General features: G+C 36.6%; 1 long non-coding RNA gene across 1 annotated transcript; it reads left to right on the forward strand.

The window, feature by feature from the left end:
- Window positions 1–9,768: 9,768 nt before the first annotated feature.
- LOC114045660 lies at window positions 9,769–43,998 on the forward strand. Its single transcript, XR_003569415.1, has 3 exons — window positions 9,769–9,965; window positions 10,731–10,798; window positions 43,762–43,998. It is a non-coding gene; the product is annotated as an uncharacterized LOC114045660 (long non-coding RNA).
- The last annotated feature ends 28,091 nt before the right edge of the window (window positions 43,999–72,089 follow it).

Below are 72,089 nucleotides of genomic sequence, written 5' to 3' on the forward strand. Positions count from 1 at the left end.
ATTGTTTCATTGCATTCCAATCCTTGAACTACTGAATTAACCAGTTAGTCAAGTGGCTACCACTCTAGCTCAGATATTTATTCACTTTTTTGATGCATTATTATAATAGTCCTCCAACTTGTCTCCCTATCATCGCTTCCAACCCTGTCAAATTCATCCTTTACATCCTGCCAAAATAATCTTCCTAAAGCATAGGTCTGACCCTGTCACTCTCCTAAATTTAACAAAACAAAACAAAGCAATCCCTAAGAAACTCCTTATTGCCTCTAGAAAAAAAAAATTTAAAAACCGCAACTTTTTACTTTGGCAATTAAAGGCCTCCACAGTCTGGCTCTATCTTACCTTTCCAGTCTCTTCTTTTCTAGCCTCTCATATTATCCTCCTCTGCTGATCAAAACTTAACTGTCTGCATACCACCTCCACTTATTGACCATCTTAGACCATCCCCATGCCTTGGAATAAATTCCCTTCTTATCTCTGCTTTTCACAATCTTTTTTATTTCAATTCTGATTATTTTATTTAATTAAAAAATATTTTTACCTAGTTAAGTTCCTGGAGCCAAATTCAATGGTTTCAACCCAACCTTTACATAAAATAAATAGAAAAGAAATGCAAGGTGATCTTAGGGGGCAAGTAATTACAAATAGGGGAAGGGTAAGGAGGAAAGGCTTTATGCAGAACATAACACTTCAGCTACACAATTCTACCTCAATCCTGCCTCAAAGTCTTACCTTCTAGTTGGCTGGTTCCTTCTAGAACTTCCAATTTAAGGAGGAGACCCAGGCTAAAGATGTTTTCATGCTTCTCCAGAATGAACTGCTGATTCATCTCCCCTGGACTTTCTACCATGCCCCAAATTCCATAACTTCCTTTCTCACCTTGAGTTTTTGAGCTTTATTTTGTTTGTTGTCTTCTCCCATTAGAATGTAATCTCTGACGTTACAGATTGTCTTTCTATTTATATTCTCAGCATTTAGCACAGGGCCTGGTACATGGTAACTGCTTAATAAATGTTTGTTAATTAATGATTAACTGACCTCAATATAGTCACAAATGACTACAAATACTGACCGGTGCAGGAAATTTCTCCTTTTACCTTCTTCCCCCAGTCCATGATTTTCAACTGATATTTCAGAAATTCCAGTGTAGGGAGCTAAGACTATCCTACCCTCAAATTCCTTTGCCAGCAGTGGCTTGAACCCTTCCCTCATCTCCTGGCCCACAACCAGTCTATTTCTTTTCTACTAAAATAGAAAGCCTGTTGTAGGCCAAATGAGACTCTTTTTCTCCATGGTAAATATAATATAGAGTGACCATTTGCCATCTAAGAATTTGGAGTCACTGGAAATATAGGGTTGAGTACCTCCTTCTGGAGGGATGCCTAACTTTTAGGCAAAAAACCATACCTAACCCCAGTATTGGACATGAAAAGACCTTAAGCTTCAATCCTCTTGTAGTCCTCAATTGAATCCTTCCTTGGAACATTAAATGCTGTTTTTTTACAAAAAGGAAAAAAAATGTTGGGAACAATCCTGTAGGGAATCAAGAACAATATTTGTTTGTGATCAGTTCTGCAAAGGTCATATCTTCATAAAGCACCAGCTATTGTCAATACTGGGGAGAAAGCCACCTATATAAAAATTACCCAATTGAATTTCTTTAACATGTGTGTGGTCAGTGATACAAATTATTTAAGGATGAATTAAAATAACAGTCCTGCATTTTGTTTCCAATATATATTGCTAGTCTCCACAAACAGAACTACTTGACTGGCTTTTGTTCCATCCCAAAATATAGTTAACTGAATGAATTAAGATAGGTAAAATTCATATATACTTCACAATATTACATATAGACTGACTTCAGAAAATTGGGAAGAGCATATTTGAGCCTAGAAATATTTTACATTTTCTCATTAATTCTGCATTTTCTTTATTTCTATTTCCATTTTATTATACAGTAAGCTCCTCCTTGTCTTTGTGTCACCAGAACTTTATAGAGTGCCTTGCATGTAGTTGGCATTCAATTAATATTTGTTAAATCGAATTGAAATATGCCCCTCTATTTTTTCTTCTCATTCTTCCATATCAGTGAAACTAGATTAAACATTTTGAGTAACAAAAATTATTTTTATCCAGGCACAATGGCCAAAGCTTCAAAAACTTATGAGGATTATAGACTAGAAAAGTCATAGACCATCCATCCACTTCATTATGTTCTGGCATCTGAAGCATTTAATCTATTGTTTTAAGGTAGCTGCATGTTCAGTCATTTCAGTCACACATGACTCTTCCTGACCCCATTAAAGATTTTCTTAGCAAAAATACTAGAGTGGTTTGCCATTTCCATCTCCAGCTCATTTTACAGATGAGGAAACTGAGGCAAACAGGGTTAAATGACTTGCCTGGGTCACACAGCTAATAAGTGTCTGAGGTCAGATTTGAACTTGGTCTTCCTAACTCTAGGCCCGCTGTTCTGTCCACTACACCACCTAGCTGCCCAATTGTGGCTTGAACCCTTCCCCCACCTCCTGGCCCACAACCAGCCTATTTCTTTTCTACTAAAATAGAGAGCCTGTTGTAGACCAAACGAGGCTCTTTTTCTCCATGGTAAAAATAATATATTATAGAATGACCACTTGCCATCTAAGAATTTGGAGTCACTGGGAATATAGGGTTGAGTACCTCCTTCTGGAGGGATGCCTAACTTTTAGGTAGCTCTGTCCACTCAATTGTACTTTGGTAGCTCAATTGTACTTTGGATGTGTAGACTTTTTATATATGAGAATTTAAAATGAGTGAATGAATGAAAATTTTTATTACCTACCTATTCTATATAACTATATAACACTTACGTATTGGGGATACAATGATAGAAGTAAAGAGGAGCTTATATCTTTTCTTAAGTTTCTATATTTTCTAGTTTTTTTTTAACATAAATGGGTATTGAATGTTGTGAAAAGCTTCTTCTACAACTACAGAAATAATTATGATTTTTAGAGATAGCACACATTTCTGAAAGGTAACTATGAAGGTACACTTTGGTCAGGAAATTTAAAGGAATGGTGAGTGGGAGTACACAAGGAAGTAAAGATATACCACATCCAGGAACAATGGCAGAATTTATTTGATTACAGTACATTGTTCCAGGAGTGGAGGAAGGAGTCTCCAGTATTCTGTTTACATTGTTAGCACCCTCATTTACTCTCTTATCATCTCCTAACTGATGTTCCTCATACTATTGTCTTCCTTAGTCAGTTCATCCTTCACCCAATTGCCAAATAATTTCATGATCATTAACAAGTGACTTCTTTGTTCAGAAATCTTTCATAGCCTTCTATTGCTCATAGGGTAAAACACAAGCTCCATCATTTGAGATTCTCCTTACAATAACTCTAATTTACATTTCCAGTCATTTTTCACATTGCTCTTCTTCACTCATTCTGTTTCAACCAAACTGGACTAGTAGCTGTTGCCCCAGTCTTGTCCTGCATTTTGCTGACTCTGTGCATTAACGAAAGCTATGCCACGTGACTTCAATGCTCTTAGTAACCAATCCCACCTATCAAAATCATTTTCTTCCTTCTGCTCATTGCAAATCTATTCTTTATATGAAAGTGTCCTTGATCACCCAACCGAAATTGTTCTCTCTGTTATCAAATTTTTCTAGGGTGTTTTGTCTAGATTTTGCCTTTGTCCCCAAAATATTCTTCCTTGTACGATGTTTATTTACATAAATGTCATGTCCTCAACTTCCAGTAAATTATAACCTCTCTGAGGTCAGAAACTATAGGGTTGCTTTTTATCTTTCCAAATCTAACACCCTTTTTAGGGTCTAGCACATGGCAGGCACTTAATAAATGTGTGTTATTTTTAGTTGAAATTTTAATAACTACATAGGTTTCATCTTGGTTTCTGATTTTCCATATGAAAAGCTCATCATTATATTCAATGATGGATCCAGAGATGTCCTTTAATGTTAATATTTAGTAGAGAGTTAGATAAAAGTATGTGAACTTTTCCCATATTTTGCTAAACCCAGTGTTGGTTAATCTATCACCTTCTTAAACAGTAAATGCACTCATAAATTCCAACACATTCATCACCTGTCAAACTCTGAATGAAAATCAATAGAGATATTTCTAGAAATACTCTACATGCTTGCATTTTTCTTGGTGTGTGCTTCTTTAAGTACTCAATATTAATTTCCTTCATCAGACAGAGCAAAGAATTTGAGAGATTCTTGGCCACGCTACAAAACTCTATTCTAGTCCCAGAGCTGCTACTAACTAGCTGTATGATCCTAGAAAATCCTCTAAATACCTAAGTTTTCTCATCTATAAAATAATAGGATTTTATAGCATTTATTTAGAGTGTGTCTAAGGTCTATAAGATTCTTCTACACCTTCATGTAGCAAGATGCGGATAGTTACAAGGTAATAACTATTCTTTTTCATGGGATTTTTTTTTTGGCTCATCATATCTGTTTTTTTAAAATAGTATTTTGTTTTTTCCCATTTACACATAAAGACAATTTTAAACAATCATTTAAAAAAAATCCTATTTCTCCCTATCTCCTTCCCTGTCCCCTCCCTGACAGGTAGCAATTTTATGCATGTACAATCACGTAAAACATATTTCCATGTTAGCCATATTGTAAAAGAAGAAACAGGCCAAAAGAAAAGTGGTTCATATATCCAGGGATATTTTTAAAGAACCATCTATAAATCAGTAGTTGTTGAAAGTCAGAAGATGGGATCAACCTATATAGAAAACACTTCACCTCTCTCTTCTACCTTTGACATATGCAAAGGATTATTTATTTATTATATATATATATATATATATATATATCATATATATATATATATATTACTATTTATTAACCCAAGAAAGGGACCTAAACAGAATCAGCCTTTTGGCAAATAAGCTTTTAAAATAGAAAACCTAGAGCACTGGTACTGTTCCTTACGATACTGCTGGTTACTCCTATCAGTTATGGTTTCATTCTGATCTTGGTTAGAGAAGGTATGATAAAATTTTATGAACTAGTAAATATTTTCGTGAACTACGAAACCTTTGAATCCATTTTGCTTGTTTATAGGCTTACTGAATTAGACATGGTATGTTAGCTAAAGGGGAAAAAAATCACTTTGGATTCATTTTGAAATTATGGAGTCTCAGTTTCTCTGAGCAGGAAGTAGATATCCATCCAACACATTTCACAGGCCTTTTATAAAGCTTTGGAAACTAGAAAGATTTAGTTTCAGCCTCAGTTTCTTCCTCTGTGAAGTGAGGGTGTGGTCTCTTCTGACTCTTGTTCGTCTTTGATCAATTTTTTCAGTTCCTATCCAACAGAACCATTTTAATTTGGTGAAACTATTTTCTTCTTCTCTAATGATGAGGACTTTCTGTACAATTCAGGCAAACTACAGCATTCAAATGATGTTTTATGGAGTCGGAAGAAAATTAAATTGAAATGATGTAGTAGACATGGTAAGAGGCAGGAAGGGAGTAAGAATTTAAACTGACCCGTTAGATTAAAATGCTCAATTTCCACGGTGACGTGGTAGTCAAGATGGAGAGAATCTTACTATTAATGCCTTCCTCATTAAAAAAAATATTAAAAAGCACATAATTTGAAAATATAGTACAATTTTTTGGAGATTCTGAAAAAAGAAAATATCATATAAGGTTTCAAAATAATATTTACAGAGATAGAGCTATAAATATTGATCAATATTTTCTCAAAAATGTGATTTTCTGTTATTTTGACCTTTGGTACTAGATGATGGCATTTTTGTCAGATCAAGAAATCCAATTATTGAAATTGTTTAGACCTGGATTGGCAGCCTTGAGAAAAAAATAGTCTATGACCTAAAGTAACATCTACAGAATCCCAAAACAATTCTGTGAGACAAAAATAGCTTGATATTGTATACATAAAACATCTAGGTGACAGAGCTTTTCATTTTTCAATTTAAAAAGTTTTGGGGACATAAAGAGAAAGCACAATTTCCCAAAGCAACATTTGAACCTAAAGGATGTTCTAAAGTTAGTGGGCCAGATTCAAAATATGTGTAGACTTGAACAGATTATATGTCCTATATAAAACTATACCATGACCCTTGCTGGGAAACTATTTGGCTCAAGGCCTGAAGGGTTTTTAATTACACTCTCTGCGTATCTATATTTATCTAGGAGGAAGTAAATTCCACATTCAATTTTAGCTGCTTTAAATTAGATAAAAGCTGTGTGAAAATGTTAACATAAGAACATAGGCCAAAGTACTTTCTTTTTCTGTTAAAGTTTCCCTATTGCTGAAATAGAATCAATCATGTTTATAGCTAAAGAGTTTTGTTTTGTTTTGTTTTGTTTTTCTCATTTTAGGGACAGGGGATATAAATGTTTATTGGATGCCATATATATATCATGATTAGAAAATTCATCTGAAACAAAGTACTTAAAAACTCAAGTGGTTAAATTAATCTGTCCCTCTAACAGAAGTCTTTCTAATTTCCAGTGCTTTATAAAGCCCTGTGAAATGTGTTGTATGGAAATTTGTATACCTACTTGCTGCCCAGATTTAGGACAGTATATTGTTTAGTGTGCTGTACTTGGAGTGAGGAAAGCCTTTGTTCAAGTCTCTCTTCTAACATGACCATGGCCAAGTCAGTTTGCTTATCTGAACCATACTTTCCTTATCTTTAAAATGGGAATAAACATCTCTTGTACCTACTTCATATAAATTTTAATATGCTGTATAACTTTCAGTTTTCACAAAGGGATCTTTTGATTAGGCTTATTTTTGAACAGGAAATTTATTCTTAAAAATTGGTCATGCTAGCCAAGCTTTTTTTCCCCCCTAATGTTTTTTAATGTATTCTAATATAACCTATTCTGTTAAGTTAGTGAGTTAACACTGCTATAACAAAATGGCATGAATGAAGACCTGCAAAGTCCTCCTTCATCCTAATGCGTATGTACGCTTTACAACTTATGGTTCCTTCTAGAGCCTGAAGAATGAAAGTCCTTTTAAGCTTAATTTGAAATCTTCTCATGCATCCTACATTGATTTCACCCCTTCCCCAAAACCATCTATTTATAATTTAGTTTATGCTCATGGTGACTTCTTGGTGATTAGTTGATGTGGATTTTAATATCCCAATGGATCTCATAGCCCAGTTGTGATTTCATTATGCTTTAGGGCTATTATCAGTGCTTTTTAAAAAAATCATACCTGAAATGGAATCAACCCAATTGTCCAGTGTTAGCAAACACTGAAAATTTTGACTCCCTTTTTATATTTTCATGTGGTTGTTTGGGGTTTTTTTTAAGTTACAGTCAAAAAGTATCTTTAAAAGATAGCATTGGGAGTAGGGGCAGCTAGGTGGTGCAGTGGATAGAGCACCAGTCCTGGAGAGGAGGACCTGAGTTCAAATCTGGCCTCACACACTTGACACTTACTACCTGTGTGACCCTGGGCAAGTCACTTAACCCCATTACCTAACAAAAAAAAAAGATACTCTTAGGGTAAAAGTGTAAATTGCCTGAAATAATGGTTGTTGCATATGTAACTTTTTTGGTTTTGGGATAGATTATATTTTGGGAGAGAATAGTAGATCTGACTTCCTAATCATGTCTTGCTCAGCCCTAATGTAATTCCCATATAGAAGCACAGAGGTATAGAGGCAACATGGGCAGTGAATAGAGCACTCATTAGTCCTGGGGTCAGGAAGACTTAGTTTCAATTCTTGCCCCTGACACTTAACACCTGTATGACCATAGGCAAGCCCCTTAACCTCTTTGATCCTTAGGCAACTCTCAAAGACTTACTTACTAAATCTAGCATTTGTCGGTTTAAAAAAATCTTTTCCTCATAAGAACCTCAATGTAGGCAATGTTCAAATTAGTTTGCATTTCCTGATCACATAGTAGCTGACAATGGTGGAGAGAAAGCTTAGAATATATTTCCTGGAAGGGAGAAGTCAGCCTGGAACCAAATATTGGATGCAAGCGGAGAATCCACACATAGATAAATTGGGAATGGACTACACATCCAAAGCTATAGACTTGTGTAGTTTTAACCTATTACTAGAGAAAACTCTGTTCTTAGACAATTAAGTTATATAAAGGTGGTGTCTTTGGTTCCTGGGTTGGCATTTCATTATTTCCATAAATAATTGTCATATAGAATGTCTGTGGTCACTTCATTGGTTAACACTTGTTCTGACTTGAAGAGACTTTTTGTTAAAGTTGAGATGGCACCTATCACATATGAAAATGTGTTTAGATGAACCATAAAAAAAGGTTTACAGTTACCACATGTGTAATTGACTTTTTTTTTTTGAGGAAGAAGAGGTTAAGATCTCTTATTTTATTAAGAAACCCTGACTTTGGAAACTCCCTCTACTTATTCAGACTAGAAATTCTTCTGTTAACTTCTAGAGTATCCAGGAGTACTGAAAGTTATGCAACTTGTTCTTGGTTACATAGCTAGTTTATATCAGAGGCAAGCCTTGACCCCAGGCTGCCCCAGGATACACTGTGACATGATGACTCCTACCTTGAATTTACCAAGGAAAAAATTAGTGGCAGTTCAAAACTATGAAGTTATAAATGTGTAACTATAACCTAGAGTAAGTTATATGAGTCTCTTCTAAATCTAATGATCTATGACTCTATGAAAATTTCTAGATGACTTCAAACAACTTCAAAGGTCCATGAGGTCTAGCTCTTCATATTTTTCACTATTCTAGAGGTAAGGAAAATTCAAAATAGTGAAGAGGAACAAAACTGACTCTAGCTTGGATCAGTCTTGGCAATTAGAACCACTATGGCAGTCATACTTTTACAGTCACAAGGATGCTTATGAGGCAAAATATTATAGAACGTAAAACATAAATATCACAGAATTAGAGTGAAAACAGAAATGACAAACTGCTATTTTGACACTTTTCGGCTATTGCTTAAACTGCTTCTTCAAATTTATGAAGATGTAGAGCTATTCTTTGTAAAATGCGAAGGGTGCTCAGAGTAATTTGATTGTTTTCTCTTTTTTAGAAAGTTTTTTGTTTTTTTTTTTGCTTAAGTGACTATTTTGTTCAGCCTGGTTTTGACAATAGACATGAGGAAATGTTCATGTCTGTCTAGACAAAATTCTAAGTCAGTACCAGTATGGCACAATGGAAACAGTGCTGTATTTAAAGTAAGAGAGCCCAAGTTCATATCTCAGTTTTGTCACTCACTACTTGTGTGACCTTAGACAATTGTTTTAACCTCTCTAGACCTCAATTTCTTCATTGACAAAATGAGGAGACTGGTTCAGATGAACTCTAAGATAGGTCTCTCTTAGCCTATATTCTTATATGATCCTATACCCTTGAACAGGACTGTATATTTTTATTAAATTTTTCTCATTATTGATGGAAGAGGTATATGGTTGAGAGAGAGAAAGAGAGAGAGAAAGAGAGAGAGAGAGAGAGAGAGAGAGAGGGAGGGAGGGAGGAAACGAAAGGAGGGAAATTAGTAGCATATAAAGAACGGAGGAGGAAGAGAAAGGAGAAGGAGGTTAAGGGGAAGAGCAAAGAGAGAAGCTGAGAAAGATCACACCAATCCAGTTGGTGACAAGATATTTAACTTTTGCCCAGTAGATGGAGCTGTTATGTAAGGTGCTGGCTTCTGGCTTTTTTTTTTTTTAAACAAGCTATTTGCTGATTTGTATTAGGTACCATAGAGTGAGCCTCAATACAGGAAGCCGACGATGAAGCCGAGAGGATACTGCAGAGGTCTCTTTGGTGTATGTGTGAGGCTCTCCTCTCAGGGAGAATGCAGCAGTTGTAAATAGTTGGCAACCCTTTGCAACAAAAAAATCGGGCCAATTCCCACTAAGGGCACGCTATCATCCAGGCTCTAGGAGATCCTGTCATCCCTCACTGCAGATGAGTGATTTTCCTCTTTCTCAGGTAAGCCAGCTGAAGGCTTGTTTCATTACAGTCCTTGGCTCCTACGTGCCGGCTACCCTTTTAAAAAGAGCCTGTCCTTGTTAGCAGAGCAGAGAGTCTATTTTTGCATGTGAATCCCAGCTAGTCTCCCCTCCCCTCCCTTCCTTCCCCCTCCTCCCCCTTCCCACCTGCACCCCCTTCAATCTTCCCCAAGCTGAAATCAGGGCTGTTTTGCAGATCAGCGTTTTGATACAAGATGGGTTTTGTCAGTCTGATAGACGTCGGACGTTTGCCATTTCTTGTGTTTATTTTTTTTTTTCTTTTCCTATCATACCCAAGGTCCCTTTACCCCACCCCCACCTACACCCTCACCCCTTTTTTCACTGTTGATTTAGAATTGGAATTGCTAGACTCTAAATAGAGGTCATCTTGTTCCTGAGGATGAAGCAAAAACTGGAGCCCTGGTTTCAGCCCATAGGAGGAAGGCGGTGGGATTGCTTGAGAAGCCTAGCACTGCAGGGGTGTCCAGCTTCTTGAGGCCGCTGCTGTGCTTTGGACATATGCCCCATGCTAGTCTGGCCCAGGTTGGGGTCTTTGATATTTGGGCTCCCTCCCCCACCCAATACAAATAGTGCATCTGAGGAAAATAACAAAACATAGCTGTCTCCCATGGAATACCTGATTGGAAAGCCCGACTTACTTTTAATTAGATAGAGGTCATTGCCAGCCATGATACTGCAGATGCTGCTCGGTTCATAACCTGAACCGTCTTGCTTTCCCAAACAGCACAAGTGGACATGAAGCTTTTTCAACATCTTTTCTAATATGGATTCCTTCACTCCTACCTGTTTGAGGTATGTGTATAAAAAGGTTTACTTCCTGTTCAGTGTTCTCTGATGTATTTGTATTTGTTTTTTCATTGAAAGGAGATTTTCATTGGTCCTTATGAAGGAGTTTCAGATGGTGTGTTTTTTTTTAATAAGTTAAAGTCAATTATTTAAATTCAGTGTAGTGTGTGTGTGTGTATGTGTGTGTGTGTGATTGTGTCTTAAAATATTTCAGAGGTGCAGTAACAAACTTGTGCATTAACAAATGTTGTTAGGATCACACCCAGGAAATCTGGCTTGTTTTCTGTTGATTCCCTGGGTTGGTTTGCAACTATTGGATACATTAATATTGTCACATACACAAAATTTCTCTGGAAAGTACTTGAAAATCACCCCAAGAGGCTGATGCCAAAAAAAATTAAAAGGGAAAATTCCATATAGAGTCCTGGCTGATTCTGCTCGATTAGTTTTCTCTGCCCAATGCCTGCTTCTCAGAGCAGGGACTGAGCTTACCTTTTAATGTTTGCTGCAATACCTAAGCATACCAGGGTGATGCAACCCGAACTCTGAGCAGCCTCACGTTTATAAGCTGTCTGACACTATTTTCACATTGTAGATGTACACTAGGAGCAGAATAAAAAATGGAAAACTTATTTAAAATCTCTCCATGGCTATTATTATGTTTGTAATTATATTTATGGTGCTGTACTCTTCTTGTAAGAGGAATGTGGCAACTCAGGCCTTCCTCCCCAGAGCTGCTTGAAGATATTTGTTGGACTGTGGCTATTTTAGGAACATCTTGTATAGATAGAAATGGATGACTTTATAGAGATGTACAGGAAAAGAACTTAGTTGTGAGAGTCAGGTGACATTATCAATGACCAGAGCAAAGCTTAAGTGGATTTTTATGTCATGTGTAGTAGAATAAGTTTTTGTTAAACTCATTGAAGTTCAATCTTTTGGGATTTTTGTTGTTGTTGCATTGTTTAACTGTTACTCAAATGTCAATTTGTGTTGAACCCATAACCAAATCATCTGATGTATTCAAATTAAAATAACTTATCAAATCCTTATGCCAGTAATAATAACTTAGATTTATACAGCACCTGCAAAGCATTTTAAAATCTCCTTAATTGTTTATTTTGACAATAAACCTTTGAGGGCTAACAAGAGAGAACCTTATTATAGGAAGGATAGGTATAAGAAGTAACATAATTAGTTATACAGTATTGGAGAAATAACTGGAATATATCAAGCAGTTAGTTGGTGGTAAGCAAAATGGTAGCCTAGCAGGGAGTAATCGACCAACTTGTCACCCAGGAAATCCTGCCCAGACACAGAGACCAAAAAACCCCCAGAAAACAAAACAAAAAACAACCCACAACTGAAAATGAACAACCAAAAAGCCTGACTAGAAAACCTGATATTGGTTATTTTGGTTTCATGCTAGGAATGGAGCATCCAGAAAGCTATAGAAGAATCTAATAATCATTCCATCTCTTTATTTAGAGGTGGAACTTTGAGATATTAAGACAAAGAGAAATGTGTTGGGTTATCTCTAGTCAATACCAGTAAGGAAGTAGGGCAACTGAAGAGGTGCACCTGAGCCAGAGTATCTCCTATGTGTAATTATTTCTTAGACATTATAGACTAGACCATCTTGACATGGCTGTATTAGAATAGGGCTCTAGAATGTGAATAACTTATTTTAAGGACTGAGATGTTCATTCTGTTGTCCAAAGTGTGACTTATAAAACTGTTATTCAACAATATTGCCCCCACTTTGCAGCTAGAAATGTAAACCCCAGAGAGTGATATTTTCATGAAGGTCACATAGCTAATCTATGAGGAAAGTCTTTTACTGCCCATACCATTGCTGGGGAAGTGGGAGAAAGCAGGGCAAGACGGACAGACAGACAGACACACATACACACACACATGCACACACATACACACACACACACACACACACACTCAAAGAGTGAGATAGATGGACAAAAAAAAGGCCAAAAACAGTAGAGAATCTTCAGTAAGTTCTTAAGTTAAATCATACTTGCTACACATTAAGTTCATAGAAACGGGTTTCAGAATGTTATTGCTGCTCCTTGAATTTGTAATTAGTTGGATTAACCACTGTTCAAAACTTTTCTCTGATCAGGACATCTTCAGGCACTCAGCAGCCAAGACAAATGTATCTTAACATTAGTTGAAATCTCACTAAGGACCAAAGTTTTCCACACTTGCTGAAAACTCTTACAAATTCAGTTCAGTACACATAATATCTAAAGCCAATCCTTCTGTTATATCTCCTTGCATGTCAACAACATGCCCATTTTAAAAAATCGTACCAAGAAATGACTTGCATGAAAATCTTCCTCTTCCTTTAAAAACAAAACAAAACAAAACCTTCAGAAACAAAGAAAATATCTTTATAAAAAGAGGAGTGGAATATCAGATTGAGCAACTTTTAGAGTGTCAGTTACACTGCAGTTCCTCGAATGCCATGAAGTTGGCTCCCATTTAAAAATAAGAGTCATCATTCATTTGACAGGAAAACAAAATACTCTTCAAAGCAGCAGATTCTACTGGAGCCTATAGAACATACATAATGGTTGAAAGGTGAAATGTTGACTCAATCTATTGCTTGTTGGAGTGATAAGCTGCTGAGAACAAGTAATTGCCTTCCCTCCCCCTTCCCTTCAGTGAACTGATTGAATTGTTTGGAACATTTTAAAAAAAAAAAGATGTAGACATTGATTTTTTAATGAATAGTTTGTATCCCTTGGCTAGTAGGTCCATTTGCATTGGATTATCCTCATTGGTGGAGATTTATTATTCAGTGCTCTGCTCCTGAGTGAAGGGCAGATTTGGTGAGACCCTGGAAGAAGTGAGATCCTGCCGTTCTGGCTTCCAGCTCTAAAAGAGAAGACGTGGGGCTCTAGACTCTTCCTTGAAGGGAGAGAGACTCTTGGAAGAAACCAGTAGGTAGAGTTACAGTACCTCAATCTTGTCAGCTTCTTTCCAGAGAAAGTCTCTTCACTGACATGAAGAGTCAAGTCAGAAGTTAAAAGCAAAAAGATCTCTTCCTCCCAATTTTGCCCCTCACTCAGTGTAAATAAGAAATCAATTGATTATTGATTGAGCAATTAATTGATTAACAATTGAGTAATCAATCTCCACCAATAGAGTCTAATACAAATGGGATTTGAGGCCCAAGTTATAAGTTTAATATATGATCATTCTTGTAGTCTAGGTTAATATGATATCTCAAACAAGAGCTACTTTAATAGATTCAATGCTCAATGGAGGCATGATGTCATTGATGTGGACACGCCCTCCAACATTACATATTGCATCCCATTCTTGCCTACCTATCTTGTGCTACTCTTGCCCACATTATACTGTAAAGGCACCAAAGGAGGTCCTGACATCATGCTAGTGGCCTTTCTCACATTCTCTTGACATTACTTTTTTATTCATATATTCATCGTGTAAATACCACTGGAATCTGAGGGCTGTCCATCTTAATCTTACTTCATTACTGACCCTCACTAGCTAAAAATTATTGAAGCCACACTGATCCATAACAGCAGAAGGAAATTGTTATGGTGCTCAAGTGTTTGCAATAATGAACATTTTGGAAAAGAATGTCAGTTTTTTTGGATAATTTGAACCTAGATCTTCTCTATGAAATATTTTCAACAAAGACTTTTTCAGGTAGGTGTATGTAGCGATTTTGAGAGGAAGTACCCAGCTCTGTATCAGCATGGATATAGTGGCTGGCAGACTTAAAGCCCTGGACAAAATCTTATCCTTTTCAAGATGTTTGAAATAAGAATTTTAAGAATGAGTATGGCTCTCCACACCTTCCCATTCCTCTCTTTCCTGGACTCAGAAACTCAACGTAACATGATGGGAGCCTTTGTCATGTTTATTCAGTTAAAAACCAATCTAACTGTTTATTTGATGCTAGACAACAGAATCACAGAATCTCAGCATTGAAAGGGAGCTCAGTGACTATCTAGGCCAATTCATGACTGCACCAGAATTCTTATTATAACACATCGGACAAGTAACCATTCTAGCTTTGCTTAAAGACTTTTGTTTAAGGAGATCTATCCCCAAAGGCATCTCATTTCACTTTTGGATGGCTCTATTTTTTAGGATTTTTTTCTTATATCAAAGCAAAATTGATCTCTGCAACTTTTAGGAAATCTCATTCTTTAAAGATTTGACTTTTTAATTGGGAGGTGAGAGGAGAGTAGTCATGTAGATGTAGTATCCCTGTAAATTTTAAATTGATATAACTATAACTGAGTATATCCTTTATTAATCTGTTATGTTGTTCATTTGTTGGGATGCAGCATGGTCAAATGGAAGGAACACTGGATTTGTTGTAAGAGGCCTGTGAATCCTATCAGTTTTACTCAGTAGCTGTGTGAGCATGGGCAATTTGCTTAAACTCATTTTCCTGGGTGAGGATAATAACATTTGCACTACTTACCTAGCAGGATGGTTGTGAGAAAAGCATCATACAGTGTCCCTAAAGTCTTAGTGCAATTTTAAGCTTTAGTAGTTTAAATTTTCTAGAAAAGTGTTATTCTAAATTATTCTACAGATATAGAAAGTCCTTATCGTTTTCCACATCAAGTTTCTACTGATTGTATCTTTTACTTCAGAATCATTTAAGAAAGGGAAGAGATAAGATTGAGAGCTGCCAAAACTGACTTATTAATTTTTAGACAATCTTGTTTTAGAAGACAGTATGATATAAGGAAAGAGGCCTTAAACTTAAAATCAGGAGACCTATTTTCTTTTTTTAAAATTAGTTTATCTTAATTTATCAACAATCACTTCCATATGCTTTTGAGTTTAAAATTTTTCTCCCCCTTCCTCCCTACCACCCTCCCCAGGATGGTGTACAATCTGATATAGGCTATACATATACATTCCTATTAAACGTATTTTCACATTAGTGATGTTGTAAGTAAGAATTAGAACCAGTAGGAGGAAAGGAGACCTATTTCAAGGACTTCCTCCAATCCTATTTATATGACCACAAACAACTGTCCTTCGTTATTTGTGTAACCCCTGTCCCAAAGTCTATTGGGTATGGAACTCTCTCCTTATTGCTGGAGATGAAGGCCCTGCCCTATGTGAGAGGTGGGGCAGAGTAGGTGAGAGGCAAGAGCTTTAGTTTTCAGCCATCTCCCTTTGGACACTCATTATTTGGGTACTCCTGGTTTCCAGCTTCAAGAGAGAAGATGGAATAGGCCAACCACTTCAGGTTGCTGAAGGAAAAGACTGTGAAAGATATTAGAGCAGGCAGTCTCCATCATGTCCCTTATTCCCAGCTTGTGCCACTCTAGAGACTTCAGAGAGTTTCCCCTTCAGTGAGATCATGGACACTCTCTCAGCTGAGCTAAGTTGTCTTGCTCCCAAAAAGGGACCTCCTTCATTCTGTATTGTCTGGTATATATTCTCCTATGTATACCTCCTCTGATTTCTGTTGTGTTATGATTTAGCTAAGTGGATTTCTTTGCTATTCATTATGTGTGTTCATTATGGAACTGGCATTAGCTGGGAAAGGAGTCCAGCCTTGAATACAGAACTTGGGGTCATCCTCCCTCCTAAAATGACAAAGTGATCAAAAGTTAGATGGAACCAGATCATATCCCCTAGAGTAGACAAACAATATTTAAGGGAGCAGATGGATATACTTTTAGCTCAGTACCCCGTCTCTCTGTGGAGAGCAAAGGAGTGTCTTTCAACCTCCTGCTGACCCTCGTGACAGGAATGAAAGCCTCCCTTCAGGTGGAGAAGGGTGGAAAGGAAGAAGAGGCTAGAGATTCTGCCTCTCTTCTTTGAGCCTCTTGCCACATGTAGTCCTTTCTCTACATGTGGGTCTCACCACTCATATTGTTACACTTGTAAAATGGAACAATAATACTTGGACAATCTACCTCCACCTCCCACCCCACTCCCGGGTTTGTCATGAGGAAAGACACAGAAATGTAAATTATTTTAAGCTTTTGTTTGTTTTCCAGCTCTTGTTCTTTCTTCCTTCCTTCCTTTTTCCTTTCTTTCTCTTCCTTCTTTTCTCTTTCTCTTTTTCCTTTTTCTTTCTCTCTTCCTTCCTTTCTTCTTTTCTCTCTTTCTCTGTCTCTTTCTGTCTCTGTCTCTGTCTGTCTGTCTGTCTGTCTGTCTCTCTCTCTCTCTCTCACTTTCTCTCTCTCCCTCTCTCAACTTTTCTCTTATTGAATATTTGTCCTAAGTTAATTATCTATTGTATGGACCCTATTTCATAGTACCTCAGGCTTTCTCTGTCTCAGTTCAGTAAATACCTACTATGTGCTCAGTGTTGCTGTACTTTTGCAAAAACCATGGGAACACAAAGTAAGTATAAAAAAATCAATTCCTGCCATTGTTTTCACCTAGACATGGTCTTAGAATTTCATGCTCTATCCATGACTTTTCTGTACTTCATTTAACCATTTAAAAAAACAACATTAGACATTTAAACATTTAAATTAACATTTAAATCTAATTAATTAAATATATTTAATCAACATTTAAAATAAGGCAAATTAAGAATCATCCATTTTTGTACATTGCTTAAAAACTATAGAATCAGACAAAATCTTGAAATGATATCTACAGAATTTTATGTTTTGTTTGTTAATGTAGTTCTTTAAGAAATTTATTGAAATGTTTTGGTTTTATATTTCTTACTGTTATAGATTACTCCCATTTCACATCTATGGCATCTCCCCACCCCTCACTGCTCTCTTTAGAAAAAAATCTATTTTCTCTTCCTCCCATCCTACCCCAAAGGTGGTGTGGAGAGGAAGGAGAGAAAAGAGAAAATTTTTGTAATAAACAGGTATAGTCAAAGGTTTCTTGACTACATAATTCTTTGTTTACCATGTTATCTCCCCAACCAGAACTTCGTTAAAGTCAGTGACAATGACAGCGACTCTGCCTATAAAGGCCTGTATTTGAAGTCAAAGGACCTAAGTTTTAATTCTAGCTTTGTGCTTTTACTATCTGTGTGATCATGAAAAAGTTACGACTTTTCTGAGCTTCAGTTTTTTCCTCTATAAAATCAGAGGGCTGAACTAGACCTGTTAAGTCACTCCCAGCTCTAAATCCTATCATCTTTGTATTTCCCATAGAACTTCAAAATAGGACCTCCATAAATGTTTGTAAAATGAATGAATCTCTATATTCAATCTAATGTTACTTTCCAGTTTCCTTTCTTCTAAGAACCCAATTTCAATAGCTGTTTTGTGGTATTACTTTACCTATAGCCTGTTCCCTGTTGCAGTGAATAGAGCACTAGGCCTGGTGTCAGGAAGACCTGAGTTCAAATGTAGTGTCAGACACTTAAGAGCTGTGTGACCCATGGCAAGTCACTTAACTGTTTGCCTCAGTTTCCTAAAATGAGCTGAAGAAGTAAATGAAAAATCTCTCTGGTATCTTTGCCAAGAAAATCCCAAATGGAGTCGCAAAGAGTCTGACATGATTGTAATGACTGAACCACCAACCATCTACTCTTCTTCCAACTTTGATGAGGTTCCAACTTTTAGGATTTCCCTTTTAATGAAAGTACTTTTCTCTTGGTGCTGTCTCATTCTCCTTTTTTACTTATCTCTTCTATCTTTGCTATTGGCTATTGGCTATTTACAATTTAAAGCAGCAGAGTACAACTGATTGGAGTCCTGATTAGACTCAAGAAAATAAGAGAGGAAAATCTATTTGACTGTGGCCAGGTGTCTGTCAGGGAAGTTTTCAGCAATGTTACTGTTCAGAAATGCTTGGCTAAGCCACAACAGGACTTCTGTTCAGTTCAAAAGAGCTGCTATGTCATGGAACCTTTCAGACTTTGGAAATCTGAGTGCATTTTAAATCTTTGAAATTTGAGAACATTTCAGATGTACTGGAATGCTTCTTCTATCCCTGGACATCATTTTCTCTTTACTCACTTTTAATGGTGTTTGCTTTATGACCAGCTTTTTCAGTTGCTAAATGTTCTCCTGCAGCCCAACCATGACATCTTTAATGATCATGTATATTTTTAGCATAAACCTATTTGCTTCGATGGAAAAGGGAAAGAAAATAAGACCTTTATAAGAAATGGAAGTGGGGTTATCCCTTCTTGGAAACAAAAAAAAAAGAAGGGAAAGGGAGGATAAAGTAATCATTTCTCTTAGATGATTGTAATTACCTCTTAAACTTCCCATAGATTATGCCAGAGTCAACTAATTTCCCACACTTGTCAAAAATGACTGTTTTTGTAGGCTCATCACCAAATGTGCCCAATTATTTTAGGACAGGAATATGGTACACTAGCAATATGGTTAGTATACACTAGCAAATGTCCTGGCCACAACAATATCTGGCAGTTATATACATGTTGGTTTAAATCAATAGGAACAGGAGCCAAAAATAAACCCCTAAACTATCCTGAAAATATCTCAATGTATTATCTTTGTTGTTAATATTTTATTTCGCTGAGCAAAATCTTTATAGATGCACAATAATCATACTAAGGACCTAACTATGAAGGATTGAAAGGGATATATACTATATCAAATCAATAGCTTGAAAGTTGTTACATTTTTTAAAGATTCAAACACCCCACTCAGTGAAATCTGTACCAACAGATTAAATGGGAACTATCAATCAAATAGTAAAACATTTAATTAGGATTGATATCAAAGCAAATAACCAAGGAAGATAACAGAGTAGAATCACTGTCTACTCCCATTAATGATGAGATATAGTTTAGATAATAGTTGTTAACGAAATTCAGAAATGGTTGAATAGCTGGATAGAGTATGTATTAATGGTTCAATGATAACTTAGGAGGTCTCTAGTGAAGTGACCTAGGGATTTGTATTCAACCCAATGCTGTTTATCAGTGACCTGGGTAAAGTTAGTATGCTTACTGAACTTGCTAATGGTACAGAACTGGGACATTTTTGGGGGGGGAGGGGCAAAGCAATCAGTGTTAAGTGACTTGCCCAGGGTCGCACAGCTAGTAAGTGTCAAATGCCTGAATCTGGATTTGAACTCAGGTCCTGCTGATTCTAGGGCCAGTACTCTATCCACTGCACCACCTAGCTGCCCCATTCCTTGGGGCATCTTAAACTCAACACGTCTAAAACAGAATGCATTATCTTTCCCCCTAAACCTTGCCCCTCCAAAATTCCTTGTTTATATCAAAATATCACCACGTTTCCAGTGTGTCAAGTTTGTAATCTCAATATTATTCTGGGCTACTCATTCTGCAACACCCTACATATTTGTTGTTGCCAATTTGCAATGACCAAATCTTGTCATTTCTACCTTCATGTGTCTCACTTCCAACCTCTTTTCTCTACTCACATAGCTACCACCTCAGTTTAAGTCTTCATCACCTCTCATCTGGATTATTTTAACAGCTTCCTAATTGTTCTCCTTGCACTGTCTCTCCACCTAGTCCAGTCTACTCTATACACAGCTGCCAAAGTAGTTCTCCTTAAATGCAAATCTGACCATGTGACTCTTCTAGTCAACCAACTCTAGTGACTTCCAAGATAAAATAGAAACTCCTTTGATAAGTTTTTAAAGCCCTTCACAAATTGTCCCCAGTCCGTAATTCTAGTGTCTTTGGACATTGCTCCAACGTTTGTACTCTGCATCTGTCCAAACTGGCCTTCCTTCTGTTCATCACTCTCTAAATCTCTTATTTTCTTGCTTTTGTATTGTATGTATGCCCCACCTTGCCTGGACATCATAGGGTCCCTTCCTTTAAGATGCAGATCAACCACTATCTTCATTGTGAAGACCTTTCTTATCCCCCACATACTTGTATACTGATTTCCAAACTATCTTCTATTTAACTAATTGTGTACATGTGTGTATATATAAATGCATACATATAAGCTTTGTGTTTTTGCTGTATATATTCTTATATGTACTTATTGTCTACCCCATTAAAAAGTGACCTCCTTGTGACAAGGAATTATTTAATTTTTATACTTGTATCCCTAACATCTAGCATAGTACTTGGCTCATACTAGGTCCTTATAAAACCTTGTTGATTGATTAATAATCAGAGTTGACTATATGTTTTTATAGCCTATATGCAATGAAAAGGATGTTAAGCTTTAGGTTTAAAAACAAAAAATAAAATAAAATTATCCTTAGAGGTTGAGAAGAGCAAAACATTTTATAAATACCTTCCCCTACTCCCCACTGCCCACCTCTACCCCTTGAAATTGTTTCCATCCTTCAAAGTTCAGGCCACATGACTTTTTCTTCCATGGAGTCTTCTTTGATCCCCAATCCAGAAACCATTTTTTTTTTATTTTTTGAACTCTAATAGCCTGTTCTATCTACATCTGATGCATTTATCACATTCTAATTATGTTTGTACATGTCAACTCCTGAGATGCATATGGGGTGATAGATAGGAAGCTGTTCTGGGTGTCAAGTTCCCACCTCACACACATACTGGCTGTACGACCGTTGGTAAGTCATTTAAACTCTCAGTGTTCCACGCTTGTATTGAATTCTGGCTGATGTCTTTCTTCCTAACTTCTGACCCTCAACAGAAAAACTACCAAATGACCACAGGCTGGTTCCCTCCGTGCTCTCTAGCATCCATGCATCCATTAATGTGATATTCTGCTGTGAAGCAGAAGTGAGGGATGAACAGTTATCTCCTGCTTCAGGAACAAGTCATAGGATTACAGACCCAGAACTAGAAGGGAACTTAGAGACCATCTAGTCTAAGGATGGGGAACCTGCAGCCTGGAAGCCAAGCATGACCTTCTAGGTCCTTGGATATGACCTTCTGCCTGACTCCAAGTTTTACGGAACAAATCCTTTTATTAACGATGTGTCGCCGTTTTACAGATGAGGAACTAAGGCAAATAGGAGTTAAGAGACTTGCCCAGGGTCACGTTGCCAGTAAGTATCTGAGGCTGAATTTGAACTCAGAACTTCCTGGCTTCAAAACTCTATCCACTGTGCCACTTAGTTACCCCAAATTCTGTTAGTAGTAGTCTTGAAGAGGTCTAGAGGTTTTGGGGTGCTCAGAACCCCAAGATCTCGACGCCGGACCGTGCCTGAATGAATTCAACTCAAATCTTCCAGCCAGAGAAAAAGTTTATTAGAGATAAATCACATAGGCCAGGTGAAGCCCATAAGGACAGAGGGGGCATGAGAAAAGCTCAGCCTCTAGGCATGAGAGATTCTCAGCATTTGAATGGGGGCCAGGGTGGGTCTTATATACACCAAAGTAACTTTGGGTGGCCAGAGGAGGGGGCTGGGAAAAGGGTCTAGATGAGAATTCTGATTGGAAGGTCTGAGAGATTGAATAGACAATGGGAATAGATAATCAAGGGAACTGGAAGGTAGAAGTTTGAAAGGGTCAGAAGGTGGGGCTAGGGCTTTCAAAGAGAGATAAGGGGAGTAGATAAGGAACCTAAAAGTTTTAAGGGTTTTCTAGGACCTGTAGACAAACGGGAGCCAGATTCTTTTTTAGGGCTAGCGGCAAAGGTGCATCTGAATAAGATCAAAAGGCGGGGCTAGGGCTTTTGAAGGGAGATAAAGGGAGTCTATGAGGAACCTAAAAGTTTTAAGGGCCTTCCGGTGTCTGCAAACAAATGGGAGCCAAATTCCTTTTGGCAAAAAGGGGCGAAGGTCTCGGCTTCTGAAACTGAATGATACCCCATCAGTCTCATTAAAACAGAGCTCAAAAGGCTCTGTTGTGTCTGCTTGAACAAGTAACTACTAAATTAAGGTTCAGAATGGTTTCCTTCAGTTTTTTCTATCTTATGAGAAAAAAAATTAAAAGCATAATAAATACCTAATTAAGCAGATAGTAAAAGTATTATACTTCCTACCTGAAATAGGTAGTACAAGTATTATGATTCTCATTTTATAGGTGGGGAACACGAGGTGTCAAATGACTGCTCATGGTCACTTAGCTAGTAAATGTCTAAGGGTAGTATTTTAATGCAGATCTCCTGAACCCAAATCTTCTTGACTCTTTCTTCTATGCCAGGTTATATCATTTAGAAGTAATGGTGAGATTAAAAATAAAACTAATGATAGAAATTTCTTGAGGACGCATTTGAATGTCACTGTTCCTAAAAATCTATCATTCTATAATCAGTAAGAGTAGCTTTAATCAGAATACTGATGAAATTAGCTACTGGGTTTTCTACAGTGTGATTGTCATTTCTTTAAAAAAAATCAAGAAATAGAACCGAGAATTAAAAAGTGAAACAAGTTTTGAAATAGTAAAAGAGCATTTTCCTGAAAATTTTGTGTAACAATCCAACTTTTTCCCCAGCATAACTGATCTTGCACTAGATGATAATGATAATAATGTCCACAAAGCACGAGAATGAGTTGGTAAACAACTTAGTATGATCCCAAGCCAATTTTATTTCTTCTGGAAACCAAATTATAAGATTAGAAAATTGAATGACTATGCAAGATGCAATATACCTCGATCTTAGAAACTGCAAAATATAATATACCTTGATTTTATTTGTAAATTAAACTTGATTAGTTTTATCAAATTGACTCATACTGGTTATAATGGTGGTACTATGTGGTTTGAACACCTGCAAAAGACCCCAAATAACAAAGTCGGGCATTTGCAAACCTTACTGTTGAGCCAGTACAAACTGTCCAGTCAGAGACACCAGGTTAATGATATATGGAAGACGTATTGCAAAATATGAATACATACATGTGGGAAAGAGTGAAATGAGAGTACTTTGCATGTTATATGCCATAATGATTTTTGGTTGGGGGGGATCCCCATCTGTGACATAGGGAGGGACAATGACATAGGGAACTCCCAAATGATGAAACTTTCTATAATAAAGCAGATTGACAAATTCACTGAAATGTCTTAAAGGATTGTGTGGGGTATGGATTCAGTGATTTGTCCAGGATTCAGTGGTTTAGTGATTTGTGGAGGATTACACAATCAGTATGGGTCAGAGGCAGGACCTTAATACTAAAAATTAATTGGAATTATTTGTGAAAATTCCACTGAATAAATTAAAAGAACAAAAATCAAAATTTAGAAGTAGAGCATGAAATCACCAAATGTGGATTTGGGGAGGGGATGGGAGACCCATAGTCATGCTATTTATAATTTTCTTTTAGCCCCAGACATTCAGTGAATTTGAAAATCCTGGAAAGAGTTATGCTGAGACTTACAAATGATGCTAGACAGCAAATTTGATATTGTCCTGGAATGTGATATGCCATTAAAAAAAAGGCCAATGATATTTTGGGCTCTATATGTCAGTGTGTCATTATAACACCAAAGAGGCAATAGCCTGATTTCCAGTTCTGGCAAAAAATCATAATGCTGTCTGAGAAATTAAGAGTAGCAGGTTTTAAGTGATTTTAGGGGTTTGGGGGACAAGAGCAAAATCAGTGCAAAGGCCAAAGAACCTAGTTTTGTAAAAAGATATATTTGCTCCTGGAGACAATAGGAAGTCACTGGAGCTTATTGAGTTGGGGTGGTGACATGATTGGACCTGCATTTTAGGAAAATCATTTTAGTGGCTAAATGGATGATGGAGTGGGGAGTGAGAGAGAGTCTTGAGACAGGCAGACCTACCAACAAGCTATTGCAGTAATCAAGTTGTGAAGTAATGAGAGTCTGTACTAGGGGGTGGCAGTGTCAGAGAAAAGAAGGGGGCATATTTAAGAAATAGCTAAAAGGCAAACAGTAAGATGAGAAGCAGAAAAAAAGTAGGACTATGAGCCTCATTCTAACCTCTCATAGAATACTCAATGTAATGGTTCCAGGTAGTGTTTCTGTGGAAAAACCATTCAGATCAGAAACTGGTCTTTTAAGAGTTGCCTGCAACACAAAGAGGTTCTAATGACTTGCCCAGAATCAAAAAACTAGTATATATGTCGGAGAAAGAAATTGAATTCAGGTCTTCCTAACACCAAAGATGGTCCTCTATTGCCTGTGGTACACTGAATATAAATATATGTCAATCAGTAAACATTTATTGTTTGCCTACTATGTGCCAGGCTTAAACACAAGCATAGAGATGGCAATTAAGGATAGAAAACTTTTAGGGATAAACTTCCTTTACCAATGATCTTCTTTGCAACTTATAAATTGAGAGAGTTTGCCTGGGATCTTGAGAGGTTAGATGACTTGCCCAGAATTACATAGCCAGTGCAGTTCAGAGTGAGGAGTCAAGGACAGCACCAAAGTTTAGAGCCTGGTGACTAGGAAAATGGTGATGTCCTCAATAGGAATAAAAAAGTTGAGAAGAATAGAGTACTTGGAAGGAAAGATAATGAATTCTGTTTTGGATATGTGAAATTTGAGATGTCTAAAAGGAAGTTGGTAATGGGAGACTGGAGCTCAAGAAAGGCACGAGGGCTGTATATATAGATATGGGAATTTGAAGATTGATGATTGAATTTATGAGAGCTGATGAGATAACAAAGTGAGATAGTATAGAGGGAGAAAATGGCCTATGAAAGACCCATGGTTATGAATGTAACCTGAATAAATTCAACAAAGGACACTGAGAAAAAATGATCAGATAAGTAACAAGAGAACCAGGACAGAGAGCAGTGTCATAAAAATATAGAGAAGAGATAGTACTATCTAGGAGAAGGCGATTGACAGTGTCAAAGGCAGCAGACAAATCAAGAAGTCTAAGGTATTGAACAAAGACTATTTGATTTGACAATTAAGAGATGATCAGTAACTTGGAGGGATTAGTTTCAATTGGATGATGAGGTGAGAAGCCAGCTTGCAAAAGTTTTAGAAGAGGGGAGAAAGTGGAGGGAGCTAGTGTAGAATGCTTTCTTATGAAGTTCAGCCAACAAGGGGAGAAAAGATATAAGAAATAGCTAGTGGAGATGGTCAGATCAAAAGAGAATTTTGTAAGGATGGAGGAGACATAGGCATATCTATAGGCTCCGGAGAAGTAGCCAGTAGGTAGAGATTTAAGATTAATGAGTGGAGATGATGGAGGAGTAATCTGCTAGAGAACAGGAGGGGATGAGATCAAAGGGGCATATAGAAGGATCTGATTAGGCAAGAAGGCTCACCCACATGATACAGAAGTGAAGGTGCAGTTAGACTTCTGAGTGACGTGAGATGAATAAGATAAAAGAGCATGTTCTTAGTAATTGGCTTTTGTTTTAAAGGAAGTATTAGGCAAGGTAAGGCAGCTAGGTGACAAGGTGGATAGAGTGCCAGGCCTGGAGTCAGGAAGGCTCATCTTCCTGAGTTCAAATCTGGCCTCAGAAACTTAATAGGTGTGTGACCCTGGGCAAGTCACTCAACCCTGTTTGCCTAAATTCTTTATCTGTAAAATGAGCTTGAGAAGGAAATGGCAAACCATGCCAATATTGCTGTCAAGAACACCCCAAATGGGGTCATGAAGAGTTAGACGCTGCTGAAACAACTGAACAATAAATTAAGCGAGGTCCTTACCTGAGAAGGTGAGGGAGGTGTGATGTAGGGGAATTTGAAGAAAGATGAGAATGTCTGGAAAAGCCACTGTGATGAATGGGTTAGCAAACTGATTACAGAAATATAAAAGGATTGCCTTGTTACACAGAGGACCTAGTTGAAATCTTGCAACATAAATGTGTAGCAGACCCAGTTGGCACAGTTTCGTTATTTTAACCAACATATTAATAAAAAGGAAGGAGACAGATATTAAGAGTAATCCAAAATTAGTTTTGGGCAATGTTGGGGAAGAGGACAAGGAGAGAGGTGTCAAACTCAAATAGAAAAGGGGGTGCCCAAACTGTACAAAGGAATTCCTGTGGGCCACACATTGACTTGAAAAGCCACATTGAAACATTATCTATATTCTATTCTATTTATATTTACTTTGTTAAATTACAATTACATTTTGATTTGGTTTGAGCTGTGCTCCAAAGGATTGTGGGTCAGCTGGCCATGTGTTTGACACCTCTGGTGGAGAGAATAGTGGAGCTGAACTGATTCATCAAGAGGTCAGGATAGAAAAAGAGAGTGTAGTAACTTCAGGGAAATGAGGTATGGAAGGATTGGGGATCGTGGGGGTGATTAACAAGCTTAAAGACTGTAAAGCATAGGAAAGATGAAATGATAAAAGATCATGAAAAGATAAAGGAATTTCAGTGGTGAACCTGGAAGTGGAACACTTGTGGAGTAATGGCAAGATCTAGGTTCTGGTCATCTATGAGTGTAGCTGATGCAGAAGGGAAGAATAGGTCAGGAGAGTTGGGGGGATTGAGGCACTGGGAGGTTAGGTTATTTGAAGACACATCAATCTGTATGTTGAAGCCCACAAGTATAGGAGTAGGAGTTGTAGTAAAGAAAAAACTGTAAGGCAGACACTGCTTTTATTGGAGAAGAAAGGAGAATTTCCTGGGTGTTGATAGATAATGGCTACCAGGGTCTGGTTTGGGTAATAAATTTAGAGTATGGAACACAAAAAAGGGAAGATTGCTGAGTGATGGAGGTAAAGGAGGAGTCTGGAAGTGGCGATGGAGAGCAAAGACTATCTTAACTTCACCATGACCCGTGAGTGGGGGATATGAGTGAAAGTGCAACTAGAACAGATGGCCAGGGATGCAGTGTCACCAGGAGGGGGTCAGGTGTCAGTGACAGCCAAAAGAAGGAAGGAGCACAAAAGGAAAAAGTTTAAGATGAAAGTAAGGTTCTTAACAAAAGACAGGCATTCCAGAGAGCATAATGGAAGGATTGGGTGGATTTGGAGTGTGACATTGTGCAAATAGGTAGGGGTGAGAGGGATGGAAGTAAGAAATATGATAGTTAGGGATGGGGAATAGAATTTATACATTAGCAGCCAAGGGTTCAGAATCACTGGAATGGGAAGAGGATGAGAACATGAAAAAATGCTAAGTATTGAGTTGAGGCAAAAATCTGTGGTTGGAGAGAAGTCCACTGAGAGAAGCAGGTGTTTAGATTGTTCAAAGTTCTCTCTCAAGATCCAGCCTCATACAATCTTTTCTTGTGGGAAGGGGATGATGGTGTTTGTCTGCATCAAGAAGGCACCGCACAGCAAACCTGCATCCTTAGGGAGCTGGATTCTGAGCATTTTTATGGTCTAGTCTCCCATTACAAGTGTTTTAATGGTTTGTAGAGTGCTTTTCCTCACAAGGATCCTGTGAGGAAGGTAGTGAAAAGTTTTGGTTTTTTTTTTTTAATCTTTTTACTGATGAGGGAGCTGAGGCTTTAGGGGGTTAAATGAGCTACCTGTGGTTACACAGCTAAGTAAATGTCAGAGAGGCTTTAAACCTAGGTCTCCTGAGATTTCATATCCACAACCCTACCATACAGAAGCAGAGATAGAAAAGAACCGGTAAAAAAGTAGGGAGGGGATGACCTGGTTCCCACACGCTTTCTACTTCTGTAAAGACCTCTGTAATGGTACTAGGATTGAATACAGGAACTGATTAAATATTGTCCTTAGAAGTGATTTCACTGCTAGCTTCCCCACCCCACCCCCATCACTAACTTTAACCTTCATAATGACCTCCATCATTTTATTCATCTCTGAAAATTTTATCAAGATGCCAGTTGTATTACATGATTGGCATCTGGTATAAAAATAGCTCTTTTTCATGGCATATATTGTTATCATTGAGGGTTTTTTATAGCACATCATAACCAGCCCATCTGTGAGAAGTAAGAGGTTGGACTAAATGATCTCTAATGTCTCAGTTCTTGTAGTCTGAAGTTATAAAATTTAGGAAGCTATGAGGCAACCAAGTGGCACAGTAGAGAGAGTGCTGGGCCTGAAGTCAGGAAGACCTGAGTTCAAATTCAGCCTCAGACACTTACTAGCTGTGTGAGCCTGGGCAAGTCACTTGATCACTATCTGCCTCAGTTTCCTCAACTGTAAAATGGGATAATAAGAGCACCTACCTCCCAGGGTTCTCATAAGGATCAAATGAGATAATATTTGTAAAGCTTTTAGAATAGTGCCTGGCATATAGTAGGTGTTTAATAGATGCTTGCCTTCTCTTCCATGATATATTTCACAATTGCTTTAATAGTTAGTACATTATTCATTTTTTGGACCAGGCCTTTAATTTCATGGGTAAAAAGAGTTCCTAGTGAGGAACTTTCTCTACCAATTCAATTGCAATCTCCTTAGTATCTTATAGTCCTGATAGTTGCCTGGGGCACTGAGAGGTTATGTGATTTATCTATGATCACACAGCCAGTATGTGGCAGAGGCTTTAAACCTAGGACTTCCTAACTCCAAAGCTACTGTCGTTTATGCCATGCAACTTTTTCCCTTCTCATAGATTAAAAAATGAAGGTCCAGAAAATTTCAGGTTTTTTTTACCCTGAGGTCATGCATCAGGGAGACCCTAGGAAATGAGACAGAAACTCAGAGATGTTGATTTCAAAGCTACTCACTTTTATTCTCTTGTTCTTGTCCTCCATCCCCTGCCTTCATGCTCACATTATGGTCTATATTTGGGAAAGAGACTTCACATCACTTCCTCTGGGGCTTGGATTAAAACTGCAGGTCACTTTTCACTTCCAATACAGTTTTGTTGAGAGAAAATGGCCTTCTGTGCCAATCTATTAATATTCTCAGTCAGTTTCTTCTTATTTTTAGAAATAGATGCTAAAGAATTAAAGCACATTGTGCAAATGTCTGCCTAGAAGTTATTGCCTAATCTTTCTGCTATTACCAGCATTTTAGAATGGCAATAAACTCCCTCATATTCTCTTTTATTTTAAGTAAATTATAACACATAGCCATTCTAATCAAGAGTTTTTCAAGAGGCTATAACTGGTCATTAAAAGTACATCTATATTAAGCACACTTAATGCTAACCAGTGTCACTGTTCTTTACCAAACAGTGCTTAGCCTTCCTTGAAGCATTCTTATATAGCATGGTTCAGTGCAAATAGTGCCCAATTTAGAGTTAGAAGATCTGAGTTCCAATTGTTTTGCTACTTACTACCTATATGACCTTACAGTAGTCACATAATCTTGCTGGGCCTCAGTATCTTGATCTGTAAAATAAGGGGAATAGATTATATGTTACTCAAGTTTCCTTCTAGCTCCAGAACAATGATGTTATAATCCTAACAAAGAAGCATAGACGCACTGAGCATTAGAATTAGAAGGAACCTAATAAGTCATCTTGTGCAATTCCCTCATTTTATAAATGAAGAACCAGTCTTAGAGTGATGAAATGATTCATTCAAGGTCATACAGTTTTAAGCCACGATCCACCTCCCCTTCCCCAAGACTCTGGGTTCACATGTTTGATCCTAAGTAATAATCCACCCCACTAATCCCCACAGTAATTTTTTCTCTTTACTCATTGTCCCTATCTAGAGGTTATCAAGGAAAATCTCTCAAAATATCTTGTATATAGCCTGTTTCTATATTTCAAAAAATGTAAGTAACAAGAACATGACTTCCACATAGACACTTGAGGTAGCAATGTCTACAGGAAGGACTGACTTTATTTTACCACACAGAAAATGCATAAGACCCGAAGGACTCAAAAGAATCCATAAACATATGCAAATACATAAGTTTCTCAAACAGCCAATAAAATTCCCTTGTAAAGGAATAGAATGTAGGTTTACTATCAAGACAATTGGCATTCTAGCAAATCTCTTTCCCACATGTACCTCTCTATACCCTCCTTCTTCCAACCCTCTAAGACTCATGGTATCATCCTATGGTTTAGACTTCTACATATTTCAATGACTTCAATGACTTTAAACATATTTCAGTGACTTCTTAATGGGTAATGTACTTTCCCATGAGACTGGTACTGTCTAAATAACTCATTCTAATCATGGGAGATGGCAAAATCTAGATCTCTTGGATCTGGCTGGTACAGTGGGTAGAATGCTGGTTCTAGAGTCAGAAAGACCTAAGTTCAAATGTGGCCTCAAACACTTACTAGTTGTGTGCCCCAGGGCAAGTTACTTAACCTCTGGTCTGCTTCAGTGTTTTCAACTTATAAAATTGAGATAATCATAGTACCTATTTCCCAGGGCTGTTGTAAGGATCAAATGAGAGAATATTTAGAAAGTGTTCAGCACAGTACCTGGAATATAGTAGGTGTTTAATAAATGTTTCTTTCCTCCCTCCCTTCTTTCTTGTTTCTCTCCCTTTTTATGGCTTTGCTTTTCAAAAAGACTGCCAGCAAGGACCAATGGGGATGACCCTTTTCTTTCTTTAAGAAGAATGATGTTCTAGAGAGAGGAATGTTCCTCTCTCTAGAATAGCCAATACCCAAACTCTCAAATTTGGCAAATTGACAACTTGAGGTCACCTGTAAAATAATCCCAGGGGTGATACTAGTCAGGAAATCTTCCTTCTCTAACTAGAAAGCTGGACTCCTGGATTGTACTGCATAGGAAATCAAAATGCTCCCCCCTACACTATTCATTCTCAGGCAGGGAATGGGAGGGACACAATGTCCTCCATAGGCCTCCTTCTTCCAAATTATAAGCCTGATTTTCCATTATAATATGAAAGGGGAAAGAGCAAAAAGATAAAAAGGCCTTGATTTTTCCCCAACTCTTATTTGTAAGTTGCTTTGAAGGGGTGGCACTTAGGACAAGTCTTATCTCCTAAACCAGACCAGCCAGTCATCTTGATGGTAGCTCTAGCAACTGTAAATTAATAATGGTTAGCAGTGGGTCAATGGGCATGACCATACTCTTAGGGGTGCAAACATATAGAACTTTTACCTTTACTAGCTTTTATCTTTCTTTGTATCCCCAGGATTAGAACAATTTCTGGTACTTAATAAATGTTTATTGATTGACTAACTTACTGTCCCAAACCTTACCCAGTCAATTGTATCATGTCTTGTGGTTGAGACACTTCATTTGCTTGGACAGCACTAAAACTGGAACTCAGTGCTCAGGACTCAGTTCAGTGGATTCTTCCCTCTGCCATGCTGCCTCAAATAAAATCTCTCTTCTAAAATATCAGAAAGCACGAGAATCTGATCATGTTGAAATCTAGTGCAGAATTACCATTTGAGCTCAAGGTTCATTAATATTTGCTTGGCTTCTATTAGCGAGAGAAGGCAAAGAGAAGAAAGGGAATATGCATTTATATAGCACCTACTATGTGCCACACACTGTATTGTGTTTCACAAATATTATCTCATTTAATTTATCTCTACTAGAGACAGCATCTAATATATCAACTTCTCACTAATCAAAATGTATCTCTCAGTGCTCTGAAACAGTGAGTTTTTTTTTAAGTTTACTTCAAATAAGGTATGAAAAAAAATATTTCCCAGACCCAAATTTTATATTCAGAATTATTCATGATGAAACTGAATGCTATAGAAAGCTATCTGGAATGATCTTGCATTAGACTATTTGTTAAATTAATAATGAGTGCATGCTCTGATTGTTAGGATCTGATATATAAATACGTGTTAAAACAAAAAAACCCCACCAAAATAGAGTAGTATATGTAGCAGGAGGAGGGGGAAGGGGAAGGGAAAGGGAGAGAAATCTACACTTGTGGCCATTACAACCTTGTCCCTTTCCTTGGGTCCCATAAGAAGTAGCAATATATGAACCTGTGGTCAAAGTACTATCCAGTGGTTATACCCCTAATCAACTACCATTACTAATTTCTGTTATCATGTTATCCCCAGTGATTACCACAGTGCTCTGAAAATAGTACTACTTACTAAATGTTTTTTGTCATTCATCCATTCATCTACTCAGTCGGTCCTTCTGTAGTACCTTTAACAAATAGCATGACTACTCTGCCTCAACATTCTTTAATCTGTAAAACAAAACAAATAAAACCCAGCTATGTTATTTATACAATACCAGTATTGCAATTAGATTCTTTCTTGAAATACTGAACCATCCTTCACAGGTTTATGCCTAGACTCAACTGTCTAACATTGCTAGTAATCATCATTAAAACTAATAAAAGGAGGCACTGTATGTAGAACTATTATGACTTCAATACTCTGATGGATCTGTGATCTCACTGATATGGAGGTTTCATACAATAAGGCATCTGTACACTAGTATATAACGTAGCATTGAAATAGGTACCAGTATTAATAAGTAAAAGGTATAGCAATCCTGAAACAGGTACCTGGAAGAATCATAGGATTCCGAAAGAAAAAAAGTTATAAATTGGATGCAATAATCCCTACCAGTTAGCACCATTATTGTTATGTGAAACTAAAAGATATATCATAGAATAGTAGGAAGAGGGTTACTTTTGTAGTCAGAAGGTGATTCCAGTCCTGTTTATAGCACTTGATGGTTGTGCAACTCTGACTAAGTTCTCACTATGATATATACACTCATCTAATTCTCTATTTCCTCTCCTATAAAAATTAATGTTACTAATACTTGCGCTTTCCACCTCAAAGGACTTTGTGGAAAGCATTGTTGTCATCTTAAAATGCGATATAAATGGGAATTATGATTATTCAAGAAGGAATAGTATAAAAATGTCTTTGGTATACTTCTTAGGTATAACAACAGATATCTCAATTTTTAAAAATCTGCTTGTTTCATATGAAACTGTGATCTTTTAGAATAATATCCACACTCCTTACTTGAGATTCAAGGCCTTCTATAATATGGAACATTCTTGTTTTCAGCCTATTTCATCCTACTCTGCACATGCAGTCAAACTGAACTACCTGGATAACTTTTGTAAACTTTTAGTACTAGAAGTATTAGAACTTTTAGTATTAGAAGTAGCTACTTCTGCTATTTTGTGCATACCACTCTCTATGCCTGGAATACCCTTCCTGCACCTCATCTCTGCTTTTGAAATCCTATCTAGTCTTCAAAACCCAATTCAAATGACACCTCTTTCGGGAAGTCTTCCTTGACCCACTTCCATTAAAATTATTTTTTTTCTTCTTACCGCTGTGTCACTTGTGCTCTTATTCTATTCTACAATATACTTATTGCATATTTATTTAATAATATTGCATGTTTTTGTATTCATTATCTGACTTATCTTCCTCCCAATAGGAATTCCATATGGACTTAGTATTCTCCTCATTGCTTACAATAGTGCTTTCTAGACAGAAAACAATGGATTCTTGATAATAAATAGTTGTTGAATCAATGAATGAACACGTTTTTATGGCTCAATTTTGAGCTTCTTTTACTTATGTGCTGCATAAATCTCAGTTTCCTTATTTAAATTGAGAGGTACAGAGAGTGGTGTGAGCAACATAGCAGAAGTAGCAAAGAGCTAGAAGTTTACAAAAGCTATCCATGTAGTTCACTTTGGCTGAATATGAAGAGTAGGATGAAATAGACTGAAAATATAAAAAGGTTTCAGATTACAGAGGACCTTGAATCCCAAGTAAGATGTATGGATATTACTCTAATCATAACAATGAGCCTTTGAAGGGTTTGAAGCAAAGGAATAAAACAATCAGATATGTGTATAAGGAAGATTGATCAGATGGTATTATGAAGGACAGATTATATGGGAGAGCGACCGAAGGTGGAGAATTCCATTAGGAAGTCATTGCAGTAGACCAAGATGTTAATGGAAGCCTGTATTTAAGTGGTGGCAATGGGAATAGAGCTAGGACTAGGAGGAGATTGATTTGAGGATCTTTTGGACTAGATGACTGATCAGATATGGGAGGAGAGGAGGAGGAGGGAATTAAAGATAACATTAAGGTTTTATGAGGGAAAGGGTGACTTGGGGAATAATGGTAACAATGATAGAAACATTGAAGTCAAGAAGAGATTTTGAGGAAAAATGATAATTTTAGTTTAGATATGGCAATTTTGAAGTGTTGCCAGGACAGCCAGGTGAGTTTTTATTGAGAAATTAAAAAATAAGTAAGTGAACTATTAATGTAATTAATAAAGAAATATCACCTTTAATGGAGGATATGTAAATACTTACTATTCCTTCGATTGATAAATTTATTTCAAGTTTATCAGTATGTGTTAATGAAGGTTTCTTCTTATATAGTCACCAAATTATTCTGAAGATTACCAATAAGTAACCCTTAAAAACTAAATTAAACTGGATTAGAAACATATAACTAGAAGGAACCATAGAGGTCATCTAGTACAACCTCCTTATTTTACAGATGAGGAAACAGGTGCAGAGAAATGAAGTGACTTTCAAATAGTTTACATTGTCATTATACTAGATTTCACACAAACAGACTGTATATTTCATTTGTGTTTGCCATTCTTGACTAAAGGTTGAGCACTGGCTGCTGTTCCCAGCAGGGAAGAGCAATTAACAAATACACTGAGATCAGCATTTCATCTCAGTGCCTTGGCATTCAATGAATGTCTATTTGCTTTTCTGTTCCATGATAACTTTTTTTTTTTAGTGAGGTAATCGGGGTTAAGTGACTTGCCCAAGGTCACACAGCTAGTATGTGTCAAGTGTTGGGTCTGAGGCTGGATTTGAACTCATGACTTCAGGGCTGGTGCTCTATCCACTCCATGATAACTTTTGAAGGAATGTATTGAGTTATACCTAAATCTTGTACACTGATAAAAATTATCAAATAATAGCTTCAGTTCAACTTATAGTTAGTACAATGTGCTTCCTGAAATAAAATGGAAAATTATAGAAAGCTTCAAATTATTGCATTTGTTCAAGTTTAATATCTTTCAGGTGAAATTCAGTATATGAGCAGGTATCACACAGTGTTTTTGCACTGGAGGTCTAGAGTTCACTGAGTAGTGATTCTAATCATAAGCATATTTGGAAGTATACTTGGAAGCTGTCTCTTCAAAGAGTTGAAATTTATCTATTCCTTAATTCTAATTATGATTCTTTTGTCAAAGGGAAACTACTGGGGAAAATAAATGAGTTATTTAACATATCTTACATATTTCAATGATGTAACAGCCAGGATTCAACTTAATGTAACCATACAGTATTTTAAAGTTAAAAACATTTTTAAATACTTCCCACTGTGCAAGAAGAGTCATCATAGACACAAAATTAAGTTAGCATAAGTAATATTAAGTTTAACATTCTTACCTCCAAACTGACTTAATGTCCTAAAAAGTGAGAATTAATAAGAATAAGTCTTTCCATAGTGATAGAATTAATAACTAGCTTCTTTAAGGGAAATATATATATATATATATATATATATATATATATATATATAAAGTCTAATATCTGGTATGCAGATATTTCCTACTTTTTTGGTGTGCACAGGTGAGAACAGAGTAGTCTGTATCTTCTCTGGATGGGACCCAGCAGAACCATTCACTTTAGGCAATCTATGCTGTGCTTTCTTAGAAAAACTCCTTGCATTATGATGTTCTAAAAACAATCAAGACATAAGTGGGTATGTTGCATTCATTGTCCCTTTAGTAGGTGTACCTGAAACATGTAAGAATAAAATGAGAAATTATCTGAATTTCTGGTATGTGTCTTTTTATTATTGATATACAACACTGAGTTATTATTGATAACTAAGTTAGTGTTGTGCTTTTTAGTAGGAACTTTTTGCTACAAAATTTAATCACCATGGTCAGGGGAGGTGGCCAGTTTTATTTCAGAGCGAGGCCAGAAGTGGGAATCGTTTTTTTCTGCTTTGAGCCACTGATTGATTCAGTGAACAAAAATAAAGTGTCATATTAGTAAAAATCAACTTAATTAAAATACACAATGGTCCCTTCCTCTTAAGTGAGGAACAAGGGCTATAGGATTCATCAACCAATGTATAAATAATAACAGTATATTTCAATTTTATATTATAACTAATTAATCAATGGGGAAGAGGAAAAGAAGACAAGACAAAAGGGTAAAACAGAAAAGGAAAGGCAAACACATAACTGCAGAATCATGAAGAAAAATAGCATAACAGAAAAAAGAGAGCACCCAAAGAGAAAAAAAGAACAGTACAATAAACGCTGATATATTCACACATGATATACATATAGAGATAATGAAAAGGACACACAGATATGCAGAAAAGGTTATTATTTTTATAAATATCCAAGAAGTCACTAAGAAGTCACAGAATGGATATTAGCTTTTTTAAATGGCATTTTAATATTCAAGTAGAAATATTGAAAGACAAAGAAATTCTGAGTTAATAAACTGTGAGATTAAAATGTTGAATCCATTTGAGTTGTCTCAACACAAAATTGGTATTAACAAATTTAACTTCTATATTTTTATGTATTTTTCTTTACACTTAAATTTTTGTTTTCTAATATGCTTTTTAAGGTTGAATTACCCACCCATACTTAAAAGCAATTTAACTATATGACTAATTTTCATAAGTATAATTTTAACCTTAGTGGAAATATTTCTGGAAACTGCTTCACTTATTTAAAAATCATAATTATATTGAACAGAAACTTTGAATCATGGATAGTAGTCACTATCCATGATTTTTTTTGAAACTTTGTGAAATGATATATAGATGCAATATCCTGCGAGATGAAAGGCTTTCAGCTTTCAAATGTATTTATAAAAGAGAAGTTTCAATCATTTCCCTTGATTCTTTTGCTTTTCAATGCTACTCAGATGTGTTTCGTTATGAATAATTACATGTTTGGGTATACCTCCCAGAGTGAGTTATGTGATATATGAATTTTTAAGTCTCTAACATGTAATATAGATATGTAGATCACAGACCCTAGGATTTAGATCTCATTTTAAAACTTATCTATTCCAAAATCTTATTTTACAGAGAAGGAAACTGAGGCCTCTAATAGGCTACAATTCTCCCAAAGCACTTAAACATAACTTAAAATTTTACCTTTTTTATTTATTTTAGTTATGACATAGTAATTTATACCTTTCGTATGCCTCACAGGTATGAGGTACTTAATGTTTGTTGAAGATTCAATTAGGGTCAAGTTAGAGTGTTTCCTCTATATCTTCTAGTTAGATCCCCAAGTATAGGGGAAAATTCTAGAATCTTAATAAAAAAGTGATTTTAAAAAAACAACATATTCATTTAAACATACAAATTATTTTGTTCATAGTTTTAGAAAAAAAATTTCCAAACTTAGTAATGGTGCTTGTATGATGCCTATCAGCTTCATTATTTTTAATCCAACTTGAGACCCTTCTTAGAATTTGGATAGGTTATATCTGCAACAGCCAAACTGAATTTGGGTATGTCTAACTTCCTACTTGAACTACTATATATAACTCCCCTACTATTTCATAGCAAATGGTAGACTCAGATATTTTACACTATTAAGACCCTACTAGAATTCTTCAAGATAAACACTTGCTATTTGGCATTCCCATGGGTGGAAACCAAACAGTTTTCCAATCCCTGCATAAGAACAATAGCAGCTCTATTGCTTTGAGGTGGGGGTGAGGGGCAAAGTTGAAAGTCATTACATGCAACATAACACAAAGGCAAAGGAAGTGCTAACAACTATTGCTTTAGTCTGAAATTCTGTTTTCCTTGACTAGGAAATTATAGGGGGAAAATTTAAAGAGGTCTATAAATTTGCAGGTTAAAGGGCTTACATAAGAATAAATTATTTAAAAACAGGTTGATAATTAGTCTGATTGTTTAAAAAAAAAGTCTCAACTTTCAAACTAATGTCCAGCTCACTTTATTGCATAGTTATATCAGCTCTCCAATTCAATTTAATCCAACAAATATTATTAAGTGCCTACTGTATGATAGCCATTGTATTATTTTATATCTGATAACTTAAGGGAAAGAAGAGCAAGACATTCCTTTACACAACTTCAAGGAACATAAATTATTTCTAAGCCACAATGTTTACATTTTTCAGAAACCATACCTTCCTATTAAGCCTTAGAATGTAGTATTCTTCTTGAATGCTGATTTTAGAATATTTTTTTCTTACTAGAAATTACAAATAAACTGAATAATGAATTTAACTCCAACATTAGATTTTGAACAAAAGCTCACCATACCAACAACTCATCAATATGGAAGCCCCTATTTAACCCGAATCCAGGTTATTTTTGCTTTTGTTTTTATTTTTTGATGAACATACATTTAAATATCAATGAAATTTCAAGAGAGACTTAGTTGCTTAGTTTTAGAGTAATCCCAATAACCAGTTTTGAATTTAGGTTTGCAAATGGCCAAAATTAATTATTTGGACAATACTAAATCCAGGTCTTTATTGATACTAAATATGTGCTCATTTCAATTAAAAAAAAAACACAAGTATTGGTTTCTTACCCCACAGGAGATTAGAGTCAGAAAATTACAAGAAAGGCTTAAAAAGGCAGATTAATAACAAGAATAATAACTAACATTTATGAGTTATTACAGCTAGCACTTATATAGTGCTGTAAGATTTGCAAATTGTTCCACAAATATTGTCTCATCTTCACAATAACTCTGAGAGGTAGGCGCCAGTTTCCATGCTAGGCTTATAGGAAATAAAGTCAAAAATGAAGCAGTCTTTAGCCTCATGGAGCTTGCCTACTATATTAAGGTTTACATATGAATGGCACTTTGAAGAATGCCAGGCGACTCATTGTCATCCACCTCCAAATATTGTCAATGGGCAATACACACGAGCTACTCAAGAATTTTTTTTTACTTACAGATAATCAGTGAGATATTCATGGGATAAAACATAATCACTTATTGGAAATGAATTCATCCATTGTAGTACTAAGAATTAAAAAATACTCTTGACTCAGAGAATGATAGATTCTCCAAAGGAGGAGAGGAAGGAGGGACTAAGCATTTATCTCTGTGCTAAGCACTTTACAAATGTTATCTCATTTGGTCCTCATAACAGCCCTGCAAGGTAGCTGCTGTTATTATCCCCATTTAACAGTTGAGGAAATCAAGGTAGAGGGAGGTTAAGTGACTTGCTTAGGGTCACACAGTTAGTAAGTTTCTGAAGTTGGATTTCAACTCTATTCTTCCTAATTCCAGGCCCACCACTCTATCCACTGTGTCATGTAGCTGTAAAAGATGAAATTTGTAATGCTAGAGATGTTAAACCTGTAATCCTTTAGTTGCCTTTTCTTGTTCCTCATTCTACATGACCTCTTTGAAGCTATTGACATTATTGATCAACTTCTCTTCCTTGATACTTTCTTCTCTCTAATTTTCAGGACATCACTCTCTCCTGGTTCTCCTCCTACCTATCTGACCAATCTTTCTTTGGCTTCATCTTCATCTAGATCATGTCTTCTTTTTTTTCCTATCACAATTTTAAAAATTATATTTAGATATTACAAAAAAACAAAGGACAAAATCCACCCCTTTAAAGCACACAGTGCAAAATGGAAGCACCTCATTGTTTCAAAGGTGCAAAATCAAAAAATGTGTAAGCACAATAAATGTACTCAAAATTATTTTAAATAATATTTCCTGCTATATTGTATTTAAATGATACATAAATCAGGTTATAGCAGATTTGAGAGAGGAAGAAATCAGTTTTTTATTACAACTTTAACTATAAATAAATGAGGAATTTTGTTCTGGTACCTTTTGAAAGTTCTTCAATATCTATGTCTTCTGTTCTTTTCTTTTTGGAGAAACATTGCATTGTAAGGCTGCCACCTTAGGTCATATCTTCTAACCACAGGAACAGCTGTAGGTGTCCCTCAGGGTTCTGTCCTGTCTGTTCTGACTTCTTTCTCCTTCTACACTACTTTATCTGGTGATCATCTCAGTTCCCACGGACTTAATTGCAATGTTTTATTAATTTATTTTTAGTTTTCAACAATCACTTCCATAAGCTTTTAAGTTTTAAATTTTTCTCCTCCTCTCTCCCCCACTCCCTCCTCAAGATGGTGCACAATTTGATACAGGCTCTACATTTACATTCCTATTAAACATATTTTCACATTCGTGATGCTGTAAAGAACAATTAGAACCAATAGGAGGAACCACCAGAAAGAGGAAACAAAACAAAACAGAATAAAAAAAATAGAAAATAGTGTGCTTTGATCTGCATTCAAACTCCATAGTTTTTTCTTTGCATGTGGATAGTGTTTTCCATCATGAGACCTTTGAAGATGTCATAGATGCTTGCATTGGGGAGAAGAGCTAAGTCTAGCAAAGCTAGTCATCACACAACATGGCTGTTACTGTGTACAATGTTCTCCTGGTTCTGCTCACTTCATTCAGCATCAGTCCATACAAGTCTTTCCAGGTTTTTCTTAAGTCTGCCTGCTCATCATTTCTTATAGCACAATAGTATTCCATTACATTCATAACACAACTTGTTCAGCCATTCCCCAATTGATGGGCATCCCCTCTATTTCCAATTCTTTGCGCCCACAGAAAGAGCTGCTATAAATTTTTTTGTACATGTGGGTCCTTTGGGATCTCTTTGGGATACAGCCCTAGAAGTTGTATTTCTGGGTCAAAGGGTATGCACATTTTTATAGCCCTTTGGGCATAGTTCCAAATTGCTCTCCAAAATGGTTGGATCAGTTCATAACTCTACCAACAATGCATTAGTGTTCCAATTTTCCCACATCTTCTCCAGCATTCATCATTTTCCTGTTTTGTCATGTTGGCCAATCTGATAGGTGTGATGTGGTACCTCAGAGTTGTTTTGATTAGCATTTCTCTAGTAAATAGTGATTTAGAGCATTTTTCATATGACTATAGATGACTTTAATTTCTTCATCTGAGAACTGCCTGTTCATGTTCTTTAACCATTGACAATTGGGGAAGACTGTAAACTTCTTGAGGGCAGAGACTGTCTTTTGCCTTCTCTTGTATCCCCAGGGCTTAGCATAGTACTTGAAACATAGTAGGTGCTTAATAAAATGTATATTGATTGATTGACTTAATTAGTTGCCTTTTGCCCTAAATGTTTTAAGCCAAAATGGTCTACTAGCTATTCCTCATACAAGACATTATATCTTTCTGTGCTATTGTACAAGGTTGTATTCTCTTTCTATCTTCACCTCTTGGAATCCTTATCATCCTTCAAAGCACAGCTCCAGTACCACTTGCTACATGAGACCTTTCCTGATTGCTCATGTTTTAGTGTGCCCTACCTCTTGAAATTATTTTGTATTTCTTTGTTATTTACTCACTTGTGTCCCACTTGACCCCTACCAGTAGAAAGTAAGCTGTCTAAAGACAAGAGCTGGTTCCTTTAAATTTTTGCATCCCTTATACCTACCTCAGAACCTTGTTACACTGAACTGAATGGAAATCTAGCTGTTGACTATTCTAGAGGTAAGGACTTGGAACAAATTACCTCTTCATGTTCTTTCTAACTCTGACCTGTAAGCATTTTCCTCAGATACAAAAGGAGTCTGTTTCTATAATAAAATATATAATAGTTAATAACACCAAAATTTTATGTTATCAGGTAGTGAATATTCAGCAGTAAAGGAAATTCTAAATAATAATTAAAAGATAATAACTTCATAAAGTTTCAGTTCTCAATTTACAATATCTATCCTGCCTATCTTTCCCTTCTAATACATTCTCTAATCTAGGCCCTCACCACCCACCAAACTTGAACTATTTAATTGGCTTCCTAGCTGGTCTCCCTGATTGTAGCCTTCCCTACCACCAAATATCATTAATGTAGCCTAAATACCACTTCCATAATATCACCCCCTTGGCTAAAATATCTATTGTTTATTGCCTTAGATCTAAATACGTAAGCCTGGCTTCCATTGTCCTTGTAACCTGGCTCCATCCTATTCATAGAACCAGTGCAAACCCTCCATTTTACTCAGGCAGCTCTTCTCTCTCAAAACCCATGCTCATTCTTACCTTTGTGGTTTGGATCATGCTGTTCCCACCACCTGGAAGGAGGTAGCTAAGTGGTGCAGTGGATAAAGTATTAAGCCTCAGGAAGACCTGAGTTCAAGTCTCATGTGACACTGTGTGACCCTATCATTTAAGTCACTTTATTTCTTTCTGCTTTGGTTTCTTCATCTGTAATAATAATACCTACCTCCCAGGGTTGTCATGAGCATCAAATGAGATATCTGTAAAGCGCCTGGCATGTTTTTGTTATTGTTCAGTTGTTAAGTCATATCCAACTCTTCATGATACCATTTGGGACTTTCTTGGCAAAGATACTGGAGTGGTTTGCATTTCCTTCTCCAGCTCATTTTGTGAATGAAAGCTATCACCAAAAAAATGAAGAAGGAAAAGACTAGAGCCCTGAGAGACCTAGAAGGAAAAGACCTAGAGCTCTATGGTACCATAGAGGAAAAACCTCTGTTTCTTGGGTGGTAGCAGTTTTAAACATTTTAATCTTAATATTCCTAGTTGTTGCAATATAGTCCAACTCAATGGGATTGATTAGATGCTAAAATTGTTTGATAAGTCTAATATTGTACTGTATGTGCCACATTGAGGGCAGTGCAAAAGCATATGATAAGTTTTCAATAAATGTTGATGATTATGTGATTGATTGGAGCTTAGAATTTTTATTTATCCATGTGCCATGGATCATTATGAAGAATATGCAAATAGTAACCAACAGATTTGCAGCAACAACATTATGGAACTGGGGATTGAGTTTTATGTGCTGGCCATCTAGAATTTGATTTCACAACCAGAGGAATTGACACTAGTGTTATTTAAATTGCAAAAAGATTAACATGATTTAGCATGTGAAAAATTTAGAAATACAACACCTACCAGTACTTATTACCCTCCTAAAACCCAGATAAAACCTGTAAATTTGACGCTTTGGTTATACCTTTGTTCCATAAGTCAAGTAATGTTTTGTGCAGAGTGTATTTTTCCCAGATGATTTTATAGCCATTTTCTACTTTCAAAATGAACCTCATTTTCATCTCAAACCACATGCCCAGTAAATTAACCGACTATTTGTTTAATATAGTCACTAACATGAATAATGTCACTCCTTTGGTTATTAGGTAGTGGCAAAAGATCAATATAACTATCTATGGTTTCCAAAATGGCTCTTCTGTTTCCTGGAGTAAATACATTTCCTTGTTACTACTAAAAGGAATTGATATTAAATTGTAATGTAAATTTTGCAGATGAAGGAAAATCTCCGTCTTGGTCTCAGCTGGAAGAGAATACTGCTGCTCTGGAAAGAAATGATTTTAATGCCAGCTTCTCTACTGCATCTATTTGCTGCATTGGGTGCACTGCAGTAAAGCTGTACAGAGTAGAACTCGCCCATCATTCGCTCGGCAGTTTTGTAGTACAAATGTATACCCTTCCATTCTTATGATTGCTAATGAAGAAGAATTATAAAAATTAGACAGATTAACTGTGCCTTTGCTTTTGTTGATGTGTTGAATATGATTCTGTAAAACACTATTACATGAAATAGAATATAATGTTTTGAAAGAAATTAATTTTAAGGAAGCATGTTATTTTATGTAACCCTCTTCAGGAAACAAATGTTATGGTTAGTTCTTGATTGTCTTTCCCGATAAATCAAACAAAAGATTCCAGATTTGTATCTATATCTCTATCAGCTTTGGAAGGTATTTGTGTACTGATGCTTGAATGAAGGTGTATCCAACCGTCTGGAGTTCGATACCAGTGATTGTAAAACCTAAAAGCTGAAGGTGACCTCAGAGGCCACATAGTCTAGCTCATCCCTGAACAAAAATTCCTTGAACAACATCCCCCGAAAGTGGTCATCCATACTACTTGAAGATCTCCAACAAGGAAAAAATAACTACTTCCTGCTTTTGGAAAGTTCTAATTATTGGGAAGTTTTGGGGTTTTTTTCCCCTTACATTGATTCTAAATCTTTCTCCACCTTCTACCCATCATTGCTCCTATTTCTGCCCTCTGGGATCAGACTTAAGAAGTATTATTCTTCTTTTAAATGAAATCTTCCAAATACTTGAAGAAAGCTATCATATGTCCCCTAAGTGTTTTCTCCACTCTAAACACACCCATTTCCTTCATCCAATTCTACCATAGTATATACTCCAATTCTCTCTTAGTTGACCTGTTATAGATATACTCCCAGTTGATTGTGTGGGATAACCAGAACAAAACATGATACTCCACTTGTGACCTAAACAAATATTGCCACAAAAGGAATTGCCACAACAAAAAAAATATTGCCTTCCTCATTCTGAACACTATCTCTTTCTCAATGAAACTTAGGACAGTATTAGCTTTTTTTTTTTTAATTGCCACATCACATAGTTGGCATTCATTGAGGTTGCAATTTACTAAAACCCCTTTTCACATGAAATTTTGCCTAGTCATGCCTCCCTGTCATGTATTTGTGAAGTTGACTTTTTGGACTTTAGCATACAACTTCACATCTATCTAAGTTAAATCCCATGTAGCTTGACTCAACTCATTATTCTAGTTGCTGAGATTTTTCTAGATCCAGACTTTGCCTCTAGGCAAATTAGATATACTTTGTGTTTTCTGCCTGTAGCAGCCTTAGGTTGGGGTACCCAAAGGATTCATCATTATCTTCTCAGGGCTCTAGGGGTAACTTTGAAGGATTGTGACTTCTAGCACTTTAACTCCTGAGGCCCCATTTGATGTGCTTCCCATTATCCATCAACCAGTTGAACTTCATTAGAATTTGGAAAAGAGGTTTACTGAGAAGGTATAGCAAGAAGAGTTGAAACAAAATATTCCCCCACACTCCTTTGCACACACAAGATCCCTAAGGAGAATGGGTTCAAAATTAAAATGCCATTTTAATGAGTCACAGTTGCATATGTGGTAAAGGGGGATCTTCCAACTTTTGGCCCTGGGAGGAGCCTTCCTCCCTTCCGGGAATTTTCATGAAATTCTTCTAGGTAGCTCTCTGCTGGACTGCAAGAATCAGTGCCTTTCTTAATCTATAGCCAGTACTTCTCTTAATCAGGAGTTATAGTCCCTAACTATTGCTGCTATTGTCCTCCAGTGACAGTCTTTCTTCATCTTTTTGTAGATACTTCCTCTATTATCAACTATACTTCTCTAGCAACCACTACTACCTCCTCCTGTCACTGGTGGGGCGGTCTTTCCACATCTGTCTGTAGTGTTTCCTCTGCCATAAACCAAAGCCGTTGGTGACCACTGATACCAGCTCCAACAACTTTGAAACTAATTCAGTTTGCTGGTGAGAACTCTTGAGGGACCTCTTGATTTTCTGAACTCTCACCAGGTTGTTTAAGCACGTCCATCTTAAAATACTCATTTACCTAAGGTCAGGAAAGAATAAACGCATGCACAAAAGCAGCAATATGTGCTCATGGGCACAGAGTGGTAAGATGGAGAAGTGTGGCCAACTGCACCTTCCCCATCTGGTAGATCAAAGTAGTCCTCCTAACTCTAAGACACCAAGAAAGAAAAGGGGCCAATAGAAATAGATCACTACTTATGTATGCATATTCCATTCCTGCCTAGCAACTCCTAAGTCTGCAGGCCTTCCAACAACTCAGCTAATAAGAATACTTTTTGTCATCACAAAATACCAGCCCCTTCGTCACAAAAGTCTGGACATGGACTTTCAAAAGTCCACAAGTTGGATTGGAGCCAAGTAGAGAATATCTGTGCATGCCTAGTAGGAAGGACAAATCAGAACATGTTCCCTCTGTTACATGAAAATTTGAAAAGCATAGCTTCTATGCTTTCGCTCTAGTTATTTGGTAAACACATTAAATAGCACAGATCCCTGATTAATGTGTGTTTATGAGAAAGGGACATACAGACAGAAAATGAGTCAGAGACAAGAAGAGAAGGAGAAGGAGAAGAGAGAGGTAAGAAAGGCAATAAGTGCTACTGGAGTGAAGAAAAGAAGAGATCTCTATCACTGTAGATGAGATTGAGGAAGGCTTCACTGAGTGGGTGGCACTTGATCTTGGCTTTAAAGATTCTTTTTAAAGAGAGCTTTAAATAACAAAGTTTCCTACATTCCTACTCTGTGTTAAAAGCCAGAAATGGAACTTATCTCAGAACAAAACATTGTTCTATCTCTCTTGGCTCTTAAAGCAGAGGACTTGAGTTCAAATCTCATCACTGTCATAGTACCTCTGGGACCTTGGACCAAGGTCTTTCTGGGCTTTAATTTTCTTGTCTGAAAAATGAAGGGATTGAACTAGATAGAAGGCCTCTAATGTCCTGTCCAGCTCCAAATCTGTGATCACTATGACTCATACCTGTTTCCTTTTGTGTATTAGAGGAATCATATGAGTGTTTCAAGGTCATTGTTACATGTAGTGGCTTCATTTCTCCCATCTCTTAAACCCCATTCTTTCTTTTTTCTTTGAAGGGATAAAGGCTTCAGGCATAAGTTAGTACAAAAAAAAGTAAGAAGTTAGTGATTGGAGAAGAAAATACTTCTTGGTGAAAATCCACAAAGTAATGCTTCAAGTCAGGATAAAGAATAGTTAAGTAGGGATGTTGATTGTGAACAAAGAACGAAATGGCTTTATCCATAATTTATTTCCACCACCCCCTACTCCCAAGAAGAAGAGATCATAAATCCCAAAACTTTTTGTGAATGTTTGTATTAAAACAGGAAAGACTTTGAAATATAGATATAATATACACTAATGTGTTTTGGTGGGACCATGAATTGGTCTAATCATTCTGGAAAGCGGCTTAGAACTATTCCCCTCTACCTCCCCCCCAAAAAATCACTAAACTGTACTACCTTTTAACTCAGTGATACTATTTTTAGAGAATAAAGAAAAAGGAAATTCTATGAACTATAATCTTTTTTTAGTAAGAAAAAAAAACTAAAAGGATGCCCACCTATTGATGAGTGGCTAAATCAACTATGGTATATGAATATAATGAAATATTGTTGCAATATAAAAATGACCAAAAAAATAGTTTCCAAGGTAACTGGGAAGTCAGAGAATCAACAAACATTTATTAAACATTTACTATGGGCCAAACTAAGTGCTGGAGATAAAAAGAAAGATAAAAGACAATCCTTGCTTTCAGGGAGCTTACCATCTAATAGGGGAAATAACATGCAAATAACTATGTACAAACAAAATATGTACGAGATAAATTAGAGATAACCAATAAAGGGGCTGCTAGGTGTCACAGTGAATAGAGTGCTGGGCCTGGAGTCAAGAAAATTCATCTTGCTGATTCAAATCTGTTCTCAGACACTTACTAGCTGTGTGACCCCGGGCACTCAGTTTTCTCATCTGTAAAATGAGCTGGAGAACAAAATGGCACCCCAAATGAAGTCACGTGGAGTCAGTCAGGACTGAAATGATTAAACAACAACAGAGGGAAGGCACTAACATTAATGGGAATTATGCAAGACTTCTTGCAGAAAGTGGGATTTTAGCTGAAACTCAAAGGCAGTGAAGCTAAGAGGTGGTGATAAGGAAGAAGAATATTCTAAGAATGGGGGACAGGACTGAAAATGACATAAGTCAGTAAGTAGAATGCTTAGTTCAAGGAATGGCAAAGAAGCCATTGCCATTAGATCGTAGAACATATGGAGGAGGGAGAAAGAAGATGTAAGAATAAAAAGATGGGGAGAGAATAGGTTATAAAGTGATATAAAAAGGCAAATAGGATTTTAAATTTGATGCTGGAAACAATAGAGAGACATTGCTATTGATTGAAAATGGGATGTAAAATGGTCAAATTTGCACTTTAGGAAAATCAATTTGAAAGGTGAATGGAGGAAGGACTGGAGGGCAAAGAGACTTGAGGCAGGAAGATGAACTAGAAGACTATTACATTAATTCAGGCATAAGGTGATAAAAACTTGAACCAGATTAGTGGCAGTCTCAGAGGAGAGAAGGAAATGTATACAAGAGGAATTGTGAAGGTAAAAATAAATAGAAATTGGCAACAGACTGGATATTGAGGTTGAAAGAGAATAAAGTGTCAAGGATGCCACCTAGGTTGTGAAACCTAAGTGAACCATGGGAGGTTATGAGCCTGTGGATAGTGGTACTCTCTATAGTAATATGAAAATTAAGAAGATGTGAGGGTTTAGGCCTGCAGGGGTGGGAAACCTGTGACCTTGAGGCCACATGTGGCCCTCTAAGTCCTCAAGAACAAATTTGTTCTGTGAGGTTTGGATTCAGTTCAAAGGCTACACTTGGGGACCTAGAGGGCCACATGAGGCCTCAAGGGCACAGATTGACCACCCCTGGAATGATAGACTTTGATTTTAGACATCTTGAGTTTAAGATGTCTATGAGATATCCAGTTTAAAATGTCCAATAGACACTTGCATATACAAGACTAGAGGTCAGGAGAGAGGTTAGGGCTTGACAAATAAATCTGAGAATCATCTATATAGAAGTGATAGTTGAAATTACGGGAGCTTATGAGATCAACAAGTGAAATAGTATAGAGGGAAAAGAGAAGAGGGCCCAGGATAGAACCTTGGGGTAAACTCATAGTTAACAGGCATAACATAGATGAAGATCCAGCAAAAGAGACTGAAAAGTCAGACAGATGGGAGGAGAACCAGGAGAGAGCAGTGCCAAGAAAACCCAGAGAAATGGAAGTATCAAGGAGAAGAACACGACTGACAGATCTGAAGACTGTAGAGAGATCAAGAAGGATGCAGATTAAGAAAAGGCCATTCGATGTGGCAAGTAAGGTATCATTAATAACTTTGGGGAGAGCGGTTTCAGGTGAATGATGAAGTTGAAAGTAAGACTGCAGGGAGTTAAGAAGGGAATGAGAAAAAAGAAAATGGAGTCATCAATGGTAGAGAGCCTTCTCTAGAAGCTTAGCCAGAAAAAGGAAACAAAATGTAGGATAATAGCCACCAGGGAATGGATAAATCAAGTAAGGAGTTTTTGAGGATACAGGATCCCTGGGCATGTTTGTAGGTAGTAGAGAAGCAGTCAGTAGTCAGAGATATAGTGAAGATAAGTGAAAGAGTAGGAATGATAGAGGAGACAGTGTCAAAGAGAAGATAGAATGGAATAGGATCACTTGTGCATATGATATGTTTTGTCTTGGCAGGTAGAAGGGCTACCTCTTAATATGAAACAGGAGTGAAGGAGAAAGTGGAGAAGGCATATTAGTGATGTTAGGTGAAGAGAAGGGGAGAAAAAGGAGTTCACAGTAAGTGGCCTCTTATTTTTTTCAGTGAAGTATGAGGCAAGGTTCTGAGGTGAGCTCGTGAGGCAGAGGGAAACCATGGGAGGGTTCAGGGGGGATGAAAGGGTTTAGCAGAGCTGCCATGATGAGTGGGATCATTAATGAATTAGAATGGTAAAAAATAATTTTCTTGCTACAGTAAGGACCATTTGAGATTATGTAACATAAAATTGTAGTGGACCCAATTAACATAATTTAATTCTTTTCTCCAACTTTTTTCAGTCATGCATGCGTAGGAATGAAGGCAGCAGATGGTGGGAGTTATCTAGGACTGAGGCTTGGCAGAGCAAATTCTTCAACAAAATAAAGGGGCAAAGGACTTGAGAGAAGAGGACAGGGTACAATTGAACTGGAAAGATTAAGGGTACAATATCTTTGTGTATAGCTAAGGTGGGGAGAAGGATTAGATCATGTGAAATGAATAAATTGAGGAACTGGAATGTTAGGGTGTTGGAAAAAGTATCATGCCATATGACACTTTTCAATTCCCTTTGTTCAGATCCCTTTGTTGTGAAGGCAGGAGTTGGGGAGAAGAGAAAGACTGCAACTAGGCACCAGAATCTTTATTGAGTGATAAATAAGAATTATATGAACCTCAAAGGTGGAGAGGTAACTGAGTGATGGTGATAAAGAGAAAGCCTGGAAGTGGCAATGGGGAGTGAGGAGTATTCTAACTCCCCCACAATAACCAATGAGTCAAAGGTATGAGTGAAGGTGCAACCAGTTCTTAAAAGGATAAAAGTCATGTGATCAGGAACAAGTCAGGTCTCAGTGAGTTCAAGAACATGGAAGGAACAGAGGAAAAAAAAAAACATTTGAAGATAAAAACTAGTTGGTTGTCTATGGAGCAGGCATTCCAGAGAGCACAGCTTAAAAAGTAAGTGGGTCCTTGCACAATGACTAACTTTGATAGACAGCTCTTCTCAGCAATGCAATGATCTAAGGCATCTCCAAAAGTCCCATGATGGAAATTGCTATCCACATCCAGAGAAAGAACTATGGAGTTTGAATGCAGATTGAAGCATACTATTTGCTCTTTTTTTTTTCTTCTGTTTTGTTTTGTTTCTTCTTTCTTGTGGTTTCTTTTACAGGTTCTAATTCTTCACAACATGATTAATGTGAAAATATGTTTAATAGGAATGTACATGTAGAGCTTATATCAGATTTCACACCATCTTGGGGAGGGAGGGAGGCAAGGAGAGGGAGAAAATTTAAAACTCGAAAACTTTTGGAAGTGATTGTTGAAAACTAAAAATAAATTAATTTTTTTAAAAAAAGGAAGTAAGTGGGTAAAGGTGAGGTGTGGTATTGGAAGGGTTGGGTTGAGGGGGATGGGAATAAGAGAACAGTTAGCGAAGGATGAAGAGCAGGGTTTATATAAGGAAAGCCAAGGCTTCAGGAACATTGGGATGGGGAGGGTATAAGTGGAAGTATGTTAGTCATTGACAAAATACGTTTGGATAGTTTATCATTGTCCATTGGGGTTCAGCCTCAGGGTGGAGTAATCCCAGAGCTTCAGGAAACAGTGTGTAGTTGAAAATGGGGTGATTCCAAGTACAGGCAAGCTTTCTGTTGTGGAATTTGTATAGTCAAAGACAGTATCAAAAATGTAATACAGTGGCTGCCCTAGGATATCAGAAAGCCCTCCAGGGCAGGCCCTGGCAGACCACCTGTTGGTGAACTTGTGTGACTAGAGGTTATGCCTCTAAAGCCCCTTCGGCAAGGCACTTGCTGTGGAAGGTCCTATATGAATCAGTGATGAGCAAAGTAAGTAGAGCTAGAAGAATTTATATAATAACATTATAACGAAAAAACAACTTTTAAAGATCTAAGAACTTTCTTCAATGCAATGACAAACCAAAATTCCAGAGGAATGAAGATGAAGCCTGCTACACACTTCCTGACAAAGAGGTGATAGGACTCAAAGTGAAGAATAAGACATACATTTGAGGAGAATGGCCAAGAGGGAATTTGTTTTGCATACCTATGCATATTTTTTAAAAGGGTTTTCTTTTTCTTTCTTTCAGCTAGGGAGAGGGAAATGGAAAGGAAAGAAAATAAACATTTGTCATTTGAAAAAATAATAAAATTTGAATTTAAAAATACACAGGCCTAATTGAGATCACTTCTAGCCTGGATACATTAGCACATTGTTCAACATATAGATTTGAGCCACAAGAAAATATAGCCAACTAAAAAAATTCATCTTGTATGTTGAGTACATCTTTGTTCTTTATTCCTTCCCCTTCTCTTACCCCCAAGTATTAGTGACTTTACTGGCCTGAACCATGCATTGAATATGATCCATGTCAAGATTAAGGTCTTACGAATTTGGTATGTTCCTGAGCGTATTTGCTCACGTAGTTTAAAAGAACCAGAATAAAACCACTAGTGATAAACAGTGCCAGACCAACAAATAGGGTAGAGTTGAGTTTTAATGTGTTAATTGTACTAGGAGTAAATCAAAGAGACAGAACTTCAGAAGACAACAGACCCTATGGGCTCCGCTGGTAGCCACACACATATGTATGCAGGAAACCGTGTTATCATCAGTGCTGTTGTCACAGTGATGTTAATATAATTGGCTTGTCAGGTCATAATCAAGTGATTAGTTAAGGAATCTAGAGATATGGGTGCAATCCCTTGGTGGACCAGCTTTACTCTATTCCATGGTAATGAGACTGAAATCATGTCCCTCAATAAGCCAGTTTTCTAATATATGGATGAATCAATACAAATCCATCATCATGTTGCATTACCAGCATTTTCTATCGAATCATATCATTTTCCATTACATAATAATTTAGGTATATACTCTACTGATGGCTTCTGGGCAAGAACTTCATTTATGATCAAACAAAATATTTGCAAAGTACTTAGCAACCTTAAAGTGCTGTATAAATTCTAGTTATTATTATATAGATGAAGATGTTATCATAATAGCTCCTCTTTATACAGTGATATCTTAATAGATCATATTTACATAGGTCTACAGTTTGCAGAACACTTTCCTCGGTACAAGTCCATGAAGTATGTAGTGTATTATCTCCATTTCACAAATGAGGAATTTGAGGCTCAAGTGACTTGCTCAAGTCACAAAGTCAACTGATTAAAAATTTTAATTAAGCATCTACTCTTTGGAAGACAACAGACAGCATGGCATGATGGAGATAGGGCCAGCATTGACATAAGGACTTGGGTTCAAGTCCTGTCTCTTATACATAACTGCTTTGTGACTGAACCAATTAGTGCCTTAGGCAGCTCTTTAACACTATAAATTGTGGATGGTTTGCTCATCTGCCTCAGTGGAGTAATAGTACCACACTGGCAACGCCCCATCACCATTTGAGGAAAAGGTAACCAAAAAAGAGTGTTAGTCACCAGACATTCAAAGATCAGTCAATCAAAAAGTATTTATTAAGCACCTACTGTGCACAGGAGATCAAGTACAAAGAATGAAACAATCACTACTTTTACAGAACTTACATTCTAATGGGGAGGACAAGAAGTGACTGTGTATATATGTGTATGTGTGTATGTATAGCATAAATAGAAAGTAAACAAATTAAATATATATCAGAGTTAAATACAAGGTAGTTTGGGAGAGAGGGTCCTAGCAGTTGTGGAGATCAGGAAAATATATGTGTAGACAGGTCTTAGTGAAATAGGATTTTGATCTGACAAGCCATAGAGATTCTCTAATCCACTTTATACATGAGAAAACTAGAGACCGTAAATGTTGAGCAATTTGTCAATGTTCCACGATTACAATGAACAATAATAACCGACATCACTTTTAAAATTAACAAAGTAATTTATATATATAAAATCTCATTTGAACATCACCTCAACTTGTGAGGTGAAAACAACATGTATTAACCCCAAAGACATCCTGGCACAGTAGACAAAATACTAGACTTGGAGTCAAGAAGACCTGGCTTTGATTCTGCCTTAGAATTTATTAGTTGAGTGACTCTGGGTGAGTCACTTGACATCTCTTAGCCTCAGTTTCTTCATCTATAAATTAGGAATAATGATTAACAACACCTGTCTCACATTGTGTGTTGTTAATATCAAATGAAATAGTGTATGTAAAGTGTTTTGCCAAACCAAACACTATATCAATGTTAGTTATTATTATTATCAATGTTATCTGTCAACTCAATCTTCTTACCATCTCATTGTTATTATTTCATTTGTTTAACTTGTTTAATGCAATTCAGCTAGCGATGGGCTAGAGATGAACTGCTATTCTACTGAGTCCTTGATGTTTCATTTTCTTTCTTTCTTTTTTTTTTTTTTTTGGCTAGGCAACGGGGTTAAGTGTCTTGCCCAGGGTCACATGTTTCATTTTCAATAGGCAGATAAAATAATTGATTTTTGTAGTTGAATGAGAGAGTCAGGATGCAAGTTCATCTTCTGGAGAATCATTGAAAGCATATTTGGGATAATTTTAGTAGCAGACAAGACAAAGGGATGATATATACTTCATTTTGAGATTTCACTTCATGTAATTTGGGGGTTGTGCACATTTGGTTTAGTGACATCTATTGAAAATATTCTTAAATTTTTTTTGTGTTATGTGTTATGTTTGAATGATTGTAAGTAGCACTTGTGTCTATAATAATGCTTTGGTTCCAATACCATTTTTTATTTGCTTAATTCTTTAGGGTTTTTTGGAGTTACTATTTGTAATATGGAGATTTGTCGGCTGGCACTTTATGAAGAGTAGCAAGCTTCTGGTGTATAATTCTACCTACTTGATTTTGTCATTCTTGGTATTAATGGATGCCAAATTTTTGCAGCCTACACAGATGCACAATTTCTCCCATTTCCTTGTAAAGTATGGATTGATCAATATGTGCAGGCTTCTTAAGAGCGAACTCCCTATCGTTTCTGGTAGCAATAACCTAATCTTGTATTGCGATCATGAGCCCTGTGCATTTCCTTAAGTAACTCCAATTGACTCAGCTATTTTTTTGCTGCTTCTTTGTCAGCATGTTACAAGGCCTGGGCTAGTTGGGAAAGAGTGAAAAAGATGGTGACCCATGTGCCACTTCTCCCCTGCAACAAATCCCAAATCAACTCCTCTCTGGTCTCTCTACCAGACCATATTCTCCTTTAAAATTTTCATACTTTCCCTGTTAACCTTCCTTTCTTAAAGTTTTCCCTCTCCCCCAAATTTGAGTCAAGTAAAGAAATGCTATACGTGACTAAAGGCTGAAAATCTTAAAAACCTTTGAGGACACTAAGTCCAATAAAATATTTTCAAGTGTCTGTACCTGCCCTTATAAAGATATTGGCTACAATAAAACTCATAAACTGAGTCAATTGGACTGAGGCATTTTCATGTTGTAGATGAGGGATCAGCGACCCATGGGGCTGGCGTGTGTACCAAAGATGGCCCCGATCCAATTTTCCATGGCACGGACGCTAGTCATTGCTGCCATATTCCCCTCCCTGCCACTTATGAGTGTCTGCTTGCCACTGCTTTTGGCGGCTGCTGCTTATTATAACATCCATCATCAATATGCACCCTTCACTGCTTCTTTCACTTAGTCTTACTCCACAAGATAGTGGTTGTATAAATATCCTTCCACATATACTACTGAAGAATAAAACCTTACACCTGGGTTCACTAAATTAGTTGTTCAGGCACCAGCTAGGGCTCCACACCAGTCCATTTGAAAAAGACCCGGGGTGTTGCAGTGGATTGTAAACTCATCATGAATCAACAGTATAGAACAGCCATTATAAACCTAATGTGACTGCATTAATATGCTAGTGTCCAGAACAAGAGAAATGATATCTCCATTGTCCTGTGCCATAGTCAGACCACATTTGGGGTATTATGTTCAATTCTTAGTAGCACATCTTCAGAAAGACATCGATGAGTCAGAAGATAGCCCAAGGTAATGACTAAAAAACAAATCATAGAAGTATTTGTTGAAAGGACTTTCCAAGAGACTTTTAGGGAGAATTAGAGCCCATTGGAATGGGTTTCCTTGATGTAGGCAATGAATTCCCCATTACTGTCCACCTTCAAGGAAACTGAACGAAAACTTAGGAACCTATTTATACAGGAGATTCCTGCTTAGGTATAAGTGGGACTAAATGAACTCTAATGTCTCTTCCAGGTCTAAGATTCCTTTTTTCTTTATTCCCTTCTCACATCTTTGTATATTTCCATTTTCTAAGTTCAGAGTCCTCCTCTGCTCTTTTCTACAGGTTTCCTCTGTTGTCACACTGAAAATTTCCTCCCCTTGATCCTAACACACACACACACACACACACACACACACACTTTGGTACCTTACTTCTATATTACCGAGATTGTACAAAATTATCTTGTCTTCTGTCTTCCACATCAGAATTTGTAGTGTCTCCACTATCTTGAAGTTAGGCATTGAAAGGAAAGTGACCTGAACTAAATACTTTTCACTTAAGTTATAAATGAGAGATTTCCTAGATATATTTGCATTTCTTTAAAAAAAATGAATGTTTATTAACCCAAATGAATCTGTGATTGATTGGGCTTCAAGTAGAGTAACAAAATGGAAGGAAAGATTGCCAACAATGGGAAGGTGAAACTTTTGCTTCATTGGGAGTCCTTGAAGTTACTTAGCTTCCTTTAGCCTCACTTCTTTCATTTGTAAAATTGGAATAATAACATCTACTGTACTTACTTCATGTGCTTGGTGTAAGGATCAAAATAATTATATGAAGATATTTTGGAAAAGTGAAATGTTATAAAATGTTATAATATCCATCTTTCTTATGATATTTTTTTTCTGCTTTGTATTATAGCTGTTTGTTTACAAGTAATATCTACTCAACCATATTCTAAGCTCCTTCAGGAGCTTAAGTCTTCTAGAGACAATGAATAAAATGCTGGAAATAGAGTCAAAAAGAACTGCATTTCAATCCAGATTTTGACACATTCCAGCTGTGTAACCCCAGCATAAGTCATGCAATTTCTCAGCCTCTGGTTCCTTAATCTTTAAAATAAGGATATTAACGACACCTGCCCCATGGAATTCTTGTGAGGATCCAATGAAATAATGTCTGTAAAGTATTTTGCAAACCTTATTATCTATCATTATTAGTCCACACCTCTGTATTCCCTTCAGCATTTAGCATGAATGATTTGTAAGAGGCAGCATGGCAGTGTGGAAAGAGTGCTGGACCAGAAATCAGGAGATCCGGTGATTATGGATGCAGGGCTTAAACTTCTGAGACTCACTGTCCTTGATTTTAAAATGTACTCCCTCTCTCAGAGGGTTGTAGAGAGGAAAGTGTATTGCAAACCTTAAAGTTATATATATATATATATACACATACATATATATATATAATTTTATTTACAAATGACAGACTAAATGTCTAGTCCAAATATATTCTTTCCTTCCTTCCTTCCTTCCTTCCTTTTTTCCTTCTTTCCTTCCTTCCTTTCTTCTCTTTCTCTTGTATTTTGCTTAACTTTCAACTTTTTTTTCAGAATTTTAGTGTCAGGAAAAATAAATTAAGTGTAAACTCCACCTCTAAAATGAGAATTTCAGAACTGGAAGGGACTTTAGAAATATTCTGGTCCAGGTGTTCCTAAACTTTTTGTGTCATGGACCCTTTTGTCAGTCTGTAATACCTTCTAAAAATAATGTTTTGTTGGCTGTATTCCTAGTTGAAAAACATGTTCAATTTCAGCTGGTTAATAAAAATAAAGATGTAACTTGGTTTGGCATCCAATTAATCTATCCACTGATAATTTGGAGATCCATGGACCCGATGTTAAGAACCCTTGCTCCAGACCTTGGTTAAGTAAAAATAGTATTAATTTGCCAGTTTGTAATAAAATAGATCATTGAACCACTTAAATGGCCAAATAGTACTGAGCTGATTTAAAGCTAAAAGATGAAGAACATATTTCCAGTTTTGGAGAAATGTGATATCCGGAGACATATTGCAACAGAAAAGCAGAAATGGATCCAGAACAATGCATTTCCTCTTCAGGAAGTTGTGCTTTAAATAAACTCTTTTACTGGTTCATAGTTGACACGTTGTAATAGCCACATGAGAAAAGGGCATATGGCAAGGGGAAACCTGACAGGTGGGAAGAATGCGGGAGAGATACTGGCCATATTATTTTGTTGTTTAATTTGTTTAATATACTTAGTTCAATCTACCAAAAGGTATTTTAAAATTATATAAGCTTCAAAGGTGGGCCTACATTAAAGAAAGTTAATTTTGGTTTTGTGTCCTGAAAACCCTAGATTATGGATGTTGTTGGCAGAATAGGTCAGCCAGTTGTTGTAACAAAATATGCTTAGTTGAAGAAAGATTCAGCAGGGCTGTGCAGTTAGTGTCATTATGAAAAATGAAGGTTTGTGGGACTAAGAATTTTTTTTTTGTGTAGGCATATCAGCTCATTTTACCTCCAAATTCAGGAGTAAATGGGGATGTTAGGAATCTCTGAAATGTCAAAAACACCAAGTTTGAACAGGCACAACAGCACAGCTCCTGGTAGTTAATAAATGCTTTTTCACTGACTGATGTCTTTCACAAAATAGATCAGAGTACCTCATATCCTCTCTCAGTTTACCCTAGCTATTCTTTTTCTTCTTCCCTTTTGCTTTCCACTACCAAGCCTATTAATATGAGTATGTTCAAGAGAACTGGATCAATGCTTTACTTTAATAATAGATAGATAGATAGATAGATAGATAGATAGATAGATAGATAGATAACCAAGTTTTTAAGTCAACAATGGAAAGGAACTCAAAATATCTATCTTACTATTGTTTGCAAAAGGTCAAATAGTGTTTTATGTAAAAAAAATCTGAAGATATTAGGGGACTGCAAGCTCAATATGAGGCACTGGTGTGCTGGGGCACACCCAAAAAACTAATGTGATCTTAAGCAACATTAACAAAAACATAATGGTCAGGATGAGAGAGGTGATGGCCTCACTGGATTCTTATTTGGTCATACTTCTATAATATTGTGTTCACTTCTGGGAAGGATATTGATAAAATCGAGAGTGCCCAGAAGAAGGTGACCAGGATGGTGAAGGGACTTGAGATGATGCTATACACAATTAGGTGAAGGAAATATAGATGTTTGTAATAGAAAAAAAAACAGAGGAAATAGGATAGCTTTCTTCAACCATCTAAAGATCATCATATGGTAGGGTTATTGTATTTGTTCTGTATTGTATTGTAAAGTGTAGAAGCAGGAGCAGTGGGTGAAAGTTAACAAAGAGGCAAATTTAGAACACTTCCAAATAATTAGGTGTCCAAAACTGGAATGAGATTGCCACATGAAGTAATGAGCTCCCCATCACTGAAGGTCTTCAAACAAAGGATAGATGTACACTTCACGTATGTTGTAGATGAGAATTATATTCAGGTTATGGTTGGAAGGAGTGGCCTCTGATGATCTTTCCAGTTTTGAGATTCTATGACCAAAGGAATATATTTTGCTTAAGGAAAATGATGAAGAAATGCAAAGGCTGCTGCCCTTCCTTGAATCCTCCCCATGTCAAGAACTCCAGGGAGGTTAAAAAATTGTTCAGAAATTGTGTTTGAGTAAAGCTGTTAATTATGTACTGAGAGAAGAATCGCTATTTTCTATCTTGTTTTAAAATACTAGCACTGTTTTTCTTTTGTTTTTCTTTCTTTTCTTTTCCAAAGGAAAACATTGAGAGCCTTTTTTAAAATTCATCCCATAGCTGTAAGAACAGATGCTGACTGCAGCACTGTTTCCCCCCAGCTGCTACTTATAGCTGCATTATACCCACCTTTAAGTGACACCATCAGCACAAATGCCTGGACTCCATGAGAGTATGCAGCAATAATATTGGCATTAACTCTATAGGCTTCGTAGAGTTGCTGTCCAACTACTTTAAGCCAGTGCTTTGGTGATTAAAGAGTATGGGTTCTACAAATCCCATATAAAGGGAGGAAGAAGAAAATATAGAGGGACAGAGAGATAAAAATGGAGGAGGAAGAAGACAGAGAAGACCAGGGAGAGTCAGATGAAGGAAATGAAGAATCTGAGAGGTAAATGTTAAATTCCTCCTTTCTTCCCTTCTAGGTACAGCAGGTAGAATCACCCCCCCCCAAAAAAAAGAGAGTAGAGAAGAGGAGGAAGCAGCCCTCCTGCCTTGACAACTCTGCCTGGCTACATCACAGTTGGTCTAGTCAGTGTTGCTCTTACCTCTTGCTTGACCAAGCCCAGGAGACCCTCAGTCAGGACTAAAAACGTCAATACCTATCTGGCCTCCTGGTCAACTTCTTTTCAGCTACTGGAGCTATAAGCTCAGTACTGAGGAAATTTTAACTTCCATTTTCTCTAACTCCCCAACTCTTTTCATGTTGAGGACAACAAACCACCATGACTTCTGATAATGTTTTTAAAGAACATAGCCAACAGAAAAGTAAGTAACTGCCAATACATGTTGACCCAGTAAGCTTACTACTAACTATGTGACCCAATGAGGTAAAATAGAGTAAGAAAGGCCACATATATGTGTACTGAGTGTATATACTGTGTGTGTGTGTGTATGTATATATATATATATATATATATATATATATATGTGAAAAATATTCATTGCAGTAGTTTTAGTGCTAGCAAAAAAAATGGAAAAAAGGTGGGTGCTCACTGATGGTTGAGTGATTGAACAAATCATGGTATAAGAATGTCGTGAGATATTACTTCACTATAAGAAAGGACAGGTGTGACAAGTTCAGAGAGACCTAGTAAACAAGTACAAAGTGCTAGTTTGGTTTCTAGAAGGATATAGAGCTTTAGCCCTTTCAGTCTTTTCTACTTCATCCAGAGATTTGTCTACATCATATGGCTTCATGGCATTTAAAAGTAATTGGAAGGAATATTTTAGCTCTAAGTAAAATAAGAATTTAGACTGATAAACCCAAGTAGTAGCATAATAAAAAAAAATTCAAGATTATAGACTTAGCATGCATAAGGGCTTTTCCAGGTAGCTGGCTAGGTGCTGCTGATAGAGGTATGTATCAAAAAGGAGCTAAAATAGTCCTTAGGCTATAAGCTAAAGAGCTGGCAAACTCTTCTTTCTTCTAGGAAGAAGCTGAATTTCAACAGAAAACCATATCCCATCACGGAGCAGCAGTGACTGCTCAGCAAAGACACCCAACAGAGAACAGAAGGAAATGGTATGATAATATCACCATGGAGCATAAGTGGCTTAGTAGCATCAGAGAGATGAGTTTTCTATCCATTTGTGTTCCCAGTTCACATGTGTTCCATGAGTATGTCCCCTCCTTCACTGACAGTGCGGTAACCTGTCTTTCTTGTCACTTACTCTGTTATCCAGTTTGTCCAAATGCTTTTTACTTTAAAACAAAGTGTCCTTTGGTTTGGGCTACTAAAAAAAATGCACACAGCAATGTTTGATTATGAGCTATGGTTCTGAGTCAAATATGAACTTCAAGTTTCTTAAAATTTGTTCAGATTTCTGGAGATCCATATGTGAAGAAAGCACTGGGCATTAATTTTTATGAACTGATAGAGAAAAAAAAGAATCAAAAGAGTGGGATTATATGGTGATACAATAATGTAAGTTGAAACAAAACAAAAAGATTTCTGAACTTACATTAGACAGTTAAATATTCATTTAAGAGGACATGGATGGGATACTATGGATGTTGAATTCTGCATATACTAATTGGTTACAATGTTGGTATTTTTTTCTTGACTTTTTGTTCTAAAGAATAGTTGTATGGGTGGGAGGGTATTTCAGGGAGAGATGCAACAGGAAAATTATTGTGTTAGAGAAATAAAAAAGTTTAATGATTTTTAAAAAGTTACCATATAACTAACCACTACAAAGGCTTTTGATTTCTAAATACATTAAAACAAAATTTAAGAATACCTCAAAGGACCAATCAAATGATTGCATTAAGTGAAAGACTTACAGTGTTAACACTTGTAGTGTTAATAAAAATGCTGTGTCCCTCTAAATCCTAAGATAACAATGGTTAGGCTCATGTTGCAAACAAAAATATTTGTTGTTATCAGGTAGGGCTTCCCTATTTTATTACATGTGCTTGATTTCAAAAGTATGTGAAATTACATTTTCATACCAAGAGGACATCCTCAATTGATTTTTTTTAATAGAACAAAAGTTCTCCAGAAGGTGAGGGGTCTTATTTAAGCTGCTTATTGTTCTTTCTAACAATATAAGCAGGACCTTGATTAGTGAATTTTCTAATAGCCATTCCTGATTTAAGGGGTATTACTTCAAGTTCTCTCTCTCTCTCTCTCTCTCTCTCTCTCTCTCTCTCTCTCTCTCTTTCTCTTCCTCTCTCTCTCTTTCTTTCTCTCTCTTTCTCTCTCTGTCTCTATGTGTGTGTGTGTGTTTAAGTTTCAAAGCATATTCCATCTGGGAAGATATGAAATTCAGTGATCTGTTGCATATTTGACACAGTTTTACTGATGAGTAAATTGATTCAATCCATATGAAAGGTTTGAGGTGCAATTGAGTAAAGTGAAGAAAATTAGCATTTTCTTATTAAACCTGACTCAAAGGATTATTTTGCCAAGGTAGAATCCACCATGGTCTGAAAAAAATAGCAATGAGGATAAACACTGTATTTAATACTTTTGAGAGAAATTATTATTAATAACTAATGATGTGGGGAGATCCAGAATCTTTCCCCTTTTTCTAAAGCCCTGGACTGATGGACAGGACAGGATGATAGCAGATAGTATTAATATTCTCCTCAATCTCAGTATTGCTACCCCACCCAACCTTACTAAGAATATGATATAAGGTGAAACACCCAACCCACTGTGCTCTACTTAGGCTTGGGTTGGGTAGATCCTTTGTCTAGATTTCTCTGGAGGCTGGGGGTGATTTGGAAGTAAATGACATGATCAACCTTGTTTCTTCCAGTCGCTCATTAGAACTGGTCCATTTCTCCTTATAATTTTCATTCTTCTCATTAATTGTTAACCAATCAGAGTTGATTGCCATTCTCAGGACTACTCACTCTTCCAAGGGCATGTAAATGGTGAGTCTACCACCATGATTTGTCTTTGGTATTCAAGAGTGTCACTGACCCATTTTATTCATAATATGCTAGCATTATTAATAAAATTATTTATCACCCAGAAACTATGTCTCTCGAATGTCACAAAATGTCCCAAAACAATCTTTCTATTGGTGGTTATTCTAGTTGTCATTGCTATTAGTTTTCCCATTAGTTCTTCAATCTCATAAACAAAAGGTGTTCTTTATATGTATCTACCACCAGGATGACTCTATGTTTATTGTTTATAACGGTGGCTTCAGTTCAGCCAACAACCTTGTGTTTTGAATTATGCTAATTATGTTCTTGCCATTGCCAGTGCAGCAATTTGTAATGTTGGCAACCCAGATTATGGGCCAAGAGTTGAATTGTGGTAGGCTGAAATTAGGTCACAGACAAATGGGAGTATGGCTATGTGGGTGGCAAACCGCTTCTCCATATACCTCCATTACCTAGAGCATGAGCATGGGCCCTTTAGGGGGCTGCCACCTGGAGGGGAGGATCTTATAGTTGCTTCCATTTGTACCTCAAGGAGCACCTGAGATCTAGTTGAATCACTGTATGACTGCTTTTACATGGCAATATTGAGGAAGCCTTGGAAGTCCATGGAGAAAGGGGAAGGGAAGAGAATAAGCATTTATATAGTACCTACTATGTGCCAGGTACTTTAAAAATATTATCTCCTTTAAACCTCACAACAACTCTGGGGGGTAAGTACTGTTATTATCCTCATTTTACAGTTGAGGAAACTGAGGCAAAGTGATTTTCCCAGGCTTGCACAACTAGTAAGTATCTAAGGCTGAATTTCAACTCAGGTGTTCATGATTCTAAACCAGTGTTCTAGCCACTATGCCACATCACTCCTCCATACAAAGCCAACATCTATGCAACAGCTGCCTTCATCAAAAACTGTTATAGTAGGTGCTTAGTAAATACTGCCTGACTGACTGACTGACTGACCAAATCAGGAAGGAACTGCTACCTACAACAGGAGGCAAATATTATTATTCTCATTTTAAAGATGAGGAAACTGGAGCTCATAGAGATTGAATTACTTCCTCCATATCACCTAGCTAGTAAGTAAAAGAACTAAGATTCAAATCCATGATGTTGCAGTATATAATCTAAATCCAGTCTCACCATAATAGAGGTTTTAATTTAGTTTAGTCGACCCAGCTATTTGGTGTGGTATAGACAAATAGCCAGCCAATTGACTGAATGTTTCACTTTTCTGCGAATTGCTTTGTCCTTTAGAAATAACCAATATGTACGCATATGCAAATATAGACATATGTATTAGAACTAAGTTTCATCTAAACATTTTTAATCTGATGAATAACTAGAAATTACAATCCTTCCTCTTACATGCTTATACGAAGTATAAATTGGCAAGTATGTAAGTTGACAAAGAAAAAAGCATGATGCTATGTATGTATATGTGTGTATGTATAGTTGTAGTTTAGAAAAAAAAAGCACACTACATTTTGGTGTTTTATAAAGGCCTAAATAAAATCAGGGCTTATATAATTAATCCCTCTCAAACTTGTTATGAAATGCATAATATATTGCACCACGGTCTTGAATATGCAGTTGAAATGCTAAATAAAAATGATTTCTCTCTCAAGTGTTTAAAAAAAGATGTGAGACCACAACTGTAAGAATAACATTTTGCTTTGTTATTTTTACTAGTTGTTGGCAGTGACATTCTTTGGAAAGTGGGTGGCAGGAACACCACTGAAATGAACTGGAAATGTTGTATCACGAAGCAGCATGCCCAGATGGTTTATATCCCTGGAATAGTAAGAGAGCTCAACAAGGGTCTGGCAACCTTATTGGCAGATGTCTGTTTGGTTTCTCCCTTACAGTGGACACTGTACCAGAAAACTACTGGGTAGCTCAGGTTGTCACAGTACTGGTTCTTTTTTTTTTTCTCCCAACAGAACTAGGATTTAACATGGGTGTCTGCATTTGGATCTGTGATTTTTCTGTATCAGCATTCTTTTTTTTTTTCTTTGTCAACTTGTCCTTATATTATTACCTGCCAACTTATACTTAGTCTAGTAATTTAAGAAGGTAAAGACTGTAAGTATAGTAGAACCCTAGTTGAACTGGTGTTTATGATACTAATGCTACTAAAATAATAATAATGACTGATATTCTCAAAGCACATTAAGAACAGGTTAAAATTTTACAGAAATAACTTCTGGAATCAAAGAGGCATCCTTTCACAGAGCAATAAGCAAAGCTAACAAGAGATACAGGTAGCTAGGGGGCACAAGGGATGGGACCTAGAATCAGGAATACCTGAGTTCAAATCCCACCTCAGTCATTTCCTAGCTGTGTGACCCTGGGCAAGTCACTTAATCCTCCTTGCCTCAGTTTTCTTATCTGTAAAATGAGCTGGAGAAGAAAAATGGCAAGTGACTCCTGTGTTTTGCCAAAAAAAAAAAGTCATGAAGAATCAGATTTGACTTAAATGAGTAAACAACAACAACAACAAAAAAAGTAAGAGATAAAAGAATACTACACCTATGAAATCAGCTGAAAGTGGCTTACCTCCAGATGGAGGCTTTGAAATGGCTAAGATCCAAGAGAGTAGAATGAAAAAGTTCACCATGGGTGACAGCCACATGAACTCAACCAACTATTTGTCTACAAAAGTGTGTTAAACAAGTGACTGGGTCACATGGATTGTTTACAGAGAAGGAGGAGTTTATGAAAGTGATACAAGACTGTCATTGCCACCAGAAATTACAGAAAGTTTACCCTTAAGGAGCTCAGACTTCCAGTCCAATGCAGATTATGCAAGGAAATGGTAGAAATTATATAATATATCACTGTAGTCTTCAAAAATTTAGGACCTGGGGAGCAACTAGGTGGTGCAGTGGATATAACACCAGTCCTGAAGTCAGGAGGACCTGAGTTCAAATCTGGCCTCAGACCAAACACTTGACACTTACTGGCTGTGTGACCCTGGGCAAGTCACTTAACCCCAATTGCCTAAAAGGTAAAAAAAAAAACAATTTAGGACCTGTCAAATACCTGAAAAGATACAATAAAGTATCGGCTTACTCTCTATCTTATGTAAATGAATAGAAGATAAATTTATGTACTATAAAAACAGATCCTAAAATATCATATGAGACTTCAATAAATAAAATTACTAGAACCAGAGCACTATCACAAAAAAGCCTGCTGCCTATAATCACCCAGATATAATATTAAGCCGTAAAAATTAAAGAACATTTTAGTCAATCTAACCATATACAGATACTCAAAATCTCCAAAATAAATGAAATTAAAAACTTTAAAAATATAGAAATTTAGATGAAGAAATCAAAACTAGGTAAGACCAGGATAAAACACACTCCATCTCCCTGTCTGCCACTCGAGCTGTTCTGAAAAGCCTTTATTAAGTCCACAGAGGATGAATTTGTATCCCAGAACTTTCATTCAGTTACAAAAAGCAGTCATTTTATCCCACCTACACAATAATCCACAAAACATCAAACAAAAAAAAAGTAATAATAGGATAGGGACTTTGCCTAGGACTGTTCCTATCTAAACTCAATCAAACAAGATAAAATATGACATTATAATATGACTTTTCTGTTAATGCTTTAAATAATAACTAGAATTTGTACAGAGCTTTAAGATTTGTAAAATATTTTACACATATTATCTCTTTTTATCTTCACAACAACCCTGTGAAGTAGGTTCTATTATTATCTCCATTTTACAAATGAGTAAACGGAGGCAGATAGAAGTTAAATGACTTGCCCAGGGTCACTGTTAGCAAGTCTTCGAGTTTATATTTCAACTCAGGTCTTCCTGTCTCCAAGTCCAATCCTCTATCCTTGCTAGTTGCCTTGCAATTTACAAAATGCTTTCTTTACAACAATCTTTTGAGGTAGGCAATGTGAGTATAATTAATGCTCTCTTATACATGAGAGAATAGAGGCATAGAGGTTGAGTAACTAACTCAAATCACATGGCTCATGATTGTTGGCGCCAGGATTTGAATTTACCTTTCCTCTTAGCTCCAATTCTAGTGCTTTCTTCAGTAATCACACAGCTCTGTCAAAAAATAAAGATATCATCTGTATTGTAAATATCCTACAGCACAGTCAGGGAGATTTATGCATATCAAAATAAACAGAGGAAATAGATGTATTCTATAATTTGAGTGAATCTCTAGAACAGAAATAAGTTGAACACTTTCATAACAAAGTTTGGTTCTCAGGTTTTTAGCACAGTTAATTTAACTTTTAAAATATTACCACTGTATTTTAGCATATAGAAAAATAGTGAGGTGGGCACTTCAAGAGGCCCCACCTTTAGATTATTTTTTTCCTTTCTCCCAGAATAAGACAACGTGGCCAAATTTGTGCTTGTACACAGGGCCCTCTATATGTAACCATTTCAAACTTTTGGGTCTCAGGACTTGTTTATATTCTTACAAATTATTTTGTTATATCTATGGATATGTACCATATTAGAAATGAAAATGTCTTAGTATTATTATGGAGAGCTGTGACCTCACAGACCTAACTTGCTTAGAGAACCACCACTCTAGAGCAGCATTACTTAAGACAGTAGCAGTAGAACTGTCCCTCCCCCAAAGCTATGAAACACTTCCCTCTGGACTTTCATTATAGACTATTATTTGCCCCTCAGGTACAGAATGGAGCCATGTTACATTAGAGGACACAACAATCTCTTCTTCCTATGAATTTATAACACTTATTGCTTGCGCCATTTGTTGTAGGTCAGATCTAACTCAGTCAAGTCTGGTAGTTGAGTTTCAATATTGGAAAGAAATGAGACACTGGTAGACTATCTAATAGTTAACAATCCCAGGTCTGGCCAGGTCAACCCTCTATTCAGTAAAATCCAGTGGCTCCCTATTACATCCAGAATCAAATGTAAAATCCTCTGGGTTGTTCTTAGTTTTTTTTTTTTTCTTATGCCTTACTACCTTCTCCATACACTACAATCCAGTGACACTGGACTTGTTGCTGTTGCTTGCATAATGTAGTCCATGTGTTTTCACTGGCTGTCCCATAAGCCTGCAATTCTTTCTCTCCTCATTTCCGTATACTGGATCCATTCTTTCAAATTAGCTAAAAATTCCTCCTTCTGTAAGAAGCCTTTCCTAGTCTTCCTTAATTCTACTCTTTTCAGTAGATTACCTCCAAATTAACATACACATATGTATGTATGCATATATATTTATATAAATTTTTTGGATATACACTATATCCCACACAAAGTTTTTTATATGCTGTCTCCCCCCAATGGCCTGTAAAGTCTTTGAGATCAGGGGCTGCTTTTTGCCTTTTAGCACTTAACATAATGCCTAACATTAGCAGGCACTTAATAAATGCTTTTTTGACTTGACTTCTAACAGAAGAAGCTTTACTTAGTCATACCATGGAAAAGATACTCAGCAAGGATACAGCAGAAATGCATTGGTGCAAAGGGTGTGGTCAGCAGGATATGGTGACTCACTCTGCAATGGGATACTTAACAAATCTGAAAAGCACCGCCTCCTCATGAACCAACACTTTTATGCCCTTAGGCAAGAAGGAAGCCAAGGCAGCAGTTTGAACCTTAGTCCCCTGAACAATTCAAGTTGTGGGGGGTAGCGTCCTTATTTTTTAAGGGAAAAAGTAGCCCGCCTTACAGTATATGATGAGCACCCTGTTAGATATTGTTCCTACCACACAGATCATTTGACAGATTGTTCCATGTGGTATTGTGATAACTTTTGTATTTATTTAATTCATATGGTTGTTTAGTTTTCATAGATTCATGTTAGTAAGAAAAGACCTCAGGGCAGCTAGGTGATGCAGTGGATAGAGCACCAGTCCTTGATTTACGAGGACCTGAGTTCAAATGTGGCCTCAGACACATAACACCACTGGCTGTGTGACCCTGGGCAAGTTACCTAACCCCATTGCCTAGGCAAAAGAAAAAGAAAAGACTTCTTAGAAATCGTCTATTCTAACTCCCCCATTGTACATATGAAGAAATGGTGCTTAAAGAAGAAGTGAGGCGATTTACTCCAGGTCACATATCAAGACAGAGAATTATAATCTTATAATAAAAAAAAAGGGTTATAATCTCAATTTTCTAACTCCTGGTCATATGCCCTTTCTGGTATGTTATTCTAGTCTGCCTAACTAAATTGTAAATCCCTTAAGAGCAGAGACGTCCTGTATTTCTTTATGTCCCCCTTACCCATAGTAATTATTACTTATGATAGATGATATCAATTAATATTGAGTAATTGACCAACTAACAGTTATAGGACTTACTTTGAGATTCTGTTCTTTCTAATTGGAGAGGATATCCTATCCTGTAGGATATCAAAGAATAGGAAACTGCTAGATCAGCTTACTTTCATACCAAAATCTATGTATGTATGTACGTATGTATATGTGTGTGTACACAGATGCCTGGGCATGTATTATATACATGTATATGTGTGATATATTATATTTCATATTATATCTATTATATTCTATATTATGTAACATATATAATACATATAGACAAAACATATCTACCTTGTTACATGTCTTTCTTTTTTGTCTCTTCTCTGAAGTCAGTTTGTCTCTGGTTCCTTGTTCAAGTTCGTATCTGTGTTTGTGCTTGTGTGTGTTATGTATGTTCTTCTCTTTGCATACCTCTTTTTCTCTCTGATAGGTTTTTAATATCTTTTCTTCTTTGCCTATGTCTCTCATTGCCTGTCTTTACCTTCATTTGGACCCCCTTCTTCTCTTTTTTCTTGTTTTTTTTTCTCTCTTTCCTTTTTTTCTTGTTTTGCTTTTTAGTGAGGCAATCAAGGTTAAGTGACTTGTTCAGGGTCACATAGCTAGTAAGTGTCAAGTGTCTGAGGCTTGATTTGAACTCAGGTCCTCCTGACTCCAAGGCCAGAACTCTATCCACTGTACCACTTAACTGCCCCTCTTTCCTTTTTTCTTAACAAAATATATCAAATTATTTTTTTTTCTTATTTGTTTTATTTACTGAGTAGGGTTTTGTTTGGAATTTTATTGATTTGAACCTATGATTTCTTCAGTATAGAGAATTCCTACTGAGAGCGCTCATTCCTCCCACGAAGATCAGTATCTGTTCTGCAATTTATAGCCTTAAAAAGCTGCCTGGGACACTGAGACTTGCCCAGAGTCACTCACCTACTATGTATCAGAAGCAGGTCTGGAACCCAGATTTTCCTGACCTCAGGAAAGGTCTTCATGAACTACATCAGGCAGCCTCTCTGAGATTTTTTTAATGTATATAAAAAACTAAAAGAAGGCACTTTTACTCATGTGAAGTTTGATTGATGCTTTCATATTAATTTATGATTCCCAATGGAAAAAAAGCCCTATATCCAAATCAGTTCAATTCAACTAATTTACTAAATGTCTATTGTGTGTAGAGTACTGTGTTGAGGGCATTAGGGACGTGGGAAGAGGCATAAAAGACATGGACCTGTCTTTAAGAAGCTTGCTCTCTAAATAAGTGCTAAGAAACATAAACAACTGTAATATACAATAGGTAATAAACATATCTGAGAAGTACAAGTGTGGTGTGTTGGGAAAAGGACTGGACCTGGAGTTAAGAAGGACATAGATTTGAATCCTGCCTTAGACACTTATTAATTGTATGACCACGGAGAAGTCATTTAACTTTTCTGATCTTCAGTTTTTTTATCTGTAAAATGGAAATAATAATACTTAATTCACAGGGTGGTTGTGAAGATAAAATGAGATAATGTACTTTTAAAACTTTATATAAATATTAGGTCCCACTAGGAGAAGCCTAAGGCTCTAAGGTTGTTACTAACAGGGGGATCAATGAAGCAGTAGTATTTTAGGATTCTAATGAGATGTAGGCTAGGAGACAGCCTGAGCAAAGGCATAGAAATGGAAGGCATATGCCATGGGGTGTGTGGAAGGGATGGTTCAGTGATTGTAGTATAGAGTATCCACAGAGGAATGATACAAGATAAAGCTGGAAAAATAGGATGCAGGAAGATTGTGGCAGGACTTGAGTGCCAGTTAAAGATTTGGAACTTAGCTTAATAAGAAATTAGGAGCAACTGAATTATCTTTGGGCAAAAGTTCCATCCAACCAAATTGTATACTTAAGAAAAAATAGTTTGGCAATTTTAAGGTTGTATGAGAAGCCAGAAGACAATGGATGCAGGAAGATATGCAAGGAGATTATTGCAATAATTCAGAAATCTGTCATAAAGGTCTATATGAGGACAATGGCAGAAGGAGTAGAGTAAGGACTTAAGAGATACTGGGAAGGTAGAATCAAGAGACTTTGGTGTAAAAGATAATGGCCCATTCAATAGTTACAAACTTACTAAAGCTAGTTTTCTTAAAATAAAGCTATGTACAAAGCTAAACATGTCTTTATTTTACAAAATTAAGGGTATAGACTAGATAACTTTTCTATGATTCTGTGAAATAGTGTATTTGTATAGAGGGATTGCCAACCCTCTTTAGTATGGAATCCTCCAAGCTGGGTTGCACAAACTCCTCTACCTCAGTGTGGGTTGGAGAGGTTTTGAAGTCCGATGCAGGATGAACTGCAAGAATCCATGAGTAAGTAAGTTTACCTCAAATAAAGGCATGCCAAGGGTACTACAAAGATAACCACAACCATGTGGTTCACCATCCATAGCCTCCTCCTTACTGCAGGGCAAACCTTGGCTTGAATAACTGCTTCCTGTCAGGTCTAGTGGTATTATGCTTGAAGTTCTCTCTGCGAAGGGAAATATTTATGACAAACTATATATTGGGGGGGATGATACATACTACATTTATCTCTTGGTCTCATGCTGTTAGCATTATACTGTAGAGTCCTATGTCAGATGCCCCTTGATGATATAATTGACTAATTAAGATAATATCTTTCCATATCCTTAAGACTTGATCATCCTATCACTTAAATCAAAAAACATCTAAATTTATTTTGTACACTGACAAAAGTACAGTGTAGCTTTCTGTAGAATATATCCAGCATTAATTCAGTGTCAGAAGACTAGAAACTGAATCTGCAACTTGTTCCCCCAATCAAATCCAGAAATTTGTCTAGAAGTAAAAATATAGGAGTGACAAATATATTAAACCAATTATCAAAAGTCATATTTCAAACTCTTTCATTATTTTCACATCATTATATAAAACATTTCCATCATATGATCACAT

This window comes from Vombatus ursinus, unplaced genomic scaffold (genome assembly GCF_900497805.2).
Source record: "Vombatus ursinus unplaced genomic scaffold, bare-nosed wombat genome assembly UNPS02014779.1, whole genome shotgun sequence".
Taxonomy (NCBI): Eukaryota; Metazoa; Chordata; class Mammalia; order Diprotodontia; family Vombatidae; genus Vombatus; species Vombatus ursinus.